This window comes from Erithacus rubecula (genome assembly GCF_903797595.1).
Source record: "Erithacus rubecula genome assembly, chromosome: 18".
Lineage (NCBI taxonomy): Eukaryota > Metazoa > Chordata > Aves > Passeriformes > Muscicapidae > Erithacus > Erithacus rubecula.
In genome coordinates, this window is record NC_136670.1 from 3,302,742 (window position 1) to 3,363,689 (window position 60,948).

At 43.1% G+C, this 60,948-nt stretch overlaps 2 long non-coding RNA genes across 2 annotated transcripts; both read left to right on the plus strand.

The window, feature by feature from the left end:
• Positions 1–30,989: 30,989 nt before the first annotated feature.
• Positions 30,990–55,002, plus strand: LOC306809872. The gene is made up of 3 exons (XR_013776321.1): positions 30,990–31,036; positions 50,442–52,493; positions 52,880–55,002. It is a non-coding gene; the product is annotated as an uncharacterized lncRNA (long non-coding RNA).
• Positions 33,342–35,722, plus strand: LOC306809871. Its single transcript, XR_013776320.1, has 3 exons — positions 33,342–33,367; positions 34,288–34,383; positions 35,198–35,722. It is a non-coding gene; the product is annotated as an uncharacterized lncRNA (long non-coding RNA).
• Positions 55,003–60,948: the final 5,946 nt, after the last annotated feature.

Here is a 60,948-nt window from a genome sequence, read left to right on the forward strand (position 1 = left end):
AGGGACTTCCCCACAATGTGCTGTTATCCACAGTGAGGTGAGGAGCAAGGCAATAATCAACATTCACTACAGGCAGTGCAGGCAGAGAGATGCAGCCCAGGTTGTTTCCTAGAGCTTGGCCTCACCTTTGCTGGTTCCAGATTAGACAGATGTGAACAGATTGCTTTCACACTTCAACATTCTAGGACAAGTGCTCCCACAAGATGCCCTTTAATGCCCACTAATGGGAAGCTGGAAGGAGGGTGTATTTATTAAGCACCTTTTTGGAGTGGGGGAACTTTCTGCCCAGTGACAGAAAATGCTGAAGCCACCAAACCAAGCTGATGCTGCATTCTGGCATCAATCAGCTGAGCCATTAGTCTGAACAGTGGGTGTTTCTCCTCCCTGCCTTTTACTTTCTGTGATGATAAACTTTCCATGGAAGTATAGTTCTGCTCAAATGACAATGAGAAATGGGCTGGGGAACTGCAGGGGGCAAGGACAGAAGAAAATCTCTATTGCAGACATAAAAATGTTAAGGTTGCACAAGTAAATCCAGTTAGAGGAGAGAGATATGCAGCAGAACCCATCTGTCCATCAGACCATGGAGGAAAGTGAAGGTCTTTTTTCAACCTTTACTGATTTTCCAGTTCTTTTATTCACCTTGTGTAGTGTGGACATACCAAGACTGGGGTTTGAGTATGAATGAATTCTTTCCAGTTTCTGAGGAGCTGGTGGTTGGTACCTGACCCCAAAACCTGGTGCTGGGGCTGATATAACTTCCCACGATGGGGAGTGCTGAGCTCCAGTTTCAGTGGGAGGGTTGAGCTCCCCATGGGTGCAGGGAAGGTCACAATTTCTGTCACTGCAGGGCTTTTTGGGGAGGTGGCTCTGAGGGGAACATGCAGTCCTGCAAGGAAAACAAAACTGGTGCCAGGTATTTTCTCTCATGCCTTGGGCTGTTGTGGGGGCTGGATCTTGTCTTGGTGCTCAGAAAGCTCTTAGGTGGTTGCAGAGTGCAGAACACACACAGTCCCTTTGATAGGACACCCTGTTTTTTTTTTCCCTTCACTTCTAATCCCATTGTGTGTCTCTTGCCATTGTAGGGTTCACCTCTTCTACCTTCACCTCTTCCAGAGTGAAAAAAGACTTGCAAATGTTGGCGCCCTTCTGTGAAATGCTTCATTTTCATTTTAAAGGAGTACAAAGAGAAAGCTTGTATTTATAATTCAGGCAGGAAAGGCAGATTCTGCTCTGTGTTTCTGAGCTGAAAGCACGGTGTGAGAGAGGCCTTGCAGCAGGTTCCTGCTGCTCTGCTATAAATCTCAGCAAACAGGGGTGCTGCAGCTTTTGCACAGGTTGTTGTCACTACAAAATACAAGGATTTTTCAAAGGTGATTAATGCTGCTCTCCCACACCCTGAGGAGCCACCCACTTTCTGTTTCAGAGGAAGGGTAGCTGAGAGCTGATGGTTCTCAAGGGAGCAGGGAACAAGCACCTTCCCATGGTCAGAGAGCTGGAGGTGTGCAAAACCCATGTCCAAGTTAAATATCTGCTGCTTTCATCTGCTCTGGAGACTCAGCTGAGAGCTTTAAACACTGCTGCTGCTCTGTCCACCCTCCTGCTGGGCAGATAGCCATGGGTCACAAAAATGTGAAATTGGTCTTTCAGAGAGGTTATTGGGTGTGTGGGAAGATTTCCCAATCACTTTTGGGCCTCTTAAGTGTCAGTCTGGGCACGGTCTCAGCAGAATGTGCTCTCTGATCAAAGTCTGGGTGGGGATGGATTTCTGTGGCTGTATCTCCTGCACACCCTGAAGCATCCTCAGACAGCCCCTGCTTACAGGAGGGTGACTCTGGAACTGCTCTCTGCTGTCCAACCTCCCTTGGATAGCAGCTATGGGTCTAGAAAGAGGAAAGCTAAAGGACAGATGAGACAGTTTTAAAACTCAGAGAGGCTTATTAAGCTTGTCCCACCTCCTGTTCTGATCCCCATGGCCCAGCCTTTGGCAGTGGGATGGTCACTGGGGGTGGATTCAGAGTCCTTGTGCACCTCACTGGACTGAGTGAGCCCTGCCTCCCTGGGGAGGAGGGGGTGCTTATCCAGGTGGATTCACCTCTCTGCTGTGCTAACACTGAGAGGAGCACACCCTAAAAATAATTATTTCTTTCCCTTGACTTTGAGGTGGCTTGCAGAAATGGGGACATTTCCTTTTGAGCAAAGAGCCCTGTCCTGATGGATCAACAGTGCCTGAATCTGATGTGTGAGTGTCAGAAATTACATATTGAGATCCCAGGTTCAGTTATTTGAAGGTGTTTTGGTACATTTTGCATTGAGATCTAAGGCAGTATGCCTGGCATTGATTTCATTTCAGACTTTCTTTCTCATTGGGAACCTTCCCTACAAGCTGTCATGTTTATTTTACCACCCCCAAATCCTATTCACTTATACACGTTTCCTTAGTGGCATTTCTGGGATGACATGGGATTGTACCAAGGTCTTAAGAGGTCTTTTTTTCATCTAGCCTTTTATCTTTCTAAAGCTCCATGTTATCTGAGAAGTACTTCAAACTGAACCTCACTGTCCTCTCGTGTCTTCTAAGTAAAAACTATGAAATAAGCTTAGCCCAAATCTCTGGTGGAATTTTTTTCTGATTGACAAGTCCTTGCAAATATGTCCTGGGACCTGTCTGTTCTGCCTAATAAATCATCATTAACTCTCAGCAGATGAAGAGAGATTCTCATCATCTGACAGGGTATCAATTCACTTGCCTTAATGTATATAAGGCTTTAGGTCTCTCCCCCAGTGCTCTCCAAGAGAGGCTTTCTGTCAAGTGAAAAAATGGGATTTGGGCAGCAGAACTGAGCTGCCAGGTTTGCCAGTGATGGATAAGGCAGGTGGGAATGCAGCTCTTTCCTCCTCTGCTTTATTGATCCTGTGGCTCTGGCCAGTGTAGCAAAGTTTCTGCAGTGCTCAAACCAAGCAGGAAATTAATAAGGGGGAGATGAAAGCCTAAAGTTGGAGTCAAAGCCTGGCTGCTCTTGGGGAGAGCTTTTGGGAGGCTGCCAGCAATGTCACCTGTAACCTGGGCCAGTGCATGACCTCACAGGACAGAAAACTACAGTCTGGCACCAGCCCAATGATGGCAACACCATGTGGAAGGAAGTTTCCCATTTCCTTGATCATCATCTTGTTTGGGCACATCAGCAAAGAGTGAAGAGCTCACAATCAAGAAACCAAAATAAGGCAGGCAAGGCATGGTTTCAGTGTTCACTGCTGGCCAGAGCCTTCCCATGCTGGAATTGAGAGGCTTCCTCTGACTGAAGGGATGTGCTCCACCTTACCTGCCATTCTCTCCTGGATTTCCCCACTTCTGCTGTCCAAAGCTTCAAAAAAACCCCCAAAGACCCAAACCCACCAAATTATCCTCTTCTGCCTTGGCCTGAGGGGCACCTTTTTACATGCTAATAAATTAGAAGTAATCCCCCAAATAACAGAAATCAGAAAAATAAATAAAAAAATAATAGAAATCAGAATAGTTACAAAGTGCACAAAGTCTTGCTTACATTAAATACAATCCAGGTATTTCACTAAGGCCTTCATTTTCTTTCCTTATCTTTCTCTTTCTTAAGTATTTGTAGATTAAAAAATACTTCTATGTATAACTACAGTTTATATTCTTTTGCATTCTTCTACATAAACACCAAGATTTTTTTAAAAAGAGAAAGATTTAAGGATTTTTCAACTTAATCCTTTCCCTGCAAGAGCTCAGCTATAAAGAAATACACCAGACAGAAGTGTTTTAATACACTCAGAGAAGTGGCAATACTGAAATTTCTGCAGTATTTTAGTCATTGTGTTTGAATACCAGGATCCTGCTTAGGAAAAAAAGCAGTTTATTGTCTGTTTGTTGGCTTAGTTGCTATGGCAGAGAGTTCAGTGTGAGTGGCTCTGTGGGGAGGCAAATGCCTCCTGGTATTTGAAATTGGGCTGTGGCCCTGGAGAAACAACAGAATTTGTGCTGCCCATCAAAGGAGATGTGCAGGGAATATTCTGAGAAGAGTCCAGGACATTCCCAGGATTCTGATACCCCAGCAGGATGTTAGTGCTCCCAGTGCTCCCACTATGAGGGTACCAGGGAAGACAGATAAATATGCTGAGTTTGTTGAATTTAATTGTCTGGAATCAAGTAGACACAAGAGGGTGTCTTTGCTCATCTGGGGCAGGAAGTTGGGAAGCAAAATTCCAAAGATGCCACCAACCTGAAGGAAAGAGGAAGAAAGGAAAATTATTGTGGTTGAGGCTATTATAAAAACAGTCTGAGTGTCCAGATAAAGGAATCTACTGAAAAGTAAAAAATCACAGAATAGTTTGGGTGGGAAGGGACCTTAAAGACCATCTCATTCCAAACCTCTGTCATGGCCAGAGACTTCTCACCAGAGCAGGTTTCTCCAAGATCCATCCAACTTGGCCTCGAAATAAGTGATTCTGTTATTTTAATCGCTGAAGTTAATGTCATAGAGTGCAAACAAGATTAAAGTATCTACTCAAATATTTCCATTCTGAATATGCAACTATTTGAATAGCCATCCTCTTAAGATTTTCCTAGAGGTAAATCAGGTCCTTTTTAATTCACAACTTGCTTTTCTGTCTTCCCCATTCCACAGGAAAGCTGAACTTTTGAGACCTCTCCTTCCCAGCATTACTCTATAAAAAAACCATTAAGATTATTTTTATTGTCTGGTCCAATTTTTCAAGCAGTTAACAAGGCTTTTGAAAACAGCTACTTGAAATCTGTGCTAACATAGAAAATAATAGTAAAACACCTATACCCCTCAGTGTTTAGGTTGTGAGAGCATAGCCATGTAAAGGTGGCATTCAGGGAACTGGAGCTTGCACTGCCTCTGGGGATTGAAGGAAAAACAGGGGCTGGGACATGGAGCTAAAGAGCAGAGAAATGTGCAGCAAGTGGCCACCAACCAGCAGAAGAAAAGATGAAGGAAGAAAAATTCAGCTACTCATGTGGTTTGGGCTGTGCTAGAAAGAGTCTGGGTGCCCAGATAAAGGAGCCATCAATGGAAAGTTGAAATAAGAAGTAGAATCAGTCATCACTGAAGTATGAGTGTCAAGAGTCACCAAACAAAGAGCAGAGTCCTTTTCCTTCTATTGTCTGGCAAGTGAAGGAGGTATTGGCTAATAAAAAGGAAATTTCTTAGAGTGCCTTCCAGCACTCAGCCCTGAGCCACTCAGTGCTTGGCACTTCTGCAGCACCTCTCACCTGGGAAAACATTGAGTGAGAGACCAGGTAGCAGCTTTGTGGTGAGAGGTAAATCTCATCATCCTGGATATCATGGACATGCCCTCTTGCTAGATGGACTCCCAGCTCTGGAGTGTCAGGGGACTGGGGCTTATCCAACTCTCAGACAAAGCAGAAGGAAACAACTTTGTGGAACAGGAAACCAGGAGTTCTGCACATTTATTTTTTTTTATTATGGCATGTGTCATAAATTTACAAGGGGCTCCCAACAGCATGAACACTGTCAGGCTTGTTACAGCACCACGACTTGTTTATGGCTTGGTTAACTGCACACACACACATAAAAACCTTCCACAGCTGTGTGGAATTCACAGCACAAACTGACATCAGCTGCCTGGTGAACTCTGGTTTATTGTGATCCTAAATTAGGCCTCTTTCTGTAGGTAAGTAATATTCAGTAATTGCAGTGTTCTGGGAGAGGTTAACCAAGTGTTGGTGTCTTAGAGCAGGGGTTGTGTTTTCTCATGGCCTGTTACTGAAACACTGCATCTGTTACCTTTCTGTTGATAGCTGCTTCAGAAAACCTGGCCAGTTTCCAGAGCAGTACCTTTTTTTCATCACTGTCAGGTTCTGTCAGTTCATCTCTCAGTCATAAAATTTTTAAACAAAGTCTACTGTCTGTTGTCTAATATTCCTTCCATTAGCCATGCCCTGCACTTTTATTGCAGGCATCTGACATTAACTTTTGGCACAGATAGTGTTTTACAAATCTAAAATACCGTGCTGACACTCCCTGACCCTCCAAGCTTAGGAAATTGCCATAACTATCTCTATTTTACAGAAAAGCTAGAAAGAAGACTCAGACAGAAGTGATACCCCAATTTTCATTCAGGGACAGTAATTTAGGTGTCTTGTTAGTTGTGCTCTCAGCACTTCAGCCTGAATTTCACTGCTGTTAAATAATCAACTCTAACAGGATATGTGTGTGGTTTATTCTCCTGGAAACAAGGCATTGTTAGCAGGATGCCCCAAAGGATAAGCACACAATAGAAATTTTAGTCCCTTTAAAAACTGAAGCTTCTGTCTTGAACAATAGACAAGGATTTAAGGAGCCTTGCAGATCCTCTGCAGGAATTTCAATGTGCTTACAACTTTTATTATCTTTCTCTTTTTTTTATTTCTTTTCCCCTTGTCCTTCATCTGTGCTGTTTTGCTGCAGTAATTTCACAACCTTCTGTTGAGGTATGATGTGTCCCAGCTAGTGGAGGTCTTGTTCCTTGGTATTGACTGTGCTGCACTATTGGAAACCTGTGGTTCAGTTTATAACCCATCATATTGTCCCTGGCTCTCTTCAGAGCAATAGTGCTTCTGATTAATTTTATTAGTGGGTTTATTTCAGTTCAAAATGAGGCGTGGGTTTCCAAGTGACAGAAAATAGTCCTTTTCTTAGAGTATAACAATGTAGTTCAGAGAGGTATTATCCAGAGAAAATGAGAAGATTTTAAAGGTTTCTTTAAAGGAAGAAAATTTCAGGCTTGATTAAAAACAGACCTAAAGGGGGAAAGAAAGGTTCAGCAGTAATTTCAAAACAGGAGTTGCAAAGATTTTTTTCCATGGGTGACTGCTGTAGTCTATTACCCACACAGCAACACAGTGCTGAACACTGGGTGGCAAAAATTCCATTAGACTAAGAACTAGTGCACAAAATTTAGAAATTTCCAGATAAAAGAGAGCGATGGACTGAAGTTTGAGCAACTAAACCTTAACACAAGAAGAAAAGGGAGAAACCACAAATTGTATGTCAGTTTCTGGATCCAAGGGCATGAATGAAATGGTTTTCATGAGCTTTTCTTGAGTGAGATTATTCATTCTAATTTCTTCCCCTCACAATGCAATTGATGGACAATGATCCATTCTGGAATTCTTTCTTGTTCTCCCAAAACAGGCAGTATTTTTCCTACATTGAGGACCACGTTCATCACAAAATGTTTCCTCGTTTTTATTCCAGCTTCCTACCTTTACAGCCCAGCTCCTTTCTCATCTGTGAATCATCTGCCTTGCCTCTTGATACCAGAAGTGAAGTGAATGCTACATTTTGCTTAAATTCAATTATCTTCTCTCCCAGCCCATCTCTTTCTAAAGCATTCATCAAGCAAATTATGGAGTCTCGAGAGCATGAAGTTCTCCTGTTCAACTCTTTCTTCCCATTTAAAGCAGTGAAGGCAGGGAGCAGAAATTAATGTAACTTTTGTCTCTGCCTAGACTTCAGAGATCTCTTAAAACAGAGCATTTCCTCTTAACAAAAGCTTTCTCCAAGGTGCTGCTCACTTTACTCAGAGCTGGTGTGCATCCATCTTCCTCAATGCTTCATTAATCACTCAGGGGAGGTCTGCTGTGGAGCATCCTGGCTGAAACTCTGCCTGTTTTCTGGTTTAAACTGGGGGTTAATGGTTTGATACCTTTGTAGAACAAGCCCCTGTGGGCCAGCAGTGCTCTGGGAGAACTGGGAGGACTGGGAGGACTGGGAGGACTGGGAGCTCACCCCACAATTATTGACTCATTCACCCCTTCACACTGGTGCTTTCCAGTTAAGTTTTCAGTGTTAGAAAGTCCAGCATTGCTTGGTTCTAATGCCCTTTACTGTGCCAACAGGAGTGACTTACTTTTCCTGGCTGACATTTATATCCTTTTGTAAATGAATGATTGCACTGCCTGGTTCATGGTTATACACTTGCTGACAGCTACATGTTTAACTTCATTTTTATGAGTTATTTACAAGTTAATTACAATTATTTTTTGCCCAGTTTGCATAGGGGGTACATACAAATCATATGAAATATTTCAGATATCTGTGATTTTTTTTCTGAAATGGCAAAAGCTGAACTATTGCAGAACATTAAAACAAAACAACTAACTCCTTTCCCCAGGAGCTCTAATTTAGAATAAGCTTCCAGGCTAGCATGTACAAATACAATAAAGATTTGTAGTGATGGTATTTTGTACTTCCAGGTGTCTTTATATTCCTGGCATGCCCATTTCCCCTCCATAAGATATTCAAATTTTCATCCTTTACGTAAAAACAATTTCATTTTACGTCACTCTGTAAATCTACAGAGGTAGAAGGTTTTAAGCAATTTTATTTATCTTGTAAGTCTCCTCAGCAGACCATTGGTGAGCCAACATATCAAGACACACCTTGAAAAGTAGAAGGAGTCATTGAGAAGAGGAAAGGAAGTTAAATAGGTTCAGAGTTGGGCATAGTTTAAAAAGGTTTGAAAGCACTGAAAGAAAGAAGGAAAGGCTGATGGAATTCTAGAGCCAGCACAAAGATAAACCTTGCTCCACCCCACACCACTACCCATTGAAAGGAATAATGCAAATCTTCACTGCTGAAAATTTACTTTGAACCAGCCCTGAATAAGGAGAATCCAACCTCATCAGGAGACATTCTGTGGTCTCATTTCTTTTGATTTTAGTTTTTTAGGATCCAGAATGCAAATCTTCTTGACACAGGCTAATAGACAGAAATTCCACTTGTGAACTCCACTTGAATTTTAAGTCATTGGGAGTGGCCCATTTATTTTCCTTAAAAAGAGGCTGAAATAAGGATGTCAGCATGACCCCCATAGTTATACAAACATTTGAGATTTGAATTAATAGACCCCAGGCTCCTTAATCCCATGGCAATAATCAGCCTTAAGGATCTTTTAAGCTGTCATTAGAGATATAGGAAAAAGAAAAAGTAGTTAAAGAATGTAAGATGTTAGGTATAAAGTAAGGTTTTCATTTCAACAATATCCCTTAATCCTTTTTCCTTTAGCTATTTCTAAGGACAAGTCAGGTTTGGATACTTTCAGGTGGTGCAAAAAAAAGATAACTATTTGGGAGAAAAGAGCAGTTAGTAGAGATAAGGGAGCTGACGTTACTGCTGCTGCTATTGCCTGTTGAAATCTAATTCTAAAGCTTGAGAAAAAAAAAAAAAAAGAAAAAAGAAAAAACTCTGAGACACTCACACCAGGAGCAAGAAGAGATTAGCAAAGAAAAGATGCATCCTCTGTCTTTTGTGGGACAGATTGTTCCTGGCAGTTATACTTGTAGAGACACAGAGAGAGCCTGTGATCTGATCAGCTTCTCCAGCACTGACTGGGGTACTGGAACTTTGTTTTTAGCTTCATTTCCAGTAGCAAACACAGCCCTGCTGCAAAGAGATAGTGAAGTCTTGCCTGGTTGACCCTTCTTTGTTGTAATAGAAAAAAATAGAGGAGGAGAATAGAAAATATAAGTAGATCCGTGAGGAGCAAAAATTACTAAAGCCTTGTTTTCTAGGGATGTGTGTCTGGTGGCTGACTGGATTTCCTGCCTGAGAAGATTACAGTGGAAATTCTTGCATGTTTAAGCCCCTTTTCTTGGGGCTCTGAACAACCTGGTCTAGTGGAAAGCTTCCCTGCCCATGGCAGGGGGGGTGGAATAAGATTTAAGGTCCCTTCTAACCCAAACTATTCTGTGATCTTCCAGACAATGCCTACAGTTTCTAGGGGCATTAATGTGTTTGTATTTCTCCTTGCCCCTTTCCCAGCTGCCCATCCTCACCACACTGGTGAGGATCCAGCTGTCTTTGAGTTTTCCTCTGTCAGTTCTGCTCAAGAGAGAGCTGCAGGCTGAGGAGCTGTGTGTGAGGTGAAGGGAGGAGAATGACTGCAGGATCACACGAGCCTTGTTTCCATAGTAAATGAGGTTGAGAAGGTGGAGGAAGAGAGAGGAGCCAGATGGCAAGTGGTGATGGCAGGAACCAGAGCTCTCTTCTGAGGGTGGCTTCAGGGTTTAGTCATGTATTGGAGCCAGAGATACAATTTCTCTCAATCAGCCAAGATGCTGTAGAGGATCACATGGAGTTGAAAGAGCACCAGAGATCAAGGAAATTATATTTGTTGTTATGGTAAACACAGTTCTTCTTCTTCATGTCCTTCTATCCAAAGTCACAATATTTGACCACCTTCCCTTCTAGTTTTTTTGTTTATTCATTTTATTTGACAAGGTCCCCAAATTCTGATGGCTCCCAGTGTTTTTCAGGCCATTTTTTCCCTTTGACTAGACCAGGTTTCTTCCACCCAGCCTGGCAGGAGCCTCTGTTGGGGGCTCAGCCACTCAGTGCCTCCCCCAGACCCCAGCACATCTCTTAGAGCTGGCAGTTTTCATCTGATCTGCAATTCCTGACTCCTCTACATCCAATCCCAGCATCAGCTCAGACCATGGGGCACATGGGAATGGTGCCAATTAATGGGACAAGATGAATGGGCAGGAATTGCTGCACAGCAAGTTCTACCTACATGTAAGGAAAAACTTCTCCACTGGCAGTATCAGAAGACAATTTCCAGAGAGGGAGTGGAGTCTCCTTCACTGAACATATTACAGATCCACCTGGACACAGACCTGTGCCTTGTGCTCTGGGCAGGGAGTTTGGCCTGAGTGACCACTGAGGTCCCTTCCAGGCAGAGCCATTTTGGGATTCTGTAGTCGTGGGGTGGAAGAGTTCAGTGGCATCTTCCCCATGTGCTGGGAAGCTGTCTTGATTTGAAAGACAAGTCTGCCAATAAAGGCAGGAGCCTCTCTTGAAATGGAGAATGTAAACCCCCTCCCTCCAAATTATTATAATTTTGAAATTAAGGGGCTCTCAGGCAAAGATATGGGAATGGGAATAATAGTTATTTACTAGAAAAATTAAAATAGAAATACAGTATTACAAAGAACAATCCCAAACCCTGCCAGAGTCAGAATCCAAGCTGACACCTGTCAGTCAGTCAGGGTGGTGGCAGCAGTCCCATTCAATGGTGGCTGCATCCTCCTGCAGTGGCAGATGTGGTTCAGCTGGAGCAGTGCTCCTGGAGAAGGTGCAGTTTCCTCTGAAGGTGCAGGGATGATGTGGAAAGGTCTGGCTTTCCTCTGGAATCCAGTGGAAAGAAGGTAACTTGATGTCCAAAATCTCAGTTTTTCTCTGGGTAGGAAAGGCTTGGCTCCTGCCCTGACTAGAGCATCTCCCAGTGGGATGATGGAATTTTATCAGTCATGCACTGGGACTGAATGGGCCAGCAGCAGATGATATCTCCTGGAGGGAGGATGGGCTGTGGAAAGATAAAGATGATTGCCCCAGCTGGTTTAAAGATGGCCCATTAGCAGATAATATGTGCCAGGAGATCAGGGGCACTGCCCCACTGGATTTTTAACAGATGGTGATAAAATAGACATTTTGGACATATTCTGTATGGCAAACCAAGACAGAAGGTGATCAGCTCGGGAGGTGTGCTCTTGGTAGGAGAGGCAATGTCCCCAGCAGTGCTGAGAATCCACTGTGGGTCCTTCAAAGCAGCTGCAGGTGATCCTTGTGCCAGGAATTGTGGCACCGCCTGTGGATGGCTGATTGAATGCAGCTGGTTTGCCTCTGCCTGTCTCCTTCCCTCGTGCTCTGAATGATTCACTGTCAGAGTGAGGATGAAAGAAACCTGAGCACAAAGGCAGCTTTATCTGCATCCCTGCTCTCCGCCGATCTCGGCTCTGGAGCTCCCCTCTCCATCCTCGAGGATGCTGCTGTGGGGAGCTGCTGCTTGTTAGGGGGGCCCTTCTGCCCCTTGTGCTGGGTCAAATCCTGTGCCCTTGAGCTGTGCTCAGCCCCTGGGCTGCAGGGCAGACAGAGAGGGCGAGGCTGTCCTTTGCCAAAGTGGAAAAGAGTGAATTAACGCAGCAGGTAACATTGTGTTGCTTTTAACCAATCGTCAAACATAATGGCAGTTACCTGCCTGTTTTCTTGAGGGATTTGTACTGAACAAGGGGAAGAGCTGCTAACAGGATCCCAGGGTTGTGGAGAGATTTGAGAGGAAGGATCAGAAGAATTAAATACGTAACATGCAGCGAGGAAAGATGATAATGAATGGGTGTATCTGCCTGTGCTGCTCACTGCAAGCCACTTGAATGAATTTATTTAGGGAACAGAAGCAAAATAGCTGAATTGCTATGATTCTCCATCCAGAAACATCCTTTTTTCCCCTCAAAAATATCAGTTAGCTTGAGAAAAACCTTCTTTCCAGTTGCATGGGGCTGAAATGTTCCCGTAGGCACACTTTTGGGATGATCTAATAGCCATTCAAATCAATGGAACCCCTTTCTTGGATCAAGATTTGAAATCCAGCTGTTTGAGGAGGAAGGGTTGTGCTAGAGCTCTGCATATTTTGGAGGCTGTAAATGCTGAGGTGAGAGGAAAGGGTTATTTCATGTAGCACAAAGAGATCTATTTAAGCACAGAGTTGCACTGAAATAGGAATTTTATATGAGCCATAAGAGTGTCAGATGGCTCAGATAATAATAATATCACATAAAATAAAGTAATTGTATTGTATAAAGGTTGTCAGTTTATTTGCAACACATCTAGTCATAAAGCTGATCATTTTCTGTTAAATTAAAGTTGCACAACTTGCCTCTGAGCAAGAAATAAAGGCCTGGTGCTCTTTATTCCATATTTGTAATTTGGCTTGCTCTGTTTATTGGATTTTTAAAGTCATTAAGTGAAAGACAGAGGGCCAGATGCCTACTGACTCAAACCCAGTCCACTTCAAGAGAAAAACTGAAGTCAACCTTGGAGTATTGCTTTTAAAAAGCACTTGTATGATGGGAGAGTGTCTCGAGGAAGGCAAAATGAGCATCGTGACTCGGCATGGTTAAGCCAGGCAGGACAGGGCAGCAGGAGAATGCTGCATTCAGTGCACTCAGGGGATGGACTGGGACCTAATGGGGCTCTTACCTTGCCTGGAAACCATTTGTAGCAGAAAACTCTCTGTTGCAGAGAAGCACAGGGTAGGGAAAATTAGGATGGAAGCTCCAATTTTTATGAAGAGCACCAAAGTTGTTCCATTTCTGTATTCTCAGCAGCAGGTCTTGTACATCTTCCATCACAGGGCATCAGTTTGGTGGCCTGCATTAAGTGGCACAGCAAATAGCACTCATATTTTATTTACTCTCTGGAACAGGACACATATATATAATTGTCAAAACTCATCATAAAACCCCTTTTTTTCAGTCCTTGATAAATGAGTTTAAAACTCCAACCCTTCAGATCAGAGAGTAAGGAAGATGAAGTAGTAAAGCAGAGAAGATACTTATTGCCAAATGGATTAGGAATATGAGAACTCCCTCTATATAGGCTGTAAGTCCCAAATCAGATTTGATAAATCAAGTGATATTAGAAGAGATCTTCAGGGCTCAGTAGACTTAAATATTGCAAGGAACTATTACTGTCATATCCATCTCAACACACAACAGTGCTGTATATTAAATGGCAATGGATCAACCTCCCTCTGCCTCTTACATATTCCAAAGACAATAGATCAGTAACTTAATTAAAAAAAATATAAAAGGCAGTCCAAGTGGGACTGCATGAAGGGTGATTTCTGGCTATTAATTTATGTTCACATTACATCTGTGCAGCAAAATTTGCTTCCCTTCTATGGGGGCAGTACAGCCACAGCTGGATATACCAGAATGGTGCAGAGACAGCCCAGATCTCTCTGACTTGAACGTGATTTTCAATTTTTCATTAAAATTATTCCAGCTAGCAATGAAAGCAGAGTTAGAGAGTGGTCTCCACCTGTCACATGTTTGGAGACAGCACAGTCAGGGAATCTACACTAGATCTTTAATCATTTCTGCTTCAGAGCCACATTCCAGTTCTGTCCAGAGTCCTGGTGAACATCTTGCATGGTGAACATCATCTCCACCAACTCCTTTTGCTGGTGGACACTCTGTCCAGGTCCAGGTGAGTTCAGCAGTGGCACAGATGCTGTGTAAAGAACCCCTGGTGGTGACATGCTGCATTAAAAGGACAAACCTTGGGAAAATGGCTCAGTTAAGGTGCCAAGGTGCTGCTCTGGCACACTCAGGGTTTACAACACACAGCACCAGTTTAACATGCTCTGGGTTGGACTTTGGAGCAGTAGGGAAATCATCTTTGTTCTCACCTGTTTTGGTGTCTGGCAAGACATCCCCCCACCACAGCAGAGCTCACCTGTCCATCAGCTGGTGCAGTTCAGGACATTCTCCCCTCACATGAACTGATGAAATAACCCAGGCCTGCTCGTGTCATTACTGAATCCTCACTGACTAGTGAGTTATTTCTCTCTCTGGCACCAGGGGTGGAATTCCCAATAAACAACTAGCAGTGAGAACAAGATGTGGGGAGATAAGCTGGAATTCCTGACTGAGAGACACTACTTTTATAAACTATAAATGCTGCACAAACTTTCATGAAGGCAGAAGCCTCCTACACACACCCAGGAATGTATAGGACTTCTCTTGCAGAATTTGGGCACAAATTCCATGGATACTTTCCAGGGAACTGAGTGAAAGAATTCTGTGTGTACTCCATCAGTTTGGTGGTAAATTACATTGAATCCTAACCTATAATATTTCTTCACTGGCTGTAATATAGGTACCTTTATTGTGCACTGTATATTCGTATACTAGGACTACTAGTAGTTCTTTTTGTTTTATCCAGTGAATGGTCTGTTCAAAGACTTAGGTCTGTTAAAATTGTGTCTATTCAATAAATAATTTGTTTTGCAACAGACCTAACCAGCCATTATTAAGAACTTGTGAATGAGAACAATCTGGGGCACAGGCTGCCTCAAACAGAGCTACTGCCAGAAATCTGAGTCAAGGCTAGGGCTTGCACAAGCTCTCATCTTCATTTGTAACATCCATGTCTCTGCAGTTATCCTGCCCTCGTGTCCTCCTGTCCTGAGCTCCTGGAGAGCCCAGGGCTCATTCAGCTGCTGGGCATGGCACGAGCCAGCACACAGAGAGACCTGGAGCTCTCATTGTGCACTTGCCATGTACAATGGGCTCCTCTGCCACACAAACACTTGCTGATGTTCCTCTCCTGCCACCAGCTTTCTTCCAGAAAATTTTAAATCAAATGCAAAAGCTGTTTGGAGCAAGTAAAAGTGTGGGAGCCCAGGGTGTTCCCCTGTCCTCCTTGGGGGTCTCAAAACCCCCTGGTGTGGGTCTCAAAGACCCCTGAGTGAGACCCAGGTGTCTCAGGAGCTGAATTCAAACCCTTGGGGGAAATTACCAACACAGAGGGAAGAGAAACAAGCCACAAAAATTAGTAAAGTGTAAATTAGACTGTTAGAATGTAGATAAATAGACTTCTGGGGATGTTTGTGATAAGGGACACGTGGCCAACATGGAGAATTTGGGACGTGGATACTTGTTCCTCCTTCTTCTCCTTGTCATCCATGCTGGGTGACATGCTGGCACTTTCAGATTGGATGGGGACAAAGCTGGACAGTTTAACAAGTTGTATTGTATTGGAAAAGAATTGTAAATACCTAGTACATAATTTAGACTATAAAAGATAAGTCCTACCTCTGCCAGGCAGATTCTGCCCTGGATGTCTGGCTGGACAGATTGCTGTTAGCTGGACAAAGCATTCCTGAGATAAGAAACAATAAACAGCCATGAAAACCTCTAAGAACAGCCTCCTGCAGCCTCTCATCAGTGGGCATTGGAAAGAGCTGGGTCCAGAGCACCTGCATGTCCTGCAGAGGTGATCTCAGGTCTAAGGAGACACCTCGGGCAGTGACATAAAAGGAAATTTTGAGGACATTCATTGGGTTTGTACTCTGCAGTTCTCTGCAGGTGTCCATATTCCTTGGCAGGCAGTTTGATCTTTTGAATGTTAGGTGCTCTAAATTTCATCCTGGGTACCCATAATGTGCTGAGGCAGTGGCCATTAACACCATTCAACTGTCTGTGTCTTCACAGCCACTTCACTTCTTGCTTTAACTGGGGTCTGCAGCTCCAGTCCTGCTCACTCCTGTACAGATATCAAAATAACAGTACTTATCTCTGATAAACTGAGGATTATTTCACATCCACTTTTTTTTTTTTTCTTCTAGCCTCCCATGAAGTGTAAAAGTGGCTGCTAGGGAGTCAGCTCAAAAAAAGAAAGTTAAAAGCACTTTCATCGACTTAGTCTGTAACCTGCCTTAAAAGGCTGGGTTGAATTCCACAGACAGAATATTTCTACCTGGTAATTATGGTCATTTTTCATTATTATCACAACCAAGATCCATTTAACAGAAGATATTCTCTTTAGTAATTCCTTTTTATGCCAGTGCATATACATTGCCAGCACCTATTTTTGCATGTTCAGGTTATGGAATGACAAGCAGAGATTGGCCAGGTGCAAAATAGATGTGTGTACCAAAAGGTGAATCACTCTGATTTGGAAAGGAAGCCTCTATAAAATCATGGAAGACAGGGAGATGGTGGTGTGATGTCCAATATAATTGAGCAGTAGGGCTGGAAGGGCTTGTCAGAGGACTTGGATGAGGCTCCAAAGGAAGGGAATTCTGCCCAGTTGGACAGGCACCCTTGGCTCTGAAAATCAGGCCCTGGACGTGTACAAATGTGTAGATTTGATGAGCCTATTTAAAAGGAAACTAATTAGAAGTATAGACAATCCACCTTTCTTAAATGGAATTATTGTAGTCTCTGATCCATAAATCTGACATTTATACATATTTATATGCTATTTCTTAATGAATACCTGATTAAGGAATACAGCTGCCAAGTGAATAAATTTGTTGTTAATCAAATGATCCCATAAAGACAGATCATCAGACCTATTAGAATATATTCATTTGGCAGATAAATCTGTTCGCTGCAGCCTGTTAGTGCAACGTGTAATGCAAATCAAATTGTTCTTTAGTGCTAAACCTTCCTCTTTGCCAGAATAAAAAAGACTTTGCATGGAGCAGATGAGATGAAATCCTATATTTTTATGGAGGGTGTGAAAGCCCTTGGCATTATGTCTTGTATTGAAAGTAAATTTCACCCTAATTGAAGACTAAAGACTGAGGAATGCTTAAGTCTGTGCACTGAAGATTTTACTGTGGTATATAATTGCCTCTCTCTTTTGTTGCTGTATCTAATTCAGCAGTATAAATTACCAGCTTAATTTTTGTGTTATTGTGTGATCTATTTATACTATTATTTTGTACTAGCAAGAATTAGCAACTGGCATTTGCCTTTATGGATCCTTTCATTCAGGGAAAATCTAATAACAACACTGGTCTAAATCTTACATTAAAGGGTTGAAGCATATGAAAAGATAGCCTGAGGTAACTGTGAAATGGCCACAGTGTTTACAGGGATCTGTCAAAACACTACAGTAACTTTCAGTAGCTTTGAAATGGTGGTACATTTCTGTGTGCAGGTTTGAAGTGCTGTTTTGAGGGACTGGATTTCGTGCTGAACCATGAAAAGTGCATTTATGCTTCAGGTATTAAAGGAGGGCAGACACAGGGCCTCTAGTCCGTGCTGAGAACAATCACCCCTTCTCCATCAGGCACTGATTCCATCAGTGAGCTCGAGGTGTTCAGGCTGGGAATTACCCTCATGAGGAGCCTGCTGATGCCTCTCCTCCAGTCCCCTGCCAATATTTTGAAGGGAAATTCTGCACCTGTGCACAACATCCAGCAAAACCCTTTTTACCCTGATTGTGTACAACACATGCAAAAGTCCTTGTTGCCTTGCATAAAACATTAAATCAGGCAGTTGCTCCATTTTTACACCTCCAGCCAAGTTTTGCTGCCCCAGCTACTTCTCCTCAGCCCACTTTTCACTTGAGGAGTATTTGCTGATGATAGTTAATATAATAGTTTACATTCAGTTGAAATTATTCCTACTAGATTTATTAGTATCTATGAAGGAATAAAGATGAGCAAAAACTCCAAGAAGAAGGGGAAAATTTTTGAGAGGTTCTGGTTTGGGACTACTTGGTCCAGACTGTAGATGGGAAGAACAGGTTATTTCTCTGTTATTTCCCCATATTGTTTTGTTTCCTCTGGCTATGGAGAACTTGCTGGGAGAAGAGCTGGAGGAGGCTGGGCTGCACTTTCCTCCCAGGGAGCTAATAAAGGTGCTGGACTGAGGCAAGGCAGAGGCAAGAGAAGACAGGGAAAGGCTGTTCTCAGCAAAGAGAAGGAAAGCACCAGGCCAGTGCCTTGTGTGCTGGTCTCCTCTTGGCACTGAACAGGTTCCCACTCTATCTACTGTCTGAATTGAATGTCAAAATCTAATCTAGTGCCTTATTAATTGCATTTATCATGTACTTTGACCATCTCACATGAAACTTGCCCATTAATTTGTCTCTCTGATGGCTTGACTTGCTCTTAAGAAACCTTTGGAGCTGCTTCAGAAAATGCTTTTCAAGCCAGATATTCTGGGTAATTTCTCCTTAAAACCCAATTAAATCTCCTCAGCCAATGCAAGTGCATAGAACACAGCCCAATCTGCTTGTTTGTTCTGGGAACACCCTCTGGGCATGGACTGGCCAGTGGGCAAACAGAACCAGTCAGGAATGCAGAGCTTGAGCCAAATAACCCAATAAATGCAACAGAGAAAATGAAGACTCGAGCAGATTGGAGATTTGTCCTTTATTTGGATTGTTATTCTTGCACACAGATGTGTACAGAGGTGTGTGCACCTGCAGTGCTCAGAGCTGCTCCTGGTGGTTTCCTGGTTTTGGTGGGAATGGGGTGCCCAGAGAGGATGTGGATGTCCCATCCCTGGCAGTGCCCAAGGCCAGGCTGGACAGGGCTTGGAACACCCTGGAACAGTGGAAGGTGTCCCTGTCCTTGGCAGGGGCTGGGATTAGATGAGATTTAAGGTTTCTTCCAACCCAAACCATTCCATGATTTTGTAATTCTATAATTTTTTATTCTACTCCCAAGCAAACTCTATGTTCACAACTAAGCAGCTTTTCAGTATGATTAATGGGCCAGATGAAGGCTTCAGATATTCCCTTTTTTCCTAACATACAGTACAGTATTCTTTCCTCTAGTATGAGTTCAGAAGGAGTCTTGTTGTTTTTATTTCAGAATTTGTACAGAAGCTTTTCTTCACTGTCAGAAGTTTCAAGTGAAGTTCCAACTGAGATTTTTGCACTCATCAGCGTTTCTCAGGTTTGCCTTGAATAACTGAAATGTTGCTGAGAACAACAAATATTGGTTTTGACAGAGTCCCAGAAGTTTTGCACACAGTGGAATCCACGCTTATGTCTCAGTTGTGTCAAAAGGTCACTTAAAATTATTTTTTTTATGTTTTTTGAAATTGACAAAACAAACAGCGCACACAGAGACTCAGCAGTAAGAAATTTGGAAATCTATACCCAGAAGCATCACATGAGTATTACCCTAGAAAAAAATAAGGATTCTCCTGAAAGTAGTGAGGTAAAATGGGATAAGGGGGACAAGGGTGATTTTTTTTCTTTTCTGTTTTGGAGGTTGCATATCAGGAGAGAGAAATTGGTTAAAAATACCTGTACAAATCAGAACAGACAGGAGAGGAAAGATTAAGCTGTGATTATAAGCATGCTGTCTGAAGAATCAGGTCGTGCATATGCTTAGGGTATGCACAGCTCTGTGATCTCACATCAATCCCATCCATCTCCCTTCCTGTTTGTTCCCTTCCTTTGTGTCATCAGGAGCTAAATGGCAGCAAATCTGTGAAAAGGTCTGTCTGCCTTGCATTTATAGAGCAACCAATGCAAAGGGTTTCAACAGTGACAAGTGTCTGAATAGTGCTGTAATAGAAGCTCAGCCCTTCTCTCTGTCCCATGTCAATGTGCATACAGATGAGTGCTCCAGCTCCTCACCAAAGCACACACACACTTTGAGGGGTTTTGAGAGGAATGTTGGATTTGTCTTTATAAATAAGCTGTGGGTCTGCTGGTAGAGAAGGTTAGCACTGAGAGATGGAAACAATGGGATGGGTTCCACTGATTGATGAATGGAAAAAAGTATTTGCCTTTACAAACAAACTGTAGGATTGCTGATAAATGAAATTGGATATTGGAAGGTGAAAGAAGCAATGGGGAAAACTATGAATTCTGTAAGAATTAAAAATTAAAAGGGAGGGTTATACATTAGAAGGGAATCTCAGGTATCAGGTGTTCTGGGCAGTCTGTGCCTCTCAAGTACCTCAGCCAGTGGGGAAAGAGAGAGGGAAATGCAGTTGGGAAAACAGGATAAACAGGAGGCTGCATCCTCCAAAAATCTGAGAGATCCCAGGGGAATGCCCTATGGCCTCTCCTTTTATTTGAATAAAGCAAAAAGAACTCCTCTGTCTCTTTTTGGACATAAACCTCTGGTGTTTGTGGATTAATTTTCCTGACAATTTGATACTCTCACTCCATTTTCAGTTCCCTTGCAGTCCTTGTCAGAGGTTCTTTGTGCTGAGCAGGCCAGATCAGGGCTGGGCAGAGTCAGTGCCCTGCTGCATTCAGCCAAGCTCCTCATCCCCATCAATCCCACCCTAAGGTCACAGGCAGTGTTCCCCCTTGCTGTCTCCCCTGCAGAAAAAGGATGTGTGGAAAGGGCTCTGCAGCTTTACCAGTTTGGGTGGATGGCTGAATCCACAGCAATGAAATCATAGATTTAGCCAAGTGACTGGAATTAATGCACCATCTGAACAGCTCTGGGAGGTCTGCCTTGATGTTCCTCATTTCCAATGAATCTCTCCAGACCTGAAGGCTGTTTGGGAACAGCTGATGGTGCCTGTAATGAGGATTCCAATCTTCAAGTCTCCAAACTGGAATTAGACATATGTCCTGACATGTTGACATTAATTTGAGCTGTTATAGCTATAATGGGTTTATTTGGCTGGCATTTTTAATAGAATTTCAGGGGAGACAGACTTTGCTTCATGAGTCAGGTTGGGGAAAGGCCATGAGCAGCCATAATTTCAAAGGTTAATTTGAAAGTGCCTTTCTCAACAGGACTTTTCTGAATTGCAAGGTTGCTTGAAAACGTGGTATCATAATAGCTGATGCTATGGCTGGAAAAAACAGGCTGGGGAATTTCCAGTGGGAATTTCCAGGTATCAGTTCCCAATTCCATCTTGACTCGAGGTGAAAGGCAATAATGAGAAAAAGTGATAGATTCTATTTCCTGTATAAAATATTGATCCACAGACCACAAACCCAGCACCAAACTTCAGGTTTCTACTAGGAAAACTTGTAGGTATTGACTGGAATGAACGGGTTGAATGTGTTAACCCCACTCAGAGGGGGTCAGTACCTGGTTTATGGGAATTTTAAACCCATGAAGTAGCTGGATGAGGCTCTGAGTGCCCATGGCAGGGGTTTGGACATGGATGGTGTCTAAGGTCACTCCCAGTCCCAAGCAGTTGTGACTCTGTGAGGGTTATGAGGGGACAGGTGAGGAGATCCTTGTCCTGCAGCAGCAGAGCTGGTGCCTGACCCAGGGATGGTGATGGGGGGATTTTGGAGGCCATGGAGGAGCATGGAGTGTGGGTACCCCCATGGGGACAGCCTCCCTGGGGGCACCTTAGGGACACAGCTCCATCACAAACCACCTCAGCTTCCCCAGGGCACTCACTCCCAAACTCCAGCTGCTTTTGGCAAAACTGCAAATGAGAGGCAAATTCAGGCATGAACATGGCTGAGTGAAAACTTTGTGTTTGAATTGAGGTGAGATGGAGACATTTGCTGGACTGTGATGCTCTGGGGCTGGCAAATAGTCGATCACTTGAACCAGAGTGTTTTAGTGATTTAATGTTCATCACCAGGGGAGGAAAGAAGATCCATCAGGGAGAGAGAACCCTTGTCCTGACAGTTTCCTCTGAGACCCTCTGCTGCCCATAACCCACAGAATGTCCCAAACTGAGCCACAGTTGGGTCAAAACTAATTTTTTAAATTAGATATAATTGAAATCTCACCATCTGTACACTCTGTACACTGCCTGCCCCCATATATCATTAATAAATTTAATATTATTGAGTGGGATTTTTCAGGAGCCCATTTCTTTTCATGAAAGGGGGCTGGCCAGATGTTACACTGGGTTTTAAATTTCTGTAGATGTTCAAAAGAGCAAATCACACCGTGGTAAAGGAAGCATGACAGAAGATGGAAGCTCTGTAATTATTTTATTCCCATTCCTTTCAGCAAACCACATTCATGTGACTTGACACTGAGTTAAGTCTCTAATTCATTTCTTCTGCACGTTTTTCTGGTCATCATTCCTCTCCATTGGGGTGTTTTGGCTCAGAGTGATATTTGTTGGGTCACTGGCACTTCTGGGAGTCTTCACCACAAATCTGCTGGGGCTCTGATCTCTGAAGGCAAATCTTTACACCAGAACTGTTTGGAACAACTTTGTCCCTGAGCTGTGAGAGGAATACCTTGGAAAGGGGAATTGTGTTTTCAGAGAAGCTGTTTCAAATAAGAATCATGTATTGAGGTGATGCTTTAGATGGGCTTGGTGAGATTTTTATATCTGGGTCTGCAATGCTCACATTTCTTAAAAAAATACATTTATGCTTTTATTTGGCTCAAGAAGTGATAAGTGCTTGAGCATGCAGGCTGTGGTGGGATATAAAAGTCAAAGATTTTAGACTTTTTGTCTCTCCTTCAGTCTGGAACCCTCATAGCCAACACTCTCTGTGAGTTGAGGTTCTTGTACATCAGGGCTTTGTCTTTCACTCCCTTTATCTCTGCATATATGGGATATTTAGGTTTGCATCTCTGTTCTGAGACTGGTAAAACAGACTAATTTTCCTCTCCTATTTTCTTCAGAGCCCTGCAGGTTTCTCCCCTTTCCTTTTCCTCCCATCTCAGTGCACTGGGCAGCCCTGGCACCTGCTCCTGGAGCAGCAGCAGGGCAGGGATGCAGAAATCTCCCAACTCCTGCTGAGGAAATCGAGGCAAAGGGAATGGGAGGAGAGATGGAAATAGATGCCATGCAAATTGTCATTTTGCAAAATGACTTTTTACATGAGCAATGCTCTGAATGCACAGTGACATTGTACAGATGATTCTTGGCCTGTTAAATAACAGTTTCCCCATATTTATTGCTCTCGAGCTGTGCCTGACAGCTTTATTGCATGCAGACTGGCACATTATGAAAAGAAGAGTAAATAGGTCTGTGGAATCATGGCTGCAGTATTCCTGTTTAAGGGGAAAACAACTCTTTGGTTTTACATGTTTGAAAAGAGGAGACAGCTCTCCCTCAGTGTTTTATGGCAGCTCCCCCTCCCGCCTCCCCCTCCTGCCTTAAACAGTCTGGATTTGTTTTGCTTGTATAATTAGGCAATAGCAGCTTGATTGGGTTGGAATCCACAGCATTAAATCATCCCAAGAGCTGCCTAGACTGATGGACAGGAGAGGCAAAATTCTGTTTATTTGCCAGAGCTGCAAACGGGCCTGTGCCATGCACACAGCAGAGTGCATTAGTGCAGCTTTTCTAGGATTCTTGGAGAGCAGATACACTGCTAAGGCACTTGAACTCTATTATGATGTCAAGCTTCTGCTATTTTCTATTATCCTTAGAAAGAAAGCAAAGGAAATCTCTTACATGGATTCATGGAAGAGGATCTATCATCTGAGAATAATTGTGCCCACAGCCCTTAATGCGCTGTCGAACCTACACAAATTAAAAGAACCATTATCAAAGTCAGGGCAGTATTTATATACTCAACGATCTCTTTGCTAAATAATTGCAATAATGGTGCACAGCAGCAGTGCTGAAAATGTGTTTTACTGACTTATTTCCTTCCTGCAAGAAGAGATACAGCTATCTTCTCCTATCAGCCAAGATTTGGATTTAATGACTTGCCCTCTTTCCTCCCAGCCTTCTCTGCCTGGTCAGTTAAGAGCTGAAACTCTTTTTTCCCATGTATCCCACCCTATTTTTGCCCTCAATTGCTTGCTATTATCTCCTGCTGTGAACATCTTCTGCATAAAGTCTCTTGGTGCAGCTGGCAGCATGAGGCACCCCAAGGATGGCTGTATGTGAGGATGCTAAAAAACCCAGGGAGGAAATCTCCCACAGAGCAGAGAGGATTTTTCAATTATTTAATTGAGACTTAGAGACTTCACTAGTTGCCTGTAAAGCTGTGCTTGCTAGTTCAACCATACCCTTTCCAGCAAAGTAGTTTAAATTTTCTGCAGGAACTCCTTTGGAATTAGAGTTGAATAATTCCATGAGTGTTGATTCAGATTAGAAATTAGAAAGAAATTATTCCCTGCAAGGGAGATGAGGCCCTGGCACAGGGTGCCCAGAGCAGCTGTGGCTGCCCCTGGATCCCTGGGAGAGTCCAAGGCCAGGTTTGACCTGGAATGAGACCCTGCCCATGACAGGACTTGGAACTGGGTGATCTTTAAAGTTTCTTCCAACCCAAACCATTCTGTACTTCTATGACTCTGTGGTATTTGCACAACAAGACATAAACTGATGTACCCATGCATTTGTTCACAACCAGATTAATTTGCCACCGTACCTCAGCATATTTTTTTTCTTTTTGAAGTGGCAAAGCAAAGTGGAGTTTTCTCAGTGCCAGTGTCCCTGCAGCCTTGTGTCCAGCCCCTCCTGGTTTTGTGACAGGGCACTGAGGGTGCCTGGGCTGCCACAGCTCTGGGGGCTCAGGAGGGGCAGCCTCAGCTGCTGCTGGGATGCAATTCCTAACCCTGACTCCCTATTTTAATGTCTGATTTAGGAATTAATGGGAGCTTGTCCCGTGAGGTGAGATGGTCAAAGGTCTTGGGTGTGGGGAAGGGTCAGTGCTGGACAGAAGGATCACAGAATTTGTTTTCCTAAGCACCTCTCCTGAAAACAAGCTCTTCTCCCTTTTATTCTCATTGCTCTTCCATCTGTTTCAGCCACCCAGGAGCTGAAATGAAAGAATGAAATCCATATTTGAATGAAAATCCCTGTACCCACAGAAGTACCAGGGGTCACTGTGGTTCCCACCCTCAGTGGCAGCTCAGGTCTCTATTAAAAAGCAGTTTATTTGTCTCTCAGAAGACAGTCTGAGCACCAAATGAGGCAGCAAGGGAAGGGGCTGCAGGGCTTTGCTGGCTGCTGTGTCTGGAGCAGGGACAGAGCTCTGATGGAGAGAGATGTGCAGGAAGATTTAATTTCCTTGGGAGAAGCTGTGCCTGGCCTGGCTGGGGCTCTCAGGCTCATTTTCATAAATAGCAGATTTATTGTGACATTACAGTGAATATTTTTCTCTTGCCTGAGATGGGGGGATGAAGCAAGCAGCAGCACTTGGCTAAACAGGTTCTTTCCACTCTGCTGTGTAAAAGGTGCCTGCCTTTTACACTTGTAAATATGAGAGAGCAAATGGTGTCATCAGCCTGTAATAAAGCATTCCAGTCTCAGATTGCCATCTGTCAATGATATTTTAGCTCATTTTCTTTCAGGGAAGAAAGTGAGCTTGTTTTCTTTAATCTCCTGATAAAATTCCAGTTATTTACAGCATTGGATTTTCCTGAAAAAAAAGAAGATTATGCTGCAGCCAAGAGAATTATTTGACCAAATAGGTTTTTTGGCCTTTGTTTCACTGCATTAGCTTATTTCAAAGGAGGAAAGAAAAGCTTAGCTCATGCTTTGTGGAGGCTGCTAAAAGTTTTTTTACTTGCCAGCTCTTCTGTCTCTGCAAAAAAAAAAAAAAAAAAAAAAACAACAACCAAAAAAACCCAAACCAACAAACCCATGATACAGAGTTATGAACCTCACACCCTTTGGAAGTTTTAAAACCCAAATAACCCAGAACTGATTTTTTAAAAAGTTGATTTTTTACACCATATTTTCATGCCTTTATTTGCTCCCTGCTTTGAGCCTCAGCTCATTGAAAATGCTCTGTCATTTGGCTGCCATCAGGATGGAAACTTTCTGAGTGAAAACAGGGCTTTGCTGTCACCTCCAAGAACAGAGACTCCAAATAAACCCCAGTCATGGTCCAAGTTTTGGGAGAGATGTCCAGGAGCAGGAGTGGAGAAAGAAAAAGTAGTTTTGGGGAGGAAGAGGGATCCCATTTTGCATTCTGATGGTCAGGGATGTCTCAGCAGTGACAAGGGGGGTGTAAATAAATCAAACCATGTGGAGTGGGCACACTCCCTTGCAGCATTTCCAAGCCCTTCTCAAGGAGTGTGATCCTCACTCCACACACCAGCAGCATTTAGCCAGCTGAGGCAGGAGCAGGAATTCAGCATTAATTAAACTCCAGGGACTCGGCTGAGATCAAATCCCATCTCCTGGAAGGAGGCAGGGAATGCACCTGGAGGCAGCCACTGATCTGCAGATTTGAAAACTGGGAAACAGCTCCCACTGGAATTACTCTCCCCTAGATATTGCAACTGCCATTTACTAAATGGCTGGTGTTGGGAAGAACCTAAAGAATTAGCTCTAAAGCCCATCATTCTTTTCACTAGCAGCTAATGAATTTTCCCTCTGCCCTTCTCCATCAGTTTTCTTTCAGCAAGAGACTTTTTTCCATATTACTTTCAGCTGTCTCTGGTGTTGGAGCTTTGATATGTCGTGAGTACAATCTGTAAATGCCACTCTGCAGACATTGCTCAAGGGCAGCTCTGACCCTGAGCTCTCCAGCAGCTCCTGCTCTAGAGAACACATCTGCAAAGAGCTGCTTCAGCAGCAAAGGGTTAACTGTGAGATGTGATGGTGGCCAAGTTTATCCCTGTCACACACAGTTGTTTTGGCATAAAAATACTCTATTATGTCAAAGTGTTGCCAACTCTTGCAGTTTTAATATGGTTCACACGTTATATTTGTTTGGGCTTTTTCTCTTAAATTCCTGGTTCCTGGAGTTCTGCCAGAGCTTTTTCCAGCTTTTTTTCCCCCCTAAAAGTAAGTTTCTACTTCATGGTTAAGAACAAAGCCTTGAAAAGATGATTTAAATTCATTTTAACAAGTCAGAAAAGCAGAAGATAAATAACTGAACACATATTATTTTTTCTGAAAGATAATACCTCATGTTTTTGTGAGGCCTGACTCGTGACTTTTAGATGCCAGTGGTTGGCAGCAGTGCTGCTATAATTTATGACTAAATTGGATTTTTTTTTGGTTTTGTTATTGTAATCAGTCATACCTATGTCTACATACTATATACACTCCAAAATAAATGCATGTAACTCCCATGTTTGTACTGCAGGAAGGAGTTTCTGTTTACCTGTGTAGAGTGCTATATAGTTCATGGAATAATTAACATTGGAAAAGATCAATCACATCCAACTTTGGCCAAGTACTATGGTGCTCACTGAACCTTATTGTGAAGTGCCACATCTGCTGGTTTTTTAACAGGGATTGTGACTCCATCACTTCCCTGGGCACCTTGTTCCAAATTTTGACCACCTTTTCCGTGAATAAAATTCAACTTGAGCCTCCCTTGAGGCTGTTTCCTCTTGTCCTATCACAACAATCCCCCACTTGGCTCCAAACCCCTTTCAGGAGATTCTAGAGGGTGACAAGGACCCCTGAGAACTTCCTTCCTCCCCTTAAAAAAATCCCAAACAGAACAAACCCATAGATATATTTATTTACTGATCCTACTGCAAAGCAGGACATTCTATGATAAAATACATTTCAGAAAATTGCTTTTTGAGCAGGATGTTTAGCACAGAGTCTCTTCCATGCTGAAAATGCAAGATTTCCTGTGTGAGTGCTCAGTACAACAATTAGTGAGGGGCTTTATTTCAGCAAAACCTTGGCACTGCAGCAAAAATCTACTCAGGAATCTATTCAGTGAGCAAAAGCTATTCAGGAAGCACAAGAAAAATGTATAGAAATAGTAACATCTTCCCCCAAATATGCTGAACAATCAGGCAGAGCAGCATTTACCTCACTGAGAACTTTCTGTGAGTGGCCACAAGGAGAAGAAAATGGACACAGAAAGTGCTGTGGCTGAGTTCTTGCTCTCCCTTGGCCCAGGAGATTTAGCCCTGGATAAATCCCAGCACTCCCAGTTTCAGGTAGGACCAGGCTGGGAAATGGCCTTAGAATATCTCACAGACCTACTCTGCAACTAGATTATTTTCTAATCACCCAGTTCACAGCCACACCTTCCAGTTTTAGGGCTAGTTCCTGAAGCCCAGCTCCAATATTTTCCTGGCTGTCCATTCTCCTGAGTACCCCTTTCCAACCCTGCTGGCACATGATCCATCAGCTCTCTCTGTGTTCCTTGAACCAGCAAACAGGGAGCTGGTCCAGGGCTAATAAACACCCTGCAAGAGCCAGGAGAGGCTGGTGGAATGCCTGCAGAAATAATATTGGAAATTTGATTTACAGTTTTCAGAGCCTCCTAAGGATTAAGTTTCAAAATTAAGAAGGGAAAACTTATTTTTAACATCTTGGAGGATGAATAGAAAGCAGTGAGTGCTTGCTTTTCCTGCTTAACTTACACCTTTGCTCCTCTCTGTCTAAACATAGTCTTGGTACTTCATTATTTCAGCCTGGAAAATTCCTGAAGGTGGACAAGCTGGAAAAATCTGGGGTAACATTTAGTTTAAGTTTTCAGACTGAAAGGTATTTGCATTGATTTCATCCTACACAATTAACCCACTTTTCACTGATGTTCTTCCCTTGTTTGGTAGAACTCCACAAATTTAACCTGTAAAATTTGGGGCAAATAAAGAATTATCTCAATAAAGTAATTTCCTCATTTTCTCATTGGAGGCATTTGGTTTTTCTTTTCTCTTTTTTATGGTTTATTTTGATGCAAACATCTCAATAAAAAAATGTTATGTAATGTCAGTCCTGAAAGGTAATGATGTTACCTTGAGTTTTAGTGCATGAACTAGAGCTGTTCCCTACACATCAAACACCTGCTGGAAAATCAATGTACAGGCTGCATAACATAAATATTTGCACTTTGGGTGTTTTGCATGAGGGTTTTATTTTTAAGTAATGTCAAAATTTTTAAGAGTCTTAAGGATTGTTGGTCTGCTGATGTTGGTTATTCTTTAACAGCATAAAAAGAGACTCAGGCTCTTTATTTGATAGGATCTCTAATACATATGTGAATACTGAAGGCAAGTAACTGTGTTGAGCTCCATTTGAAGAGAAATTCATTGCTGCAGCAAAGGTTTTCCATCATATTGCTGTGATTTGATAATTTCAGTGCTGCTGGTCAGGGAGTCTAAGGCAAAGCTCAGAGAATTATCAGCTAATAGCTCCTGAAGGCCTGCAGCTGATATTAAACTTGAACTTTTATGAAACTGGTTTTCCTGCTACAAAGAGGCAAAAAAGCACATTAAATCTGTGCTAAATGAGAAAACATGTTTTCTCTTTGCATGGGGCTGGGCACTGCCAACACCCTCACTGGGAACAATTCCCTTTCTGCATATCAAACCCAAATTTCCCCTCTCTCAGTCTGAACCCATTCCCCTTGTCCTGTCACAGCAGCTCCTGATGCAGGACCCCTCCCCAGCCTCCTTGGACACTCAAAGGCTGCTCTGAGCTCTCCACACAACTTTCTCTTCTCCAGGCTTGATATTGAGACAAAGAAAATGTGACATTCTTGCTATCTTTTAGACAAAGCTGAAAAAAAGTGCTGAATTTCTGAGAACTCACCCAAAACCAGGTGAGAAAGGCCTTTGAAATAATAGTGGATATTTTGGCTGACCTTTTCTAATATATCTGCAGTATATGAAAAGCTATTTCATGAAAGCATCCCAGTGCAAACTCAATTATTTCAGTGCACAGTTGTGTCGACGGGCATTTGTGAGCTCCTTTTGTGGCTGGCATGAGGAGAATAAATCACACCCCACACAAGCCTCTAATCACCCACATTTTCCAAGCTAAATAAAGCCTGGTGAACAGCCTTTTAGCCTGTTCAGCCTGCAGGTAGGGGTTGGAGGGAGGGATTTTAGTGAAGAATGAGCAAATCTGGAGCAGCTGCTTGCAGAACCTCCAGCTCACCCTGTCCAGGAGACTCCCAGCTCCTGGGAGAGACCCTGAATTTGCAGGAATCCTGCACCCAGGAGGAAAGGCTTCAAGGAATAAATTCAGATGGCAAAGTAGGGGCATTCTGGCAGCAGGATCCTCTTTTTTATAAATGATCATGTGTTTGCCCACTCTGTTCAAAATGAAATTAAAAGCACAGACAGGAGATGCCCACAGTGCCATGGAGCAAGAAGCTCTGAGGACTGGAAAACTCCTTGTTTGTCAGTCTCCAGAGCAGAGCAAGGAGGAGGAAACATCACAGGTTTGCTGCCTTCTGAAAGCTCTGTGTGAATAAAAAGGGACAATCTGTGGGAGAGGGTAAAGCTCTGTAGGCAGAGTAATGCCCTCTATTATCCATTTATGTCCCAACTAATATTGCTGTGTAAAAAAGCCTGGTGAGATGTTCATTAAGCACAGAGGCTTAATGATGTTTCAGGATGTAGCACTTTCATAGGGTGTCCTTTATCCCAGGAGCATTTGGGATGTTTTCTGTTAGAAATCTCAGTTAACCAAAGCAGTTGGAGGGAGGGCTGGCTGCAGCAATGTCATGGCACATCTCTCTTGTGGTTTACAGTTCATCTCCTAATTGATCCCAGTCAGAGTAGAGAAACTCAGAAGCTTTCAGCTGTGGTTATAAAATATATTGGATTATACAAAAGACAAATTAGGGTCATATTTTTCCTAATTTATAAGCTTTTAAAATAAATTTCTCTGATTGCTGTGGGACAAAAAAAAAAAAAAAAAAAAAAAAAGAAATCAATCCTCTTGCTGTGTTTTTTTAAGAGTGGCCAGGTGGGATTATAGGGACCAGCTGGGTAGGGCTGGGGGAAGCAGTTTGCAAGGTGCAGAGAAGGGGAGGGAAGCAGAGAGGGAAGCAGGAAACCAGGTGTTTGTGATCAGAGAAACAATAAATTCCCAGGGAGGTGGAGGGACTGTGTGAATTTTGTTGTGTTGCAGGAGCCTTGGCAGGAGGATTCACCTGGCTAGGTAGAGGAAGCTGAAATCTCTAAATTTTTTTTTAAATTCTGGGTTTAGTTTGATGTTTTGTGCTTTTGCTGTTGTAGAAAAGTTAATTAGTCTGACTTCCATGCTGCTTAAACCTCATTCTTTCAGCTCAAAAGCTGGTTTAGTCTTTTGTGGTGCCCTGCTCTAAGGGAGAGGTTTGCCTCCAGGCCATGAGGATTCCTGATCCTGTGTAGCCCTCTCTACCTTTGGTGCAGGCTTCTGGCCATGTACCCAGTGGTATTTGCCCTTCTACACTTTGAATTTTATCAAAAGGAAAGAGTGCTGGAAGGAAATTAAGTGTAAGTATAACTTACTCCAGGTCAGCTTGGTTAATTAAAGAGAAAATCCAGCCTGCAGCAGAGTCCAGTAGGGCCTAAAGCATAGAGAACAAGGTAAAAATATATTTAAAAATAGCATCTTTTGATCATCCAGAGCTCCCATTTTAAAGTGAAATCCTTTTGTCCACCAACCCAAACAACTCCTGCCACATTCTCTGGGAGCTGGGGGGGTTTGAGGCTGCTGGGAGAGACAGTGCTTCCCTTTTTGGGGGTGCTGGCTGGGAGTTTTGGGAAGAGGGTTCCTGGGCCTGTGTTTAGGGCACAGGGAAGCCCTGATGGATACAGGGAAGATTTTGGGCAGAGGGTTCCTGGGGTTGTATCTAGGGCCCAGGGAAGATTTTTGGCAAGAGGGTTCCTGGGGCTGTTTTTAGGGCCCAGGGAAGCCTTGTTGGATTTAGGGGGTTTTGGGAAGAGGGTTCCTGGGGCTGTTTTTAGGGCCCAGGGAAGCCTTGTTGGATTTAGGGGGTTTTGGGAAGAGGGTTCCTGGGGCTGTTTTTAGGGCCCAGGGAAGCCTTGTTGGATTTAGGGGGTTTTGGGAAGAGGGTTCCTGGGGCTGTGTTTAGGGCCCAGGGAAGCCCTGATGGATAAAGGGATGGGATGCTCTGCACAGGTGAGCACAGAAGGCTCCAGGATGGGCTGAGGAGTGTGGCTGCTCTGGAACCTGCTGACATGAGGCTCAAAAATTGCTTTTCCAAGATTAGGGGCCTGTGTAGGCTTGGCAGCAACACAGAAATTTCTTAACCTGGATTTTTCCTGGCCCTGTTGGGGATTGGAACTGGCTGAGCTTTAAAGTCCCACCCAAACCATTCTGAGAGTCTCTGATAAAAGCAAACCTGCAAAGACCTTGTGTGGGGGGAAACAGTGGTAGAAAAGAGGCTCTTTCAAAATCCTCTCTTAGTTCTGCTTTGTTTCCTCTTTCACAGATGTGTCTATTTAGTGTTTGCTCAAAGCAAAAGCACTGTTTTCCTTTTAAACTTCAGTCCTCCCAGGGGATCTAGGAGCATCTCCTGAAAGCTGTGCCTCACCATGAATCCTACCATGTCTGTTTAGCTGGGAAGGTGATTCTGAGCCTTATTAGTCATGATAAAACAGAGATGGGTAAAAAAATTACAAAAAATATCCAAGTTATCCTTTCAACTTGTGTTTTGACTTCAGGGATTTCTTCTTCCAAGCTTGCTTTTTTTTTTTTTTTTTCCTTCATTTCTGATGATCTTTCTAGTAATGAGAGTGCAAGTTATTCAAAAGGGTTTATAAAGGTTGACAGTGAATTATTATTGGTCCGTTGGGTGTTTAAATTGCAAATATTACACTCAAAATCAAGCTTTAGAAGCAAGCTCTTCTTGAAAGATTTATGGCTAGAGTCACAGAGGGTGTGATAAATTTAACATGGAATACAAAGCTTTATCAGTCATGGCTTTCCTGACTGGATTCCTCCTTGCATTGGTTGTGATAGCTGCTCCCTGCTCTTGAGTCTTGGCAAAAAAAGCATTTGGGATGCTGTAGAAATCATCACCTGATATAGGAAGAGAGAAAGATGATGTTTGTGTGTCTGGGGCTCTGCTGGTGGCAGCAGCTCTCCTCTGTGTCCACCCAAAGGGCAAGAAGAAGGAGGGGATGAAGTCAGATGCGAGTTCCAACCTTGACAAACCAGTAAGGTTGGAAAAAACATCCAAAATCATAAATTCCAACCTCTTAGTGGTGCCCTTCACATGTGCTCCCAGAATCACTCATGACAGCAAAACTAGAGAACAAACTAAACCCACTTCCAACTACTGCAAGCTCCATTGTCAGCTGTGTGCTTGGCAATTTATTTTTACTGGCTGTGCTTTTGGGGCATTTTCTTCAGAATTTGGTTGAAGTGCTCCTCAGCTGGAATTCTTTGCTCATTATAATTCTCTTGATGCTGTGGTGGCAGGGGCTGATCATCTGCAGCTGAAACTTGTTCCACACCCCATCACAATCCCACCTACCCTAGGTAAGTTGCTCATAGACATATATTTATCTTCCATTATTTATACTGACCAAAAGTAATCAAAGATGCCTTTCCATGCCTTTTGTTTTGTGCATTTTGAGGTGTCATTCACAGCACATCTCTGGTGCTCTGCTCCTCTCTGAAATAATGAGGAGATTATTTTGGTCAATATGACTGAACGATGATTTAATGCTTTTCAATGGTGAGCTGTGTTAGTGACTCTTTAAGGATTAGAGGCTTAATGAAATGCACACATCAGGCTGGTGATTTAATCTTTTTCTCATAAAAATCTTCACAACAAGATAATAAAGCGTAAGAATAAAAATCATTTTGACAAACCTGTCTGGCTTTCAGCCTGTGAAAAGTCTGAGTTAATTACCCTTCAGTTATACTGAGGATTATTGAAAGGGCAACTTCCAGAAAAGGTGTAAAGTTCTCATGTAGGCAATTGCAGTTCAAGGCTGGGAATGAAGGGCAGGAAATCTCCTTTCCTTCCATACCAAGGCATGGATCCTCAAATGTATCCTTGTGTGAGTTTGCCAACAAATGTTTTTAAATTTTCCTGAGCTTGTTTATAAAATAAATCCTCAAATGTCACACTGGAAGTACTCTCTTATGAATCAAGCAGCTTTTCAAAATTTAATAGGATAGCTGCTCATTAGCAACTTGTCTGGGCTGGTGGCTCTTGTTTCTTGAAGGTCTTGTCTCATTCCTGTTAGTCAGAATTTCTCTGGGTTATCAAGCTGAGCTTCTCCAAGGCTGAACAGTGGAAGGTTTGGATTTGGCAGCTCCCTGAGGGCCTGGGTGTGAAGTTTGGTGTCTCAGTCCAGTTTGCAGCAGACAGAGGTTTTTTTTTTTGTTCTGGGCATGTGTTTTTATCTTTGTGCCTGCACTGGGAGCTCTTCTTTCTTCTCCCTCTCAAGTGTGGGACACAGCTAAATGATGGCAAACACCCCTCTTGGAATTAACCAACTCCTGAATGGTGCTGGAGAAGGAATTTCCAACATGAAAAAACCAAAGTAAGTATGAAGTTACTCATATTTATAACTTGAAAAAAGTTTCTGAACTCAGGCAGGAACTCCTGTGCTGGTCTATTGCAAGGTGTGCTGTCCCACTCCTGGTTTTTCTCCTCCCACATCTCCCCTTTTTTTGGTGTAGAGGGAGCTGGCTGCTGTTAGAGTTGGTCTCCCACTTCCCTAATAAATTATAGAGGATCTCCAGAATGTCCTTAATAAGGTAAGGAAATGACAGGAAATTGCAGCCATGGGCTAACACCTGGGCTTGGGAGCACAGAAGAAAAACATATTCCAATAGAAAGGTAAATGCTCCATTGTGAGTAGCAAACTGGAATTTAAATGTAAAATGTCAATTTTTTAGAAATAGACTTGAAGAGGAATAGGAAAATAGTTGAATTTTTTTTCCTCATTAAGCAACATTCTGTGCTTTTCATATTATCCCTTCTTTCCTTTGAGAGCTTTTTGAGACTCAATGAATTGCTTTGTAAATGCTTATAAAGTGGAAAGTGCCCCTTAAATGGTAAGATTTTTGCCAGATATAATTCCATCTCTTTTGTCTGTCTCTTGTTCTCCTCCTCCCCAGCTCTAAAATTTTGGGGTGGCACGGGGAGCAGCATCTCCTTTGTTGGATTTATATAACTGCTCAGGGAGGAGCAGAACTTGTATAGGGGAAATCTCATTTATCACCGGCACTGCTTCTAAACTTGGACTTCTAAGACAGATGTGAGGAGGATGAACAAGACTTCAGGGAGGCTGAAATGTATTTTCTTAGGGATAATGGCAAGTATTCCTAGAGAACTCTCTCTTGTTTCTGCAGACTGGATGCCCTCAAGCTGCTATCCTGACACCTCTTTCCATATTTCTGTCTTCCTGGTAATCAAAGCTGAAATAATTCCCAGAATTACTACATTTAAATGAACTGCTTGCTGGTACTGTGATTCAAGGATGAATTTTAAAAAAGAAATAGTAATTTTGAGGTTGAATTCTGGGCTGGAGTGTAATACAGAATAATCTGCTGGCTATCCATGTAAATTTTTGTTCATTATTTAAACATTTCCTTGGCTTTGATACTGTGGCTAAAACTAAGATAATCAGGTTTTGAAATCTGATTTAGAAAAGGCAAAATATATTTTGGTATCATTTGAAAGCCGACAGAACATGAATAGATCCCTTTTATCAGGCATCTGTACCAAAGCAAAAAGCTCAGAAGCTGATTTTTGACTCTACCATAAAAAGCAAATGCCACTGCTTGTTTAGTGTTTTCTTACTAATGAACCCAAATGTTGTGACCCGGATCTATGAATGTGCTTGATTTGTAATCAACTTCATCTGACAAGCTCTACTGCTGCCTTTTTTTTGTTGTTTATTTTTGAGGGGATGTGCTGCTTGAGATGGTTCTTTTCATCTCTGAGATGCTCCCAGCAACTGTGTGTGCTCTGCTAACGAGCCATGCTGCCCCTGCCTTTGTGTTTGCTCACTGGCAGCCCTGCCAGCTTGATGTGTGGAATAAAGCAGCTGATTCCAAGCACTGCTCTCAGGCCAAATCCATGCTCTGGGTGGGAATGGCAGGGTATGGATGAGGTCTGATGAATAAGCAGGATGACAAGGATGCTGAAGTGATGTCATGTGGTCTGGGAAGGGTAGGGAGGAGTGGAAAGGGGATTGTGATATATTTTAACATTTGTAGTATGATCAATAGCCCAATGAATCTGCTGGTAATGAGGAAAACCCAGCCATGGGAAAATCTTGATCTTAGTGTGAGCTGGATACCAGGGGTGGGTAATCACCTGCTGCTTTAGTCTCAGGTTGCTGGAGAAGGAAATAATGACAACCAGAAATGAGCTTCTCCTCAGTACTTCTGGCAGTAAAAGCTGTTCCCTCTTCAGAAGTGCAGCAAGCCCAGAAATCAGGAGATAAAAGTGCAGACCTGTGAAGATCCTGTGAGCAGTGTCTGACAGTCTGCACTGGGGATGTTTCAAGTTTGGTTTCAGGTGAGGAGGCAAGGGGAGACTGAGGCTCTGTGTGCAGGTGAGTTTGTTCAAAGAGTAGCAGCACAAACCTCATTATGGGGTGTGCTGCAGGATGGGCCTGTCTGTGGCATTACTAATGAAAATTCAGAGGTGATTGCTGGCAGAAAGCAACAAGAACTGCAGAAATTCATAGCAGTAGAAGACAGAACACTTATGCAATGCTTATGAATAGGCAGCAAGGACTTAAGAAGCTAAAAGTGCCCCTTAAAAGGTACTTGAGTTCCTAGGGAGAGTTTGCATAAGGTTTCAGTGATCATCTTCCACCAACCTGTAAAGCTGTAAGTGGCCCAGTGCTATAAATAACTCAAAATTGGACACTTTTAAAAAGCCAAAACTTTGCATTTTCAAATTCATGCAAATAGCTGGAAGTGAAATTAAAACAAGGCAGTTTGCCTTGGAAGAAGGAGGACTCTGTGCAGGGGGAGTCATAAAGTGCTGATGGGGGGGTTTCCCTTGTTGGCAGGGCTGCAGAGCAAAGCTGAACACCCTGGAGAGTCTGCAGGACTCTGTGTGCCAGCAGAGGATGAGCCACAGCTGCTCCCTGTGGAGAGGATTCAGGAATGACAAAAGAAACAAATTGCCGGGTCTGATGGTCCTGGGCCAAAGACAAAGCCTGGTGACAAGAAACTACAACTACTTTTGGGGAAAGCTCTACAAACAGGTTGTAGCCAAATGCCAGGGCTTTAGGAATCCTTGACTTCCAGCCAGGCATTTCTAAAAAGTTTTCTGCATTTAACAACCACTTCATGGCTAAGATACAGATCCACTGGGGGGTTTCAGGGTAAAATCCTAGAAAGGAGAACTATTCCATACCTGAAGAGAATGTTGAGAGTTAAAGATGCCTGACACTGAGGACAGTGTGTCTTTGCAGAAGAGTTTGCTGAATGGATCAGCATGGATGATTGGCAGATATGACTTGGCATGTAGGGATGGCAAAGCTATGAATGAATTTTTCATCTGAGGTGGTTCCTCTGCTCTGTACAGACATGACTTGCTGTTTGTGCCATGGCTGTGTGGCTGGAGGAAGGGTCTGATGGTTAGGTGAACAGCAGAACAGGGATAATCAAGGTTAAATGCCATAAATAAAATGGCTTATCCCAGGGGAAGCCTGGACTTTTCTGAGATGAGCAAAATTTGTTGAAAGGCACATTTTTGTAGTGAGGATTGACAGGCTTTCCATACTGAAGGGAATGAACCTGAACACTTGTCAGTGCTGGAAAAGGTGTTCCAAAGATGACAGTGAACATGTTTTTGCTCTCACTTTTCCTCCTGGAGCCAGCTGTGAAATGTTTGAGATGGGAAAGGATGTGTTTGGTAAGGGAAGGATGGTCTGTGGTTGTGTTACCCTGAGTGCCAGTGTCCTACAGGTTTGTCAGTCAAAGCTGTGCTGTTATTGCAGATTTCTTCTACATTTTCAATGTGTTGAACACCCACTGCCTGCTGGGTGTGGTGTCTCGTGTGGAACAAAGAGGATTTGCCCAAAATCTGAAGTTTTTAAGGTCCCTGGAACTGTTGGGGCAGTTCTTGGTCAACATTAAAATGATGCCAACCAGGATCTCAGGGAAGCAGCTTCCTTTTTCTCCCCAAAAGCAAAATTCATTGGCAAACCATCAACTTGCTACACATCCATCAAGGTCAGCCCTCACAGAAGAACAGGGTGTCTCCTGGCTCTAACAATAAACACCTTTTTCTTTTGTTTTAATTTATATGCCAGTAATACTCATCTAGAAAGCTTTTTATTCTTCTGTCAGAAAACACGTGGATAACAAAGAGCAGCTTCAATTATTTCAGTTCTTAAAAACCTTAAAATGCATGAAAAACAAAGCTTTATTTTTTTTTTAATTAAAAGAAAACAAACACAAAAATGAAAATGGAAGAATCAAATGGCCTGTGAAATTAAATAAATGAGAGGAAGTTTGAGAGGAGGTGGTGCCTGGCCAAAGAACATAACCAACCTAGCATGTCTCAATATTCTTAATGTGGTACAGAGTTCCCACAAATCACTTGGAGGAAGTTTCTCTGTCCCCCCACTCATTGAAAGAGGGTTGTACTGAGTTTTATTTGGGAAGATCACTAACCCTCCACACATGGCTTTGTCCTCACTGTGTGCTCCTTGTGCCACAGCACTTGCTCTGATATGGAGAAAGCTTTTTCCTGTGCATTCCCTTCCTTTAGCACAATGATTGAAAAAGTTTTGTGCATTGATTGATTTCTCTGCTGTGAGATATTGATTTGGTTTGTGGAAAATGGTCAAATAAAATCAAGTAGTTTTTGGTGCAGAGTGAAAATCATCTTTTCCAGGCTCTTGTGATTAGATCACACCGGGCTTTTTTCTTTGCACATCCTGCTCAGCCTGGCACTAAAAGCCCTTGTGACAGTTTGGCTGCAAGGCTGAGTAAATAGCTCAGTTGTGTTTCTGAGGTTCTTTAAAACAAACAAAAATCTTCCTGTTCAACAAGTAAGGATTGATACAGTGACCTGACCCTTTGTTCATCCCACCCATAACAGGTGGGACTCACATTTCTCAGGTAAATTTAACTTTCAGTGTCCCAGATATTAATGCCCATGAATTTATTTTTTTCCCTTCTATAAAAAAAACTCCTCAAAGTCCACAACACCCCTCCCCCCTCCAGTAGACCCCTTGTACTTTTTATTTTAGCTCTGAAGTTGGTTACTGTCATCCCTGGAGATTAGGATTCTGATAAGAATGACTGAACAGCCAGATCAATGGTACTAGTGCCTTTCAATTTATTCAACTGATTTTTGCAACTTGAAGAACTTCACAAAATCTGAAGAAATCAAACTGAAACCCAATCCTTTTTCAGCCTGAAAGAGGGAAAATTTAGATTTGATACACAGAAGGGGAATTGTTCCCTGTGAGGGTGCTGAGGCCCTGGCACAGGGTGCCCAGAGCAGCTGTGGCTGCCCCTGGATCCCTGGCAGTGCCCAAGGCCAGGCTGGACAGGGCTTGGAGCACCCTGGGACAGTGGAAGGTGTCCCTGCCATGGCAGGGGGTGGGATGAGCTGAGCTTGAAGGTTTCTTCCAGCCCAAACCATCTCCTGGTTCAGTGATTCTGTCTCTGGACACCTCAGGGAGTTACAAGCATTTAATCTCAGGTGTGATACAATTTTCTTGCCCAGGAACATGGGCATACAAACCCCTCCTGGCAGAGACCCACCAAGAGCCTTTCTGGCCCCAACTCTGGGTTCTGTAAGCCCAGAGGGGCTGGGCAGGGACACAGGGAGGGGACAGCTGTCAGCCCCAGGTGATGCTCACTGAGGCACTGGGTGTTACCTGCAGGGAGCACCAGGGGAGGGCTGAGGCAGCACTTGGCTCCTGAAGAAATGGAGAATAATGGAATGACCACCAGATAAAAACAAACACTGAGAAGAGCAAGAGCTCACACTGGAGGACTCTTTTGCCTCTGAGGAGTGAAGGGAAGGTTTAAATAACTTTTTGTTGATAGCAGCCCAGTGGCAGCTGTGTCCTCTGTGCTGGGTGCCACTCCTGAGAGCAGAGCACATGGAGTGCATTGAGCACCCTCAAACCCTGCTCTTCACCACCTCAAAGCTTTGGAGTGCCCATATTCCACCTCAGTGCTGCTCCACAGGAGCCTTGGACAGTGAGTGCTCTTAACCTTGTCTCACCTGAAGCTTGCAGGTGATGTTCCTGCCACTACAATCCCATTTGTTTTATGCCTGTCCATTTGGAGCAAAGAGCTGCAGTCATTGTGTCAGATGTGAATGGTTCTTCTGCTGCACTGTTAGCTGAATAACTCGAGCTGTGTTGCTTCAATGTGCTGCTATTGTAAGAGAACATCTTCAGGGGATTAAAGATTTATTATAGGAACAGTTGATTTGGCTCTCGCCATAACATTAAATGCTCTTATTCTGTTTTCTGTGAAATAATTTGTTTCCTTTTGTTGTCTCTGCTAAAAGTATTTCAACAACTTGGCAGAAGAACAAACAAACAGCTTCAAAATAACTTGAAGTAGCAAGATTTTTTCTTTAAATTAAAAGAGGAGAAAACAGGTATGGGGGAAGCTTATTATTTAACACTTTGCTGCAATGATGAATTGCCTGGTTCTGATGCTTTTATTGCTGTTCATGTGGCATCAGCTTGCTTTCTGCAGTCATCAGGTGAAAGAAGAATGAGGGTTTCTTGTGACTCACATTGTAATCTCTGCTTCATGTAACACAAACAACTTTGGTTCATGTATTAGCATAGGAAAAATGAATAGATTTAAGGCAAGGCTACATTTTATTTGGGAGTTTTAGTCCTGAATGCTTCTCTGTGGAGCAGAGCAATTTCTCAGTTGTAAGCACAAACGTCAGTGTTCTGTTGTGTGGGTTAGCAGCACATTGTGCTGCCTCAACTCTGTCAGAAAACAATCATTTCCTTCAGCACTGTGGTACCAATGCTTGGCTTTCTGTGGGTAAAAGGTGGAGGGATGCAGATGAATCCACACGGAGATTTCTGCTAAATGCACTTGTTTAGCCTTGTCCCAATAACAGGAACAGTGGTAACGCCAGTGTCCTTGGTGCTTCCATTACCTTTCAGATCCAAGGACCTCGTGGAAAGAGAAACAGGAGTTGTTACATCAGAAAAATATTGATTGTGGGGGTAAACACCTGGTATGAGCTGATGGGCTGGAAAAAGAGTTGTTTTCTCCTCTTATGCCCCATCAAGGCAAAAAGGAGCACAGGAATAACAATGTTCAACACTATTCCCATCTCTAAACGTGCCCTTATCAAAATGCTGCCTCTGAGCAGCCATAAATGCTGAGATTTTTCCTGGGTAGTTGGTTCTGCTCTGCTCCCTATGGCTGTGCTTTGATCTGCTCCTGGATCAGGTGTGCTGTGTTAGGTGGAAACTTCCCAGTCCTGATTTTTCAAGGTTACCATTCTGTGGTTTGTTTTCTTAGATTTTTTCAGTCTGTGTCTGTAGGAGCAGGACTTTAATATTATCACAGCAATTTGTGGGTGAACTAAACCATATTTGCAGGGCATGCTTAGGATTCTTTTCAACTTAATTATTTTTAAAAATTATTTATTAGCACATCTTCCCTAAGGCAGAAGGCAAAGTAGATGAGTTACTTCATAGGTGCATTAAGGTACCTTGGGTGCTACAGGTTTGGCAGGAGCTCCTCACCACATTTTGGTATCTGCTGCCACTTTGCACCTCTGGTGTGTGAGATGCAGGGACTGCATGAGGAATTCCTGTGGCAAATGCAGCCATGTGCTCTGGAGTGCCTTGTGACTTTATCTGATAGCCCATTTTCTCCTGGATCCTTTGCTTCACCCCAGGCTGTGTAATCAAATGGATTGATGGGTGCCTAAAGGTTGGGCTGCAGGGTCTGCATGGGCTGTCCACACCTGTGTGAATAAAGGGACAGGTAGGGAGCACCTGAAAATCCAGGTGGGAGAGCACTAACTAAGCCATGTGAGTACTTCTGATAGGGCTGTTGAGATAGATAAAGCTGTACTTTGTGCAAGTATCTCTTGGTGTATTTTCTCACTGTAGGGTCCTTCTAAGTATTGCTGAAGTGCTGTTTCCCTGCTATAAATTGCTGGAGTGAAAACCAGAGAAGCAGGCAGAGCCACCTCTCCAAGAGACCCTGTAATTACATTTTTGACGACTCAAGGCTGGTGTTTGTCTTTTTGTTTGATGCTGGCAGGAGCTGTGTAGCAAAAAGCCTTTTGAAGTTAATACCTAATTAAGATGGATGGGGAAGGTCAGAGCCCCTGGTAGTGCTGTTGGTTCAGGCTGTTGGCTGCTTCAGGAAGGCATCAGCAGGAAGATTTACTGGCAGCCATTCTGTGCATCCAGGTTGGGAAATGTTATTTAAAAATCAATGGCTAAACAAGAGTCCTGAGTTCTGCACACAGACAGAGGGGGACATTTGCCAGATGGGGGAGCCAAGGTACTTAACTCATTTTCCTCTCAGAACATCCTTGTTTCTGCTCTCCTCTGATTGAACACAACAGGAGAGGGGTTTGATTCACATGCAGGAACTGGGAATGTTGGGGCTCCAGGGTTGTAGATGCACCAGGGTTTGGTTGTCAGGCTGTAAATGGAGCTTTGGCTCTGATGTGTGATCTGTACCACAGCTGCTCCTCATAGCAGTACAACACTGGATCTAAGCACACCAAAATAAAGACTGGGATGTGTTCTCAAGCATGTTCCCAATCCTGAGCTGATGCTGGTGTTTGAATGTAGGAGCATACAGTGAAAAACCAGGTGAAACCAGAAAAGGAAGTAAACCTCAGACCCCATGGTACAGGGGAGAGGGAAACAAGGCAAAGTTTTGGATGACACTAAATCAGTTCACAATTTACAGAGCCCAGCTCTGTTCACTGTGGATGTGGGACACTGAAAGAGATACTGAGATTATTTGCCCTATCTTAGAATAACAAGTGAACAAGACAGCCAGACAATTTCCTAAAGGGGTAATGTGTTTTGTGTGACTACAGCAGACATGGACTAATGAGTGCCTGAGTTAAGAGAAATCCCACTGCTGCTAGATTGGATGTAGAGAAACAAATTAAAATGTAGCCTGTTTAGGTCTGCTGTGTGCACCTCTGAGTTTTGGAGAGCAAAAGACTACCCTGTCTTCTTTCTGTATTGAGTCTCAGCTTGGTTATGTTTGCAGCCTTACTGCTCTTTGTTTGCTGCCTTTGCTCAGCCAGCTGAAAGCTTTTCAAGCCTTAGATGAGGTGGTGTTGCTAAATTACAGAAATCTGGCCTGAAGGTGGAAAGCTAGGAGGAGGTGATGCTGGTAGGTAAGCCATAATTTAGTGTATTCATACAGGCCCCAGTAAGTGTTTTGCACCACTTGAAAATTCAGGATGTCTAGTGAGAAAACACCTCTGGATAATGACAATACAGAAACTAGTTTCATCCTGGATAATTTCTGCCAGCTGGAAATGAGGTTTTGTTGGTGCTTGCTGCAGAATAAAAGCACTTTCCAGGAGAGCTCTGGTAACCCAGATTCAACTCCTTTGCACAGGATGGCTTGGTCATGCCAGAGGGATGGGAGGCATATCTAGGTCTAGTGGTGGGTGGGGTGGCACGTTAGATCAGAGAGAAACCCCCCAAACTTCTCCACAGAGCTCCACTTGCTCCAGCTACAACCTTATTTCTTCATGTCAGTTTGTTATTGCTGCCTCCTACACGTTCCTTAGCACATTGGCCCTGCCGTGGTCTCTCCTGCTGCTTCACAGAGCTGGAAAAAAATCTCCTTGTGCCTGCAGTCAGAGTGTGTGGTTGAGCAGGGGGCTTTGGAGGTGAGTTTATGAAAGATGGCAGGGTCAACTGTGTGAAGGTGTGTGGAGTATAACTGGGCTTGATACCAAGTCAGGTAGTTCAGAATGGGTGTTTTCTGCAGATAATTTCAATTAAATTTACTTTGTCTCAGTGTCCAAGAAAGTGGTTACTACAGCAAAAATCCAAGATCTGCTTATTGTATATATTTCTTGTTAAAAGCTAATGAAGAAGCCCTTCAGTAGCACTGAAAGAAAAATAAAAAGGAAAAAAGTGGTAATAATGATGGTTCAATAATGTTGTAAGTATGCTCTTACTAATTTTGGAGGAATTTCAGCTAGGATTAAATTAGTCCCTTTGTTTTACTTAGTCCAGCAGCACCTTGGATTAATTATGGGGAGGGAAATTGCAATTTCTGTGCTAGAATAGATTGTTAAATATCTAGATCAGTAGACCACCAGAGCAGAGATAAGTGGAGAATGAAAATCTGAGTGTTTCAATATCCATTAGGGATGCACCTTTTCTTTAGTTTTCTGAGGCTCTATTTAGGAATGAGAGCTCAGCCTTGAATGACACAGGGAAAAGATCCCTGGTCTAATGGTATTAATGGTTTGGTGTGTTTAAAAGTGTGTGCCACAGGGCAGTGGCACTTTGGAAACATTTTAAAGGAAGTATTTACTGTAGATCAGAGGATTTCATCCTGTTTGAAGCCCTGGAAAACAGTGCTGAGGCTTTCTGTGCATGCCTGATTTTTCCTGAGCAGACCACCTTGCTTGGCAGCAGGATTGCAGATGAGTGGGAGGGGATGCCTGCAGGGACCTGGGGAGTATATTGAGGATATTGAGCAAATTGCCCTGTGTGTTCAGCATGGGGATGCTGCCAGGAGGGTGGGGAGGGAGGAGATTTGGGATCAGCACCCAGGGAATATGCTGGTTTTCTGATAGCTGCTTTGGGGGATGGATCATTGTTGCCTCCATCTGCTGCACTGAATGCTCAGCTATTACCCTGTGTTTTTCCCTTCCTTCACCCATGAATGCTGCTGATTCATTTGGAGGCCAGGGAGCCACACATACATCAGCTCTGGGGAAAAGCAGTGGGAGTGTTTGTGCTGAGTGACTTTGGACATTGAGCCTTCCAGGTGAGGCTGTTGGCAGCTTGCAGAGGAGTGACAGCACCTTCTCCTCCTTTTCCATCTCCCATGGCACACACACAACCCCTGTGTATTCACCCAGTGCACTCCTTAGGTCCTGAGGAAATTGCTCTGCCCTTGCTGTGTTAATTCATATTGGGAATTAACCTCAGATGAGCAATGGTTATTGGAAGTGGATATTAAATATTTGGTGATGAGCTCTGGAGTACTGCAGAGGAGGGATGTCTGTCAGGGTGTTGTGCTGTGAACTCTGCAGGGTGGATCTGAGTGAGTGCTGAGGTTGGGAGAATTGTTTGTTTATTCTGAGATGAGTCAGGATGTGATAGGGTCAGGCCACCAGAGAAATGTCTGGGGGTGACTGAGAACATGCAGGAATAAAGTAGGCTGTGGAGAAGAAACAGAACAAGGAGATTTGTAAGGGCTAAGGAAGAGAAGAATTTAAGGGAGAAGACAGAATGGGAGTTTAGAAGAGCAGAGGAAAGTGTTTTGGAGCAAAAATAACATTTGCTAAATTGCTTAAGAATTAAAATTAGGTGGAGTGACTGAAGAAGTTGCTATAAAACTAAGCAGTCATGAAATTGAGGAAGTAGTTACCACAAATATCACACAGAGACAGGCATGGAGGCCTTGAGGACTTGGGGAGATGTTATTTGGCAAGAATTTTCCTTAAATTTAATCATGTGTGTAATATTTCCCACAGGAGTGATGAAATCCTTATGTTCCAGGGCTGAGGAGTCTCTGGGGACTTTGGCAGTGTATTCCCTGGTGGGGGATGAGGCAAAGCTGTGTCTCACAGCTCCCCAGAGCCCTGATGTGTGCCAGAGCTTCCCAGGGAGCCCCAGCACGGGGGGCTCGGGTTTGGGGGCAGGAGGAGCTCTGTGGATGAGGCTGTTTGTGTCTCTCCCTGCTCTCATGGATTTTGGGGTGGCTGGAGGAGAGTTCCTGAAGTTTTCAGCCTGCTGTAAAAAGAGGTTATTATTTTTCAGCTGGTCCAATGGCCCTGTGCTGAACAGTGGGATAACAGGAGCTTGGGGTCACCATTCTTGAGACTAACCCTGGCTGTTAGAGCCCTTCCTCTGGCTGTTCAGCCCTGTTTTAAACCATCATTATTAATCAGGTTATTCCTTGGGATATTTGTCACCTCTGTGTGGTCTTTTGCAGTTTATAGTTGAAGCAGAAATGTTGGTTCTTTGTTTGGTCAGAGGATACTACAGCATTTTCACAATCCTCAGCCTACTAACCCTACAACCAGGCATAAATGAGATGTGAATTGCTGATGTTTATTAGTGTGCTACACTACAAAGTACTTTATAGCCTTTCTGTCATATGTTTCAAACGATTCCACTTCAACCAGACAAATTGTCCCAGCTTAATTTCCAAGAAATCATTGTCAAAATTGCTGAACCAGTTTAATTCTAAAGCACATATTTATACTGAGCTGCACAAAGCACACCGCCGAGTGAGATTACAAATGGCAGAGAGTTTAATCAGAAATGAGATTAAATTTGAAAATGTAGAGTGCTAGTGATTGCTGAGGCTCAGACAGGGTGTAAAGTCATAGATTTTTCTTAGCAGGGCTCAGAATAGCTCACTTGAGGAAGCTGAGGAGCACATATGCCCTATGCTGACAGAGGGAGAGGGAAAGGAGGCTGGGATTTGTAGCAGGGTGCTGCAATGTTGTGCTGTGGAATGAGAGGGAAACAATTCAAAAGGCTCCTCCTTGCCTCGAGTGGAGATGGGGGACTGCTGTATTTTGGCTATAGGAGAGCAGCAAAAAGGTAATGCAACATAGTTCCTTGTGTAATTGAGAAGGAAAGAGAGAGTTTTATTTACAGAAACACTGCACTTATATTGGGCAGTACACAAAAAACAGAATAGAAAAGACTCATTGGTCCAAGAAGGCAACACCTCTTTGAAATCATGCTTTCTGCAAAACATCACATAGGACACACACCCTGCAGTGGATAATCATTGTTATAATTTCTTGTCCTTGAGCAGCCTGAGAAACCCATGGCTTCAAGGCTGCTTTTTCCCTGGTTCCCAGCAGTATCCAATGACATGGGATAGCAAATAAATAAATTGGTGTGAGCTGGTGCTTTGGGAGGTGCTGCCCAGCCCCACCACCTTGGAGGGTTTGGAGCACAAGTCCTATGAAGAACAGCTGAGGGATCTGGGGGTGTTCAGCCTGGAGAAAAAGGAGACCCAGGGGTGACCTGATCACTCTCTAAAACTCCTGAAAGGTGGCTGTGCTCAGGTGGGGTTTGTCTCCTTCTCCAGGCAGCACTGACAGAATCAGAGGACACAGGCTGTGCCAGGGGAGATACAGTTTGGATATTAGGAAAAGATTTTTATGGAAAGAGTGATCAAGTACTGGAATGGTGTACCCCAGGAGGTGGTGGAGTCACCATCCCTGGATGTGTTTAAAACAGACTGGATGTGCCATGGCTTAGCTGAGGTGGTGTCAGGGTATGGGTTGGGCTCAAGGATCTCAAAGGTCTCTTTCAAGCTGGTGATTCTGTTCTGTTCTGGCTGGTGAGGGCAGCTGGTTGGTCTTGTGTTTTTGGGCCAGCTCTGTGTATTTAAGGGAAGGGTTTTGCCAGCTGAAGTTATAGAGGAGATTTCTGAGGTGGCATTTCCCCACAGATGCAGTGTCTCCACTGTGCCCTGGCATTGAAACAATGCCATGGTGCTTACTGATCCCAGGGGAAGCTTTAAATGCTGCCTGCCCCAAGAGTGACCTTTTTGTGCCACTCCTAATTCCATTACACCTAGATGGAGTGTCTCTGATCTGAACTCTAAAACACTGGATAAATATGTTATGTTTGTATGCAGAGGTGCTGTCCTGCACATCCAAGCCCTGTTCTCTGTATGAAGGAGCATTGGTTGGGTGTGTGGAGCAGCAGGAGGAGACACAGTGCTGTCTGAATCTGTTTTTTGTGAAAAAAACACTTGGCTCAACTTTCCTCTTTTTTTTTATCGTGGGATGAACAGTTCATGCTGATCATTTCAGCTGTAGGAGGAATTCTGAACCTCAAAATGGGATGTTTTGCTTTAGGGAAAGATTTATTTTTTTTTTTTATTTGAACACTTTGGTGTTTTTTGGGTTTTTTAAAGTCATTTCTTGAACACTTCTAAATAGGAAAGAATTGGTACAAACCTGCTGTTGTTGCCACACTCCCCCTACAGAAATTTGAAAAAAATTCCCTAATTGAGAACTGAGCAGATCCCTGCCCCCAACACTTAGAGATTATGTGCTGGTTTATAATCACTACAGGGAGAAGCAAGGCAGAGCAGCAGCCTCTTTTATTACAGATGAACCAGGATGTGCTCAGTAATCTCTCAGGCCTGTATTAAATCTGGGACACCTCTCCAAATTGCAGGTTGATGAGAAGTGCAGCCCAGGAGCAGCGTTAATGTTTTGATGTGTAATAGAGATTACAGCAGCTGCTGCTAAGATGCTTGTGTTCCCTGCACTCTGAAGTGCACATCTTCAGGCCACCAAAGGGTCCTGATTGCCCTTATTTATTTTTTATTAAGCATTAATGAGACAATTTAAGCCTTGCACTTCTGTGACCACTTATTTCTCAGCTCTGTCCATGCTACTTTCTATTTTTTCTTGAAGCTCTTTAGTTTTGTGCTTCCTTCTAAAATTTATTCCTCGGATAATTTTTTCTTGCTGATCCATATTTTAGTGTGCAATTGGAGAGTTTAAATTGAAGGTGGTGTTTGGGTTTAAAAGCTCATGATCCTTTTTTAAGGGATCTAAGTAGCACCAAACACTGCTGACAGCTTGTGGTGCACACTTGCTTTGAGGGGAGAACAGAGAGGGATCTATTCTTTCGTGGACAATTTCCTCATGGAAAACTGACCCATAAGTGCCAAATGGGACCAGTATAGAGATGGCATAAATCATAGCAGAGACCTTGATCATTTTAAAATCTCAGGGATGACAAATTCTGTGTGTCTATGTAAGGAGTGATGGTGAGCAGTCCACCTAAGGAACACATCCTACCTTAAATTTTGGCATTCAAAACTGTGCTGCTCCTGAATTATCTGTAAAGTTGACTGAATATACATTGTGTGAAGTTATTTGTTGTGGGAATGGGGTGGAACATCCTAGGAACTGGGGAAAAAGCTTAGGTCCTCTTCATGCTGGTTTGGGATTTTGAAGGATGTGGTAATGCTGTTGATGTTGCTGTGGCTGCAGATTTCATGTTCATGTTACAGGGGATTTCATGTTCACTTACTGGGGCTGTGTTTAAAGAACTAGAAAACCATGGAGGCTGGAAGCAGGTTCTCAGCAGGTCTGGCTGCTTGTGCTGCAGAGATGCCCACAATGATGTGCTAACATATAAATATTATAACAGGAATGTGTTATAATTCAAGGATCTCAATGTTTTGCATGGAGGTAGGACCAGTTTTCTGAAATGTCTTCCTTTTGCAAGTATTGTGCAAGCTGATAGTCATAATTTTTAAAAAATCACAAAGCAAAAGCCCCACAAAACTGCCTGACATGCCAGCACCTCACTGACTAACTTCATATTCTGATTTTACTTCCTTTAGTTTTGTGTCAATCAGCCACAAATTAGATTGTACAGCTGCTATTAAAAGAAAGTGTTGTGTTTTGGTCTTTAAAATGCTGGACAAGCTTTTGAAACCTTTACTGAATTTTAAATATGGCCACGGCATAATTGGACCCAGGATTATATTGTCACTTCTCCCTAATATAGAATTATTAAAGCATATAAAGAGAGGAGCAGAGCTGGAGGCCAATATATCATGGGATAGACTTTGTGTCAGGCCACTGAGGGAATGCTGCTCACGCAGGACAGGGCAAAAGTGTTCCCTCACAAGGAAAGAAATTGGGCCAAGTGGCAGAAAACTGGGCAGGCATTAAAGAGTGGCCTCCAATTAGGGCAGAGGTTTGGTGACTGAGGAAAGGGAGCTGGCAGGCACAGCACGAGCCTTAGGAAAGGGAGGACTATGCTGATGAAATAAAACTTTGTGCTGTGGAGGAATCCATGAGGATCCCAGAGGGACCCATTAGGCAGTAAACACTGGCTGTGGTCCTGCACTGGGGTGGCTGTGGGCAGTGGGGGATGGATAACACACGGGGTATTAAGCTGCTTGACAGGATGTCCTTACGTGTAATGGTTGCTGCAGTGCTAAAATGCCATGCATAAAATAGGCTCTGATGTCCTGAATACATTTTCTGTGTAGCTCTAAAGAGGTGGCTTTGTCTGTGTATAACCAGAAAATGAAAACGTCAAGAAAAGTTTCAAGTGCTGTTGCTTCTTAGGAAAATTATTAGCTTGGCATTGACTGAAAGGAGAGCTCCTCACCTGCCTGAGCCTGGATCCTCTCCTTGGGTTTGTGTGGTGCCTTGCAGGAGCTGGAGAGCAGCAAGGTACACATTAATCTGTAACCTGAGCTGGGGCTTTTACACCAGGAGTGAGCCTGAGTCACGATTGTGTAGTGCCAGTACAGATTGAAGGGTCTGAAATAGCTGGGCTGCACGTGGGTGAACAAAGACATCAAAGCACAGCTTTTTGTTGTGCTGCAAGCATCTTAGGAAGGACACTTATTCAATTATTTTCTTTCCCTCCACTCTCCCCAGGAGCACAAATACAAAAGGAAACAAAGACTGAAGAGTGAGACTATAATTTTGTGGCATTACAAGGACACTTGCTTTGTTCAGTTCTTTGCTTCTTTCTCCTCAATATTGTTTCATGCTACTTTTATATCGAGTAGGTGCTTTAGTTTCTTGCAGATTGCACCCCTGAAAGGGTAACATGGGTGAGTAGTGTGGAATATGAGTTAAATGTGACAATCAGCAAGCTGCAAACTCTGAAAAGAGATTAAAAACTTTGCCAGTGCAAACTAAGTTTATGAAAAGTCTTTACACAAACAAAATAGCACTTGGATCTCAAGAGCTTTATCCAGTATTGGAGAAATGCATCAGGAACTGGTGACAGAGGCAGCATCAGCCTGCCAACTGCTGGGGAGGCTGTGGGTGACCAACCCAAACCAGCCCTGTGGTCAGGAAACTGAATGTGTAGGGACTTATTTGGAGCCCCTAGAGGAAGCTGTTAAATTTTCAGCCCATAAAGCAGCGTGGCACTGGGTTATTCTGCCTTTAAAGGAAATGGTGCCAAGCAGATCCTGTTGAGTTTTGAACTTGTAGCCCCACCAAGGGTGCTATTTAAAAATGAGTCCATCTGACCAAACAGCAAGCATGAGTGCAGCCAACTTGGTGTGAGTTACCACCTGCTTCCCATGGAGAGATGTGTGTCTGTGGTGGAAGATTCTCACTGGCTGCTGTCAGCCAGCCAGAAGTGGATTATTGTGGAGGAGCAGGAGACAGACCCTGGCCTTTGTCAGCTGCAGAGCTGTTTTTCCCTGGTTGGCAGCCAGCAACTTGCTGTGCTACTACCCTGTTCCTGAGTTGAGGCTCCTCTGACAAATTAAACAGCAGTGATGGTGGAGAAAGGAGTGGCAGCAGCACTGGAAGATGCCCTTCAGATTCACATTTGCTTGGTGAGCCAGAAGATCCTGCAGAGTCTTCTGGGGATGGAAGTGGCAGTGCCTAGCTCTGCTATGACATGAGATGCATTCTCTCCCTTCTGTGATGACTAAAGTGGGAACTGGGCTGTGTTCCAGACCTGTAGCCTGTGGCATCGGGCTGAAGAGATAAGAATTCACAGAAATGTAGAGCACCATAAAGTATATGAGAAAAATTGAAATGACAAAGTTCTTACAGTAGAACTTTCATAACTGGAAGCGTTTCAAATAGTTTCATCCTCACTGATAGCTGCAGTCAGCTTTCATGCTCCCTTCTTATCTTCTCCTGCCATGTATGCAATTATCAAAAAATGTTTGTTGGAAAAACTTCCCTTGGTTGTGTTTTCTGTTCTGTGTGAAATCCTTACAGCCAAACTGAGTGTGCACATGGAGGTTTATCTCCCAGAGGTTTGAGCAGTGATGTCTCCTGTCTCCATATCGCAAACACTGGTTGTATATGGAGCAAGGTTTGATGTTTACAGGCACCCCCAGTCCAGACAAGCCATGGTGAGTGTGCATCCACAAAACCATACAGTTGGTCTAAAATCCAAGGTATTGCTTGTTTGCAAATGCCTGATGCAGAGTTTTGCATATGCAAAGTGTTTCTTGAAGGCATTCTGTCCTGCTAAGGAACAGCTTGGGTGCTGAAATACAGCTACTACTTCATTGGCAGAGTTTTCTGATGTATGAGGAAAACTCAAGATGAGCTGGGAAAACATTGTGTGATCCTCCCTCCGTGCATGCCTTTCATGGAGTAGCTCTGTCTTGTAGTAAGTTGATCATTATGGGGACGGAAGTGGCACTTGGCACAGAGATGCCCTTAATCCTTCAGTGGGGCCCTTGTGGCTTCAGCAGGGATGAGGATTTCACTGCTGCCCAGCATGAGGGATGGTGCTGCTTGGCTGTCTTACTGTGCTCCTCATGGTGCTCAGGAGCCAAACCTGTGGATTTGTACTCTTTTAAAGCCATCAGTTGCTCTCCTTTGCCAATGGATAAATTATTTGTCTTCTTAGGCCATTAAAAAATGATCTTGGTGTCATATGTCCATCTCAGTTTCAAAAGAGCCCTGCTAATCAACAGGGCTCTTTAAAATGAACCTGTCTAAACAGCAGGAGGGCTGGACAAGGTGTGATCTTGGCCCTTTCAGCATATATCACAATTCCCATTTCCTCCTGCCCTTCCTGGTGTCCCTGCTGGAGCCGGGGCAGTGCCGCACACGCCGGGCTCTGCAGCCACAGCCCGAGCTCATCGCTGCGCTCGCTCCTCCAGGGGTTTGAATTTCCCGCTCTCTCACGCCATTGGTCAGAGCCTTAGCCCCGCCCAGCTCACTGGCCAATGGCACGGGAGCATTGCTGGCACAAGGGGATTGGCTGGGCTGCCCTGTTTGGGTTTGAATTGACCAATCACGTTCAGACCTGGGGAATGCTCACTCCTTGTTCTCTGGGAGCCAGGGCTGGTCCAGCTGGGTTGGTCATGGCCAAATTACCTATGCAGCTGCTGTCACATCCTGAAAAACAAGATGCTTGTTCACAATCAAAATTTAGGGATGCTTTGCTGGAACATGCTCACATTTCCATGACAATCCTTTTACTCGTGTTTTTCTTGTTCTTGATGCTGTTGGTAGGATTAGAGGAGCTCAGGACTCAATGTGCCAGTCTGGTGTGTCTGCTCTCCATCCCTCCCCATGTTCCTCTGCTAGCAGAAGAAAAGGGAAAGGGTAACGTACAAATTTGCCAGATCAGGCTGATTTGGTGAAATGTCATCAGGCTGACAGAGCTATTTATGGCAATTCAATAGGTGGAATAGATTCAGTAAATTTTCCAAGGCCTGTAGTTTGGAATGCATTCCTCTCAGGCCTTGGGCATTGTGGCACTGCCAGTTGAGGGAATCCTGGGCACTCTGCAATTGTCATTCCATGGTGGTGGGATTCACATTCCCAGGTGTAAGTGGTGCTATCTGTTAGAAACACAATGCAGTTTTTTGCTTTTGTGCTGTAATAGGAATAAATCTAATCCTCATAAAGGCTTCTGCATTACACATAGCCTGTTTTCTATAATGTATGCATGCACACTGCCGTGTGTTTTTCCTTTGCACTGCAGGATACTACAAGACTGCCTTATTTAAGTCTCCAGCAGTAGAAAAATCACACCAGGTTCATTAGGAAAGGCCATAAAAAATTTTTTTTTTTGAGTGGGAGTGCAAAGGGGATGAGGAAGAATGGGAGTGTGAAACAACATTGACATTTCTGAGTGAATGGATGGTAATAACTGAATGTTGTAGCAAGAGACAGAGTGATACTTTTCTTACTGACATGCAGTGATGCTTTGAAGACAGCAGGAAGCTTTACTTTGAATCCTAAGCATATCAAAATTAGATAATTTAAATTTTTTTTTGCCTCCAAATATACCTTATCCTCGAGCAGTTTTTATTAAAGATGCTAATTGCCCAGACCCTGACTAATGCAGGCTGCACTGTGCTGCTGGATTATTCTCCTCTTCGCCTTCTGAAATTAGGCAAGGCAGAAATTAAAGCAGGAGATGTAAGTACCCTTTTAGTGCTTTAATACTGTAAATGCCATTGCAAGTGTAATTTAGCCTGAAGCCAGGGCACTGATGGGCAGCTTGCACAGAGCTCTATTCCCTATTAGCACATCTGAACCAAGTGTGCTGGACACAATATCCGGCATCAAGGAGCTGCCTACAAGTTTTTGTTCTCTATCTCTCACAGTTGTGGAGTTGCACACTGAATTTTATCGATGTTTATCTGTATGTGTGAACTGGGCCACAATATCCTGGTATCACTGACAGATCAGTTTTATTAATGACATAATTAAATGGCAGAAAATGGAGTGGAGCAGCTTCCTGCAGTGGATGGCTGTGTGTTTGTGCCCTTCAGATTTGTGGGGAATGATGCCTCCACCCCTATCCCACAGCCAGAAGCTGCTTGGCCCTGTTAGTGTTGCATCTGGGATAAAAGGGACTTGAAAGTCTCAGTGACAGCCTGCTGCACGCTGCCTCCTTTGTTGCTTTAAGGCAGCCTTCACTTTTTCCTTTTAATTTTCTTGCATAAATTGAATGTCTTAAAATATCAACACTTCCTAATGACTTTTTTTTTTTCCTCAAACCGAGCCTTATTTCCCTCTAACCATTTAAAAAAATCCTCATACTTGTCAGATTTATCTGTTTCAAGTATTTAGATGCCTCTTTAATAGATTAACTGTTTGACCATTTTCTTTTATGTTTCCTTCATTGGTGAGGAAAGAAACTATAGATTTTTTTCCAGGCAAAAATAAGTCTATGGGGCAGCACTGTTTATGCTGGATAAAAGCCTGGGAATCTTAACTGCTTTCTTCACAGACTGTAAGCACAACTAACTTAATGTCTCTTTATGGATTACATTGAATTGTAACTCTTCAGCGTTCCTGATGCTTATTTAGGTTATTTTTTTAAGGATGCCGAATGATTCCATGTACCATGCACTATATATTTTCATTGTCCTTATAATTTATATTTTAATGTACTTCTGCTTTTTTTTATAAGGTCTGCCAGTTTAACTGATGACTTATCTTGCTGATTTTTATATGGGGAGAATAATTAAAGATACAGCAGCTCTGGTGGAGTCAGTGTCTTGTCCACATTCCACAGACAGTTTTATCTCCCTGGATTCATTCCAGCATTGCCATTTTACTGTTGTGCCCCCTGAATCCTTGCTGGCTGATTCTTTGTTGGCATAGGGGTGGTCTGGGAGAAGCAAATTGTGTATAGAACCCATTCCTGGGTTTTCCAGAAGGAGCAGCTGGCTCTGGAAGGACCCTGCTTGCCCTTGCTGGTGGGACTGTGTGAATCCATCACTGTGCATTCAATCAGATTAGCCTCTCTCGAGTGGGAGTTCAGGAAGTCAGCAAAAGTTTGGCTGGCTGGGCTTTATCCGAGAATAATTGCCTGTCTTATCCTCCTCTAATTCAATAGTTCACAGATCATCTTTCAAGTTTCAGGGCAAGATAAGAGGTTTTAAAGGAGCGTCCCTCAACTTGCTGACCTCAGGCACAGCTCTGGCTACAGGAAGGTTTGAAGTGAGTGCTTTGGTGCACAGCACCTTGCTCTGGGTGCAGGGAGGGGTGAGTGTGTCGGAAATGCAAATTTTCAGAGGAAATGGGATCAGTCAAGTACCGACCAAGGTGTAAATTTGCTTCCTAGAGCAACTGGAAATGTGAATTGGCTTTTCTAAGTCAATTACTGTTAATTTGGGTGGCTTAAATGCCTAATGGCAAGCAGAACTTCTTGTACCCCTGGTGAGGTGAATAGTTGTTGAAAGAGTGGAGGATTTTTATGGGGTTCCAAAAAGAATTCAGAAATACTATTTTTTGTTTCTTTGACTGTGCACTGTAGTGTATCATATTCAAGTCTAAGTGGCTGAGCTGCCACAGGGACTATTCTCATATTTGTCATTAATTTGCTATTTATTTTAACAGATATATCCTGTAACCTCTTGCAGCAGCAGTGCCTGTGATAACAGGCATGTTAAACTGTGCTTTAGAGATGCATCTGAAATACCCTTTGGAGCTGGAGAGCTCTAAACAGTCAGAAACCAAATTGTTCATCACTGGTGATTCCAGCTCTGTTGAAAGCAGGAGCCATACAGGTCCAGGCTCAGATGTTTTCATGCTGGCTTTAGAGACTCTTTAGGAATGAATACAGTCTCTAAAACAAAGCCAGCAGGTCCGTGCTGGTGTTCTGGGAACTTTCTTCAGCAGTGCAAACAGTAGGATCTTGCTGACATTAATGACTTGCTCCTGCCTGGCACTTGGTTTGCACAACGTCCCAGCTGAAGGCTGAGTGAGAGAGGAAGGAGTGATTGATCAAGGCTCAATTCTGCTGAGAGCAGTGTGTATCCTACCAAAATGTATTCCTGGAATTGCAATCTCTCTCCTCAGTCCCGGATTGAATAGAGGGAATTTGGAGAACAAGGGTTCATTAATAGCTATCTGTGTGCTTATTCAGGGCTTGCAATTTACCTCGAGCCTTTCAGATGAAAGATGCTGTGAAAGACTCCAAATACCCTGTAAAATAAAACAAGACCTGCCTGGAAGGTGTAACAGACCTAAGTGAGTTAACATCTGCTCCATGGGCTCACTTGAAGCCTTCAGGACAGATGCTGAGCTCCAAAAAACCTGAGCTGGCTTTGGGGGAGATGGGTGAGGGGAAGCAGAGCTGTGCAGTGAGCCAGCTGAGTGCTGAGAGTGAGCTTTTATGTTCTGATTGCTCTTTATCACCTGCCATTTCTGGGGATTCTTCCCACTGAGCTGGTATTAGCTGTATAAAATATGTCTTCAGGAAGTTGTAGAAACGTCATGGACTCCTTTTGGTTTTGCTTCTGAGAAAGCTGCACGCTGGGCAAAGCAAGACAAAGAAGTGTGTGTTTACAAACTGTGGCAGAGAAGAAAATAAACCCATATACAGAATTAAAAGATCCTGTTTAGCTTCTTAAGAGAAGCTTATTTGGAAATGATTTTTGTTAATCAAGATGATACCCCTCATGCTGTCATTTTTGTGGCACTGTTTAGGTAGACAGTTATATTTATAAATCCAGCAATATGCCATATTTAAAAGTTCGGCATGTGGGTTTAGTCTTCAGCATCCCCAATGATTATTTTGCTGCTTAAAGTGGTGTAATTTTTTATTAAGGGTGGTGGTGGTAGAAATAATGTTGCTGAGGTTTTGTGGTTTGCTTCATTTTTTTCCCCCCTTCATTGTGGTTGGGCAGAGGAGAAAACTTGCCAAGTTTTTCAACTTGTCTGATTTAGCCTTGCAGACATTGCTCCTTGTTATGTTGTTCTCTATTACATTAAGAAGCTCTTTAGGAGCTGGTATCTTATCCCCAAGGACACACTTGTAATCAAGTCCCTTTCAATCTTTTTGATAAAATAACCAGAGTGATCTCTTGCCTACCCTCTCATTGTGAGACACTTTCTGGCCCTAAAACAAATATCCTGATGCTTTCCATAACATCTTGACTTCTTTTTATTGTGTTTTTTTCACATTGAACGTTGGTTTTAAATGTGTCACTACCTGTCATATGCAGTGGTGGGAAGAGTTTCTGTCTCATAAATCCAGGAGAGCCTTAAAATTACACAGGTGGTTAGTGCTTCATTACTGGTTTTGTGCTACATTACTGGTATTGTTACTGAGAGTATGAACCATTAATCCCTCTCAGCTTCTCTCCTTACCAAAATTTGCCATTCCACAAATGCCCTTTGTAGAACAGCCCTAGAATTGCACTGAAATTCCTGTTGTGGGAGTGGATGTGTCCCTGTGGGAGCCCTCCAGACCTTCCTGATCAGCATCTCCAGTTGCCCAAATCTTGTGGTCCAGGTGTTGAGCTTTACCCCAGACTGTGATAAACACAGTGATATCTGATACACTGAGCTGGAGAGCTCATGACAAACTCTGATCACAGCTCCTGACAACCACTGTGGAACAATCAACTCCTGTTCCTTACTCTGTCTTAATCTCCTTACAGCTTACAGTATCTATTAGGGAGCTGTGTGTGTTATTAAATCAAACACCTTAAAGCACTCAAAACCTCCCATCTGTCAAGGTCAGCTTGATGAAGGGATATCAACCCAACCTTCTATAAATTCCTGTCCTATAATTTCCCCTCAGTTACATAGCTGGACATATTTTTTCCTTTTTTGCCTAAGATTTAGCCCAGAGCAAACCAGTTTTTGTGCAGCTGAGTCACTTCCCTTGCCTTACATGGATATTGGTATGATGTTATCAGTCTTCAGAGATGTATTAAAATTAGCACCAGCATGTCAACCATGTCCCAGGGTGCTTTCAGTGAGTTCCTGTTATCCTTGGAGTTGTTCTTGATTGCAGCTGCAGCATCAAGTACTTTGTCTTTCTCAAGTGATACAAGTATATCTTCCTCTTTCACTCAAAATGCAAACCAGAAATATTTATTGAACTTTTCTGCCATTATTAATAATTTTGCCCTTCTTCTGCAGCATTGGGCCCATGCCAGTGATAAAAATCTCATTGCACTTTAAAACAACAACTCTTTGTCATACTTAGCCCTTCTGCTGTGGGTTTTCCCTGGTGCCTTTTGATTGCTCTATCAGTTATTCTCCATTTTTCAGTCTTGTGTCCATTGACTGTCCTCTATTAGTTTGTAATAATCTCTCAGTTTCCCATTCCTGCTGTGAGGAATGTTGGCTGCCATATGAACCCCATCAGAGGTGATTAAGGATAAATAAATTTTTTTTTAGATAATTGAGTATTGGTGCAATTCTGTGACTGACCTATATTGCATGTGAGCCACCTGTGATTTAGCCAATGAAATCTGATGCTTATTTTAGAGCAAATCAACTTCTAAATTTTTTTTTTCTAGTGTTACCTAAGGGAATTAATTTTAAATTCACTGGGATTTATTGGAAGCTTAATGCTACCTTTGAGTCTCTTTAAACTCCCAGCCTGATTTCTTTTTTCTAAGTGTCATAAATATATATGTAAGTGCTCTTGACTTTGTAGAAGAAACTGCCTTTGGTATTTCTAACAGAATTGTAACAATCCACTTTTAGAAAGTGTTGGGTTTTTTTTGCTGGAGTGGAATTGTGTATCCCTCAACACAATGGAGCACAAAATGTGTGCCAGACAGAACTGGATTGTGCTCTAGGCCTGATGCTGTGTGCTTCTTATTTTCAGGGACATGATTATTTAGGATTTGGAGGAGGAAGATGGTAGATATTGCAGAGAGCACAGGTTGCACCAGCTTGTGATCACTGGGAGTGCTTAATTTGATGTTCTTGCTGAGTGAACTGGATTTTTATAAACTTTGCTATGGTTGTGCCCTCAAGTTCACAGGAAATCTTGTCTGTTTATCTGCAGAGGGAAGCAGAGCTGAAGACTTCTGCCTTGTATGAGCTGTGCTGCTGCTGTTTGACATGGACAGTGAAATTTAATCTTTGCCTTGCCTGAGCTTTAAGGCTAAAATTAGTTCACCTGTCATGTAAGGGAAACTTCAGTAGTATTAACCAGTACTTTGGGAAGGCTAGGAGAGAATGTAATGCGGGTGTCATGTACGTGGAAGTGCTGGACTACATAACCTACATTTTATTTTTTCCCCCATTTTCCCAGTGGGAGTTCTGTTCAGAGGGCTAAAGGAAGGTAAAGAAGTCCTGGCCCAAGCAGTAAGGATGAGGTGAAACACTTCCTGACTTGCCACTTGAACATGTAATTAGTAAACTCTTCTCATGTGAGATTTCCCTGATTACACAGTTTTTGGATGTTGTGCTTTTACAAATTCACTTGTTAAAACACTGCTTTTACTGCAGACTGAACAGTTTTATTTCTGGATCTAGCAGAAAGCAATTACTGCAGCTACAAAAACATTGAGTATTGAACTAGAATTCTCAGCCTGAGAATTTCTGGACCAATTTTTTTTTCTTCTGGTGAAGCAGAATTTGGTGGTGTTATACCAAGATGAATTGGATATGAGCTGTTTCAATTTTAAAACAACAAAAAAGCACTGCTAAATTCCCCAACCCTATAAAAATCTAAACTATGGCTTGAGACTTTAAGCATATTAAGGTGGGTTTTGTTGGTGTGGTGTAGAGTAGACTGGGTTTGTGGTTTTTTTTGGGGGTGGGTTTTTATGATCTTGATTTTACTACAATGTCTCACACTGTCTTACAGCGATTACTTACAATGTCTTACACTGTTTTTTTTTTTTTTTTTTTTTTTTTTTTTTTAATGTATGAAGGTTCATTGGAGATTTGGTTGGAGACTGGTTCTTTTAAAATTAAAGGTGAGGTGAAATCTTAGCTGAGGATGCTGTTTCCTATTCAGGTGCCCAGTCTGGATTCAGTCCTGCATCCACCAAAACTGGTGGCAATCCTGAGTCAGCTTCCTGGGCTCAGAACTTGCTAGTTTCAAACAGCAGCATTGCCTTTGGTTACATACAGGAATAGAAAAAGTGCAACAAACACTGAATGAATTCTCAAATCTTTGTGTAAACATTGATTTCTGCATGTGTTTGTGGAGTTCTTGCCTCTATTTAGCTCCTTTATGTGACTCTTGTTCCGTGGGGTTTTATGGATTTTGTTTAGTGAGATATTTCAGCTGGGCATGGCTATTTCAGCAGATAAACCTGAAAGAGCTGGTTTAATGCAACTCCTGCTCAGGACTAATGGAAGGCTAATTTTGGCACTGCAGTCTGAAAGGTTGTGGGAGTCAGGCATCCAGAGATGGCCATAGACTTAAGGCCATTCCCAATAGGGGAGGAAACTGATAGGGTGAGCCAGGTTAGAGAAGCAAGGACCCATGGGAGTAGATATGCTAACCAGACTGTCCACATAAGGTCGTGTTTCCAGCATGTTCCCAAATTCTCTCCCCTAATTGGTTGTCATTTGTTGTATTGTTTTGCATATTCCTAATCCTGGTTTGTGACTGGATCCCTGCCCTCAGATCCAATTCTACCCTATATAGTCAAGTTCCTACCTGGAACTTAGTTTCTATAGTTCTACCCTATAAATTGTTAAGTTCCTCCCATTAAAAGGTCTTTAA